Below are 70,525 nucleotides of genomic sequence, written 5' to 3' on the forward strand. Positions count from 1 at the left end.
TGGACTATGAAATGCCTTTGACTCAGACGGTGTAAAGTCTTTGCCACAAATCATGTAAAGTCTTTGCCTCAGATGGTGTAAAGTCTTTAGCTTGGACTATGGAATGCCTTTGATTCAGATGATGTAAAGTCTTTGCCACAAATTATGTAAAGTCTTTAGCTCGGACTATGGAATGCCTTTTACTCAGACGGTGTAAAGTCTTTGTCACAAATCATGTAAAGTCTTTGCCTTAGATGGTGTAAAGTCTTTAGCTCGGACTATGGAATGCCTTTGACTCAGATAGTGTAAAGTCTTTGCCACAAATCATGTAAAGTCTTTGCCTCAGACTGTGTAAAGTCTTTAGCTTGGACTATGGAATGCCTTTGACTCAGAAGGTGTAAAGTCTTTGCCACAAATCATGTAAAGTCTTTGCCTTAGACGGTGTAAAGTCTTTAGCTCGGACTATGGAATGCCTTCGACTCAGACGGTGTAAAGTCTTTGCCACAAATCATGTAAAGTCTTTGCCTCAGACGGTTTAAAGTCTTTAGCTTGGACTATGGAATGCCTTTGACTCAGACGGTGTAAAGTCTTTGCCACAAATCATGTAAAGTATTTGCCTTAGACGGTGTAAAGTCTTTAGCTTGGACTATGGAATGCCTTTGACTCAGATGGTGTAAAGTCTTTTCCACAAATCATGTAAAGTCTTTTCCTTAGACGGTGTAAAGTCTTTAGCTTGGACTATGGAATGCCTTTGACTCAGACGGTGTAAAGTCTTTGCCACAAATCATGTAAAGTCTTTGCCTCAGACGGTGTAAAGTCTTTAGCTTGGACTATGGAATGCCTTTGACTTAGACGGTGTAAAATCTTTGCCACAAATCATGTAAAGTCTTTGCCTCAGACGGTGTAAAGTCTTTAGCTTGGACTATGGAATGCCTTTGACTCAGACGGTGTAAAGTCTTTGCCACAAATCATGTAAAGTCTTTGCCTCAGATGGTGTAAAGTCTTTAGCTTGGACTATGGAATGTCTTTGACTCAAACGGTGTAAAGTCTTTGCCACAAATCATGTAAAGTCTTTGCCTCAGACGGTGTAAAGTCTTTAGCTTGGACTATGGAATGCCTTTGACTTAGACGGTGTAAAATCTTTGCCACAAATCATGTAAAGTCTTTGCCTCAGACGGTGTAAAGTCTTTAGCTTGGACTATGGAATGCCTTTGACTCAGACGGTGTAAAGTCTTTGCCACAAATCATGTAAAGTCTTTAGATTGGACTATGGAATGTCTTTGACTCAAACGGTGTAAAGTCTTTGCCACAAATCATGTAAAGTCTTTGCCTCAGACGGTGTAAAGTTTTTTGCCACAAATCATGTAAAGTATTTGTCTCAGGCAGTGTAAAGACTTTGGCTCAAACAATGCGTCATCTTCGAATCAAACGGTGTAAATTCTTTGCCAAGAATGATGTGAAATTATTTCCAACAATGCAACACCTTTGTTTCAAATGATTAAAAACAAAGAAATAATAATAATAATAATAATGCATGGCTACAAAGTCAACAAAATGAGCTTCTTCAACAGTATGCCTGAAGTCTTTAAATCCTCCAAATATGCAAGTAGATAACACTAAAAAATATATATTATTACATGTCAAGTCGAGGAAGCCACACTAGACTAACCAGGCTAGACTTGAGACAAGATTTTCTTGGTCATAATAATGCCCTTGAAGTCTAGTTTCTAGCAAATCCAACCCTTTTCGGTAACGATGTTCCTACATCAAGATATAAAATATTTTGTGAGGAAACAAAAATCTGAAACTTTTAGCATGACAAAATTTGAAGTTAAACTTCAAAAAAAAACATGAAAAAAAAAGTGAAAAAAATAAACAAATTATCTAGAACGATATTGAAGGAGTTTAAATCTAAATTTTGGATGTGTTGTATAACTTTGTGTCTAAATTCAGAATAATCAAGCGGCTTATGATTTTGAAGTTCCTACATGAAGATACAAAAGTTTTAATAAAATCACGCAAATCTGAAACCTCCAGCATGGCAAAATCTAGAGATAACTTTAAAAAATTATCTAGAACGGTCATGAAGGTATTAAATTCTCAATTTTGGATATGTTGTAAATCGAGAAGTCTAGTTTCTAGAAAATTAAACCATCCGTGATTCCTACGTATCTACAATAAGATATGAATTTTCTACGATAGACATGTCAAGATGTGGAAAAGGTTGTTGAAAATCAAAGAAAAGAGAAGAAGAAAGTACCACGGCGCTGATCGTCAAGCCACATTGCTGCAAAATAATGAAGGTCAGACATCTATTTATAGAGGTTTATTAGCATCTATTATAACTAGATTCAAACTTGAATTAGTCTTCTACAAAATTGACTCCTAAGCGGATTCCAATTAGTGGTGGAATCTTGCATGACAAGTAAACACCCTAAAAAACGTGAAAAAAAATACAAAAAAACGTGAAAAAAATCATTTTTTTCTTCTCTTTCCTAATCCTCATTGGATACAACTAATTTGCTACATTCCTACTCCAACAATGATGAAAGGGTGCATCAATATAGTATGAATTCATGGTGCATCTCAAAATACATGGTATGTCATTATCCTACAAGTAATACGTCAAGCCTAGTCTTCAAAAGATAAAATATCTCGACAAGACTTGAAGCAGGGGGCATTTGTAATCATTTACAATTTATTAAATATAAATTTGTAAAATGGTTCAATTTATATTAAATTCAAGATATATTAGTCCAAATAAATATTTTAGATTAATAAAATTGGGTCAATTATTTAAGCCCAATAAATATGAATTTAATTAAAAATCTAAATCCATTAATTTGGGCTATAAAGATGACCCCACTTTGTTAAGCCCAATGTCATCTCATCCTAGAGGGCCATTTTCATTCCACATGTTAAAGTTATGTGGCAATCCAAGTCAAATTAAATAAGCCACTAGAATTATGCCATGTGCCAAAGTTAGGTGGCAATTCAAGTCAAATTAAATAAGCCACTAAAATTATGTCACATATCAAAGTTAGGTAGCAATCTAAAGTCAAATTAAATGAGCCACTAGAACAATGTCATGTGTCTATGTGACATGTTCTGACCAATCAAATTAAAACTCTTCAACAAAGAAATATGATTGGTCAGTTCAACCCAACCAATCAAATCACACCCTCATACCACTCCCTACAACTATAAATAGGGGTCCTCATTATTCTGAAAGGATGAGGGTTTTTCAAGAACAAGAAGCAGGAAGAGAGCTCGTGGATCAAAAACCGTGAATTCTCTACAAAGCTACAAAGTTCAAGTAATCAAATTCAAGTAAAAGTTCAATATAAAGAACGAAGAATAATATCAAGAAGATCAAGATCAAGTTACTTGTTCATATTTACTGTTCGTCATAACCATACAAGTGTTCGTGACGAATAATTCAAATCCAAATTTAAAGACGAAGATTCAAGATCAAGCTATTCAAGCCCTTGACTCTAAATCAAATTCAAGTTCGACGTGTTTCATATTATTTGAAGAATCAGAGGATTATCATAGAGATTGTAACTCGCACTACATTTTGAAATCAAATATTACACTTTGTTACTCTAATTTTTTGGTCTTGATTATTTATTTTTTTGGCTCAAAAATTTGTTGTTTACAGTATTCTAATTTGATACATCTCCTTCCTCTTTCTTTCTCTCTCCTCTCTCCTGCCCTCTCCTCTCTCGCGCACTCTCTCTTTGTCCCCTCTCTCCCTTGCCTCTCCTCCCTCTCTCCTACCCTCTCCTCTCTCCCTCTCTTTCTCTATCTCCGGTCAATAAGAAGAAATACATTCAAATTTATTATGTATCAATTGTATTCAATAAATATAGGTGAAAGTTTTGTATTTTATTTCAATTATATTCGAAAAACTATATTTTTGTATTTTCTTGTATCAATTGTATTTGTATTCATATGAATACAATATGCATTCATCATCTTTGTCACATGTATTTGTATCTAATCAAAGAGAGGATGAATACAATTATATTTATTGTATTTCGAATACAATTGATACAAAATAAATACAAAATACAATGCAAAATGGATGTATCAATTGTATTCAATAAATATAGTTGAGTTTTATATTTTATTTCAATTGTATTCGAAAAACTATTTTTTAAATATTTTTTATATTTTCTTGTATCAATTGTATTTGTATTCATACGAATACAATATGCATTCATCATCTCTGTCAAATGTATTTGTATCTAATTAAAGAGAGGATGAATACAGTTGGATTCATTGTATTTCGAATACAATTGATATAAAATAAATACATAATATAATGCAAAATAAATATAAAATATAATTTGAATACAATTGATACAAATAAATACAGACCACAATGCAAAACAAATATAAAATATAATCCTCTCTCCTCCCTCTCTCAATCTCACTCGCCTCTCTCCTCCCTCTCTCTATCTCGCTCTCCTCTCTCCTCCCTCCCTCGCCTCTCTCCTTTTAATATGTATTCATTTTGATACAAATCAGTTTGTTTTTATATTTTTTTCTCCAAAATCAGCGAAACAATACACTCTCTCCTTCTATCCCAGATCTCTCTCGCCTCTCTCCTCCCTCTTTCCCTAACATTTTTGCTATTATCCATAATTAAGCAAAGGAAAAAAGTGAAACCCCATACTTTTTTCTTCTTGCATAATATACGTAGTGTGGCGTAGTTATATAAGGTGTATATGACTTGGTATAGTACATTGGAAGAATGATACTACAAATGTGTTGTAATATCAAGAAACTAAATTTTTAGGTCAAAGGAATCCTTTGAACAATGATTCAGGGTTAAAGAAATGGTTCGGGTAGCACCCCACTCGTTCGGAAGGTTTAAAATAACTTGTACCTTTGGGGTAAGATAAAGAGTGTCTAACATGCTAAGAATAATGTGTTATGAGGTATTATAATAGCACAATGGTCATATGTTAAGTTTTGGAGTCAAGCTAGTTGCAAAATAAAGGTCGGCAAAGTTATCGTAAGTTTCTCTTATAATTATTTTTTAAACTTTGGGTCAAATGTATCAGATCATTTCTCTCAATATATAAAATATTTGGGACCCACGACCTACCATATCGAAGTTCTACGAGTCTAGTTTGCAACCAAAAAATGGCACGTCAATATGATATTGGAGTAAAACGTTATGACTGTTTTACCGCAAAATAGTTGGGCTGAAACCAAGTCGCGAACCTAGTCAAGTCAACAAATTGGTTAAGTCAGCATTTGAACATTTTAAAGCATCAAAATATTTTATTTTTGTCCCAAAACAGTAAGTAAGCTGAAGACAAGGGTTCCATGGTGTCCTTGGGTGATCAAGGTGAGTTTTAATGATTTCTAATGTTAAAATTTGTCCCCGTGCCTAGAAATGCAATCTTTATGCTTTGTAATTGTTTTCCCCTTCTATTAGTTGCGTTTGGAGCTATTTTTGGAGTTAGAACTTTTTTATTCTTATTAGTTCTTCAAGATTTACACATGTTTTTCTAAGGTAATCATCTCGTGACTCTTTTATAATCATTTTTACAAAGTTCTACGAATATTTTTCCAAATTATAATCCTATGGATAATCTGGCGATTAAACTCAATTATAAACTGTTTATAAGTTCGAGTGAGGCGTCAGTCATATAGTAAGAAAGAACACGCCTGTTTTTTGTTATATAAGCTGCATATATATAGTGTTTACGAAGCTTAGGACGTAAGGAACAACTTTCGTGAGGAACTATGGGCATTTGGACTTTTGTTGGGAAGGTATGTTAAGGCTAAGCTTCGTCCTTTCTTTTAGCACGAATTTTGGAAAATTCCTAAAACGCGAAATTTGATATTTTACTATTCTATTGTTAGAAAGACCTTCTGTGAAAGGCATTGGAATTGCAGGTAAAGTATTTTCATGATTCTATTAGGTTGATACCCCACTCGTTCAATTAAATAGGGTATTTGATATCTATATATGTCATTTTGTCGGTTTTCTCCACTATATGTCCATATGTGTGATTTCTTATTCGTCTTTAGGTAATGTAACTTAAAAATATTAGGAAAGACATTTAATATTCGCAATCAGTCCTTTTTCATCGTTAAAGTGTATGTTAAAAACTTTAAAGTAACACGTCGATTTCCAAAAATCTCAAATATAATTTCTATGTTTAAACTACTAAAACACTTGTTTTATTTAAAATAATTGTTTTTACTAATTATCAAGGAATCAGGTATAAGAACTAATTGAAGTACCTTAAGCTCCTTATGGACATCTTCAAGGTTAAGTTATCTTTCTAAAAAGTCGAGTGTAGTGTTCAAGCTTATTTGAAAAATATATGAGGTTCCACAAGGTGTTTACATGCTATACAAAAGTAATTATGGAATTATGAGAATAAGAGTGCTAATGAGCCAAGATTGGCTAAGTTCTTGTTATGGTCTAATATGTGCATTTAAATTTCATATCATACATGACATGTTATACATGGACTTCGAGCTATAATCGGAGGTAAGGGGCCTATTTTTCCAGAAGACTATATATATTGTACAGATGGCCATAGGTTGGCAATACGATGCTGGTTAGCTACTAGAAGAGACCGACATTGCTAGTATTTGGTTGGGTATGTCATGCATTTGTATTTATATATATCTATATGTATGTATTCATGACATATGATTATACGGTCATGCCATGCATATTTATTTAGTGTGAGGTCATAAGTCGGCCATGGAGGCTATCAGAGTTTCAGTTTCAGGTGGTATCTCTATTACCCTTCTTTTTATGGCAACTATTTATAATTCTACTTTCTGCCTTACATACCAGTGCATTTTTATTCATATTGATGTCCCATTGCCTAGGAATACTGCATTTTTATTTCATGTGTACAGGTCCAGGTAGGGATTATGATCGACCCCTCTACTAGGATTCGGGGTTCAGTTGTGAGTTGGTAAGCTCCATCTTTTCCTGGAGCTTTCATAGGATGTTTAATTTTCTTGTATAGTTTGGGTATAGTCGAGGCCTTATCTTGACAGTGCTTATGACACTCTTAGAGGCTATTGTCGACATAATATTCAGGGTTTCCTTTTTGTAGCTTTCAGTCTCCAGCCCATAGGGTTGGCATGGATATATGTGTATGTGTATGTATGTCTTCAGTTGCAACCTCATCATCTAGCTAGTACTTTATCATCTTGGCTTATCTACCTTTGATTATATGAGTTGTGGTTATTCAAGCCATGACCTTAACAGTCCAAGCTTAGTATTTCAGATGTTGTGCTACCTAATTTTTGGGCCCTCAGTTTAGTTAGCTAGTATGTTCTGTGGCTAACTCGATCAATTAAGGTATCGAGTGCCAGTCGCACCTCTCTATTTTGGGGTGTGATAAACTTGATATCAGAGCAGGTCATATCCCAAGGAGTCCGCAAGCTGTGTCTAGTAGACTCTTGCTTATGGATGTGTTGTGCACTACACTTATAATCAGGAGGCTGTGAGGCATTTAGGAATGGTTATGTTTCTTTTAATTAATATATTTTTCTATAGAGTGAAGCTATAAGAACATTTGAAATATAAATCGTTCTTTATGTCTCTTATGTAACAAGATACCTATGCTCAGGAGATGGTACATCTAGAGAGAGGTATGGATCTAGGGGAAGGTGCCAGTTGTTCTCCACTGGGTCAGAGGGATAGATTTCCCTTAGAGGCACACCATGAGTCTCCAGTACCTCTAGTACCATCTTCCCCCATACCTTTTGACGCTCGAGAGCCTCACTTGTTCCATGGGTACCTGAGGCAGCTAGGGACACAGGATCTGCAACACCTGTTCCCACCCACCCACCACCACCACCACCAGATATTGGAGAGCAGAGGATGAGGGAGGAAGTTCAGTTACTGACTAGGATGGTTTTTATGCATGAACGACAATTAGAATTAGGAGCAGATGCTCAGAGAGATTGGGCAAAAAGCTTAAAGGTATGAGAGTTTCTTTACCTGGACCCACCATTATTTATGGGATCCAATTCTACTGAGGATCCCCAGGACTTTATAAACCATATGTATAGAGTATTAAGGGTGATGCACGCATCTGTCACCAAGGTTGTGGAGTTGGCTTATTTTCGACTACATGATTTAGCCGTCTTATGGTATGAGTCATGGGAGAGATCCAGAGGACCTGATTCTCTACTAGCAGAGTGGAAGGATTTCTCTGAAGCCTTTCTAGTCTATTATCTACCGTGAGAGGTTTGAGAGGACCGTCTTGACCAGTTTATCAACTTGAGGCAAGGGAATATGACTGTGAGAAATTATAGCCATAGATTTAATTCTTTGGCGAGGTATGCACCTGATATCGTACATACCATGAGGGCTAGATTTCATCATTATATGGATGGTTTGGGGGATCATCTGATCAGAGACTATAAGGTAGCATCCCTATCGGATGATGTAGATATTTCCCCCACACAGGCTTTCGCTCAGACTACAGAGGATCTTTCTTGCCGGATATGTGATATTGTAGGGACAAGGAGCAGAGTAAGAGGGCCCATACTATTAGGTCATATAGGAAGCCACAAGGTGATTTTAGACCCCCACTACCTCGATATCCACCTCGGTGAGCAGGTAGTGTCTAGTTACAGATGCAGGGTCAACGGTTTGATCGTTATATTCAGTTAGGATTGGGGCAGAGCTCCGGTCAGTATGAGGGTTGTCGGTAGAAGCATTCTACAAAGATGAGACATCCAACTCCTCCATGTACACAGTGCAATAAGATGCACACAGGGTAGTATAGAAAGGGTTCAGGTGCATGTTATCATTGTGGACAGACAAGACATTTTATTAGCTAGTGCTCGGGGTTAGGTAGAGGTACACTAGCTCAGCCTTCAGGATCCATAACAACCTCTTCACCCTCAGTCAGTTCTCCCCAACCAGGTCTATAATTTACTCAAGGCCATAGTAGCGGGAGAGATGAAGGCTACACCTCAGGTTCTAGCAATAGCCAGAATCTCTTTTATGCACTCGTAGGCCGACAAGATTTAGAGGCATCCCGAGATGTTGTCACAGGTATATTGATGATGCATTCTCATATTGTTTATGCATTGATATATCCTTTCTCTACATTTTTATATATTACTACATTTATTACTGGTAAGCTTGATATGAGGTCTGAGTTTTGCCACAGTCAATTGAGGTGTCTACATCGGTTGGTGACTTAATTGTAGCTAGTCATGTCTATTGAGGTTGTACAATTTTAATTAATGATCATCCAACCTCCGCTGATTTAGTTGAATTGATTATGCTATACTTTGATGTCATTATAGGTATGGATTGGTTATCAGCTTGTTATGCTAATATTGATTATCATGCAAAGCTGGTCCAATTTCATTTTCCATGTGAATCTGTCCTTCAATGGAAAGGTAATGCAGCCACACCCAAGGGTAAGTTTATTTCAAACCTTAGGGCTCGAAAGTTTATAGCTAAGGGTTGTATATACCATCTGATGCATGTCAAAGATGTAGATAAGGAGCCAGCGACTCTTCAGTCAATTCCTATTGTGAATGAATTCCTGATTGTATTCCCTGTCAAACTTCCAGGAATTCCCCCTGAAAGAAAATTTGATTTTGCTATAGATTTGCTTCCTGATATGCAACCTATATCCATTCCTCCTTATAGAATAGCTCTTACAGAGCTAAAGAAATTAAAGGAACAACTGAGGGACTTGCTCAATAAAGGCTTTATTAGGCCAAGTACATCCCTATGGGGTGCTCCAGTGCTTTTTGTTCGAAAGAAAGATGGCTCCTTGCGGATGTGTATTGACTACAAACAACTAAATAAAGTCACTATTAAAAATAAATATCCTCCTCCATGGATTAATGACTTGTTTGACTAGTTACAAGGTGCAAAATGATTTTTGAAGATCGACTTGCGATCTGGGTACCATCAGCTATGAGTCAGGGATATCGATATCCCAAAAATAGCATTTAGGACGCAGTATGGCCATTTTAAATTCCTTTTTATGTCTTTTGGGATTAAAAATACCCCAGCAACCTTTATGGATCTTATGAATCAAGTATTCAAACTATTCTTGGATGAATTTGTGATTGTGTTTATTGAAGATATTCTGATATATTCAAGGTCAGAAGCTGAGCATGTGGACCACTTGTTAGTTATTTGCAGACTCTCAAAGACTACAGGTTATATGCTAAATTTTCTAAATGTGAATTTTGGCTTACTTCTATAACTTTTCTAGGTCATGTTATTATCGGAAATCGTATCAAAGTTGATGGACAAAAGATTGAAGTTGTGATGACTTAGCCAAGGCCCTTGAATCCGATAGAGGTTCATAGCTTTTAGGCTTGGCAGGGTATTATCGAAAAATTGTAGAGGGATTTTCGTCTTGCTCTACACCACTAACAAATTTGACATATAAAGGAGCTAAGTTTCAATGGATTGAGGCATGCGAATAAAGTTTTAAGGAGGTAAAGAAAAGGCTTACCACGACACCTATTTTAACTATTTCAGATGGAACCGAGGGTTATGCTGTATATTGTGATGCCTCGAGAATAGGCCTAGGTTGTGTTCTTATGCAACATGGTAAGGTTATCGCATACGCCTCCAGAAAATTATGGAAACATAAACAGAACTATCCTACGCATGATCTTGAGTTAGCCGTAGTTGTCTTTGCCCTAAAGATTTGGTGGCATTATCTATATGGAGTGCATATTAGTGTTTCCACTGACCACCAGAGTCTTCAGTATTTATTTAAGCAGAGGGAGTTGAATTTACAAAAAAGAAGATGGCTAGAATTACTAAAGGACTATGATGTTGATATTTTATATCATCTCGGCAAAGTTAACGTTGTTGCTGATGCGCTTAGACAGAAGTCCATGGGCAGTCTAAGCTATGTTGAAGTTGATAAGGTCAAAATGACCAAAGATCTATGCATGCTATCTAATTTGTTGGTGCGATTAGTAGATGTAGAGGATGGAGGTGTTATCATTCAAAATACAGTAGAATCCTCCTTTGTTACTAAAGTAAAAGAGCGACAGTAAAATAATCCTGAGCTTATGAAATTGAGGAAAGGTATTCCACAACAACAACAAAAACAACCTTTATTTAAGCTAACCGAAGATGGAGTCCTTATATACCAAGGTCGCTTATGTGTACGAATAGTCGGAGAGCTCCGCGCCAAGATTCTTTTGGAGGCCCATTATTCTAGATATGCATCTCACCCTGGAGCGACAAAGTTGTATCGAGACCTTCGATAGATCTATTAGTGGAATGGCATGAAAAATGATATTGTGGAGATGGTAGCCCAATGTCCCAACTGCCAATAAGTTAAAGCGGAACATCAGAGGCATAGGGGCCTAACTCAGTATATTGAGCTTCCATTATGGAAATGGGACATGATAAATATGGATTTTATCACTGGGTTTCCTCGCACACCATGGAGGTATGATTATATTTGGGTAATTGTTGATAGGCTGATGAAATTTGCTCATTTCTTGCCAATAAAGACTATATATTCGGCCGAGGATTATGCCAAGCTCTATATTCAAGAGATTGTGCGCCTTAATGGAGTTCTAGTATCTATTATTTCTAATCGAGGGGCTCAATTTATAGCATATTTTTGGAGATCTTTTCAGAAGGTTCTAGGTACTCAGGTAAATCTTAGCACCACTTTTCATCCACAAACTGATGGACAGGCAGAGCATACTATTTAGACCTTTGAGGACATGTTACGTGCCTGTGTGTTGGATTTTAATGGAATTTGGGATGATCATCTGCCTCTTATTGAGTTTTCTTATAATAATAGCTTCAAGCTAGTATTCTGATGGCCCCTTACGAAGCAGTATACGGGCAAAAGTGTAGGTCACCAATTGGTAGATTCTAGGTCGGGGAAGCACAGTTGCTAGGTCCTAATCTAATTCATCAAGCGATTGAAAAAGTAAAGCTTATTAGAGACCGGATGCATACAGCATAGAGTCGGCAAAAGTCTTATGCAGATGTTCGACGACGAGACTTAGAGTTTAATGTGGAAGATTGGGTTTTCTTGAAAGTATCGTCTATGAACGGTGTCATATAATTTGGAAAGAAAGGAAAGCTCAGTCCTAGGTATATTGGACCTTATAAAATTATTCGGAGGATTGGTAGGGTGGCGTACGAGCTTGATTTGCCTTCAAAATTGGAGGTTTTCCTTCCTATATTTCATGTATCTATGTTACTAAAGTGTATTGGAGATCCTTCGCGTATTATACGCATTAAGGATATTCACATTGCTGAGGACTTGTCTTATGCGGAGGTACCTATAGCTATTTTAGATCGACAGGTAAGAAAGCTTCGAACTAAAGAAGTAGCTTCCGTGAAGGTGTTATGGAGAAATAAAAACATCAAGGAAATGACTTGGGAAGCTGAGGAGGAAATGATGAAGAAGTACCCCTATCTATTTATGACTGAAGGTGAGTCACATTTCAATAATGTGCAATTATTTCTTTACAACTTAATTGGATTTTAAATGATTTGAATGTGCAATTTATATGTGTTTATTGTGAGATAGATATACGAAGCCTAATAGTTGGAATTGTCAGAATTTGATTTAAGCTTTGAAAGTGTAGAAAATATAGCCTCACATATAATGTATTAACGGGAAAAAAATTAGACTAAGGAATTCTATCAATCCATTCGCGGATGAATATTCTTAAGGGGGGAGAATGTGAAACCCCATATTTTTTTTCTTCTTGCATAATATACGTAGCGTGGCCTAGCTATATAAGGTGTATATGACTTGATATAGTAGATCGGGAGAATGATAATGCAAATGTGTTGTAATATCAAGATACTAAATATTTAGGTCAAAGCAATCCTTTAAACAATGGTTCAGGGTTAAAGAAATTGTTCGGGTAGAACCCCACCCATTTGAAAGGTTTAAAAGAACTTGACCTTCGGAGTAAGATCAAAAGTGTCTAATATGCTACAAATAATGTTTTATGAGGTATTATAATAGCATAATAGTCATATGTTAAGTTTTGGAGTCAAGCTAGTTACAAAATAAAGGCCGGCAAAATTATTGTAAGTTTATCTTATAATTATTTTTTAAACTTTGGGTCAAATATCTCAGATTATTTCTCCCAATATATAAAGAATTATGGGACTCACGACCTATCAAATCGAAGGTCTACAAATCTAGTTTGCAAATAAAAGAAATGGCACGTAATCCGACAATGGAGTAAAACGTTATGACATTTTTATCGCAGATTATCTTGGCTGAAATCGAGTCGCAAATTGGGTCGGGTAAACAAATTGGTCAAGTCAGCATTTGGACATTTTAAAGAATCAAAACATTTTATTTTTGTCCCAAAATAGTAAGCAAGCTGAAGATAAGGGTTCCATGATTTTCTTGGGTGATCAAGGTGAGTTTTAATGATTTCTACCATTAAACTTTGCCCCCGTGCCTAGGAATGCGATCTTTATGCTTTGTAATCATTTTCCACTTTTATTAGTTGCATTTGGAGCTATTTTTAGAAGTTAAAACTTTTTCGTTCTTGTTGGTTCTTTAAGCTTTACACATGTTTTGCTAAGGTAATCATCTCGGGACTCTTTTATGATCGTTTTTACGAAGTTCTACGAATGTTTTTCCAAGTTATAATCCTATGGATAATCTGTCAGTTAAAGCTCAATCATAAACTATTTATAGGTGTGTATAAGATGCATATATATAATGTTTGCAAATCTTAGGACGTAAGGAACAACTTTCGTGAAGGAACTATGGGCATTCGGATGTTCGTTGGAAAGGTGTATTAAGGCTAAGCTTCGTCCTTCCTTTTAGAACGAATTCTGAGAAATTCCTAAAATTCCAAATGTAATATTTTACTATTCTATTGTTAGAGGCCATTTGTGAAAGGCATTGGGATCGCAGCTGAAGTATTTTCATGATTCTATAAGGTTGATATTCCACTCGTTCGATTAAATAGGGTATTCAATATCTATATATGTCGTTTTGTCGGCTTTCTTGACTATATGTCCATATGTGTGAATTCTTATTTCTCTTTGGGTGATGTAACTTAAAAATATTAGGAAAGACTTTTAATATTCGCAGTCAGTCCTTCTTCATCGTTAAAGTATATGTTAAAAACTTTAAAGTAACACGTTGATTTCCAAAAATCTCAAATATAATTTCTATGTTTAAACTACTAAAATACTTGTTTTTTTAAAAAAATACTTTTTTTTACTAATTATCAAGGAGGTATAAAAACTAAGTGAAGTAACTTAAGCTCCTTATGGACATCTTCAAGGTTAAGTTATCTTTCTAAAAAATTGAGTTAAGTGTTCAAGGTTAAGTTATCTTTCTAAAAAATCGAGTTAAGTGTTCAAGCTTATTTGAAAAACATATGAGGTTCTACGAGGCGTTTACATGCTATATGAAAGCAATTACTGAATTATGAGAATAAGAATGCTAATGAGCCAAGATTGGCTAAGTTCTTGTTATGGCATAATATGTGCATTCAAAGTTCAAATTAACATGACATGTTATGCATGGACTCCAAGCTATAATCGGAGGTAAGGGGACTATTTTTCTAGAAGACTATATATATTGTACAGATGGCCACAGGTTGGCAATACAATGTCGGTTAGCTATCGAAAGAGACCACCATTACTAGCATTTGGTTGGGTATGTCATGCATTTGCATTTATATATATGTATTCACGACATACGATTATATGGGCATACCATGTATATTTGTTTAGTCTGAGGTCAGATGTTGGCCATGGAGGCTATCAGAATTTCAGTTTCAGGTGGTATCTCTATTACCCTTGTTTTTACAACAGCTATTTATAATTCTACTTTCTGTTTTACATACTAGTATATTTTTATTCATACTGATGTCCCTTTGCCTAAGGACACTGAATTTTTATTTAGTGTGTGCATGTCCAGGTAGAGATTCTGATCGACCCCTCCGCTAGGATTCGGGGTTCAGCTGTGAGTTGGTAAGCTCTACCTCTTCCTGGAGGTTTCATAGGATGTTTAATTTTGTTGTACAACTTGGGTATAGTTGGGGCCTATTCGCGATAGTACTTATGACACTCTTAGAGGCTATTGTGGACACAATATTCTGGCTTTCCTTTTTGTAGCTTTCAGTCTCCAGCCCATAGGCTTGCTATGTATATATATATATATATGTGTATGCATGTATGTATTCAGTTGCAGACTCATCGGCTAGCTAGTACTTTATCATCTTGGATTATCTACCTTTGATTATATGATTTACTGTTATTCAGGTCATGACCTTAACGGTCCAGGCTTAGTATTTCAGATGTTGTGCCCAATTTTTGGACCCCCTGTTTAGTTAGCTAGTATGTTCTGTGGCTCACTCAATCAATTACGGTATTGAGTGTCAGTCGCACCTCTCCTATTTTGGGGTGTGACAGAAAAGACATAAATTTCCCCTAAACTTGTACCGAAAAGTCAGTTACATGCTGAAACTATCGTGGCAACTTATTACACACCTAATCTTTTTCAAAGTGATATTAATGCCACCCAAGAATTGATGTGGAAATAAAATTAAATATAAAAAATAGGCGCATTTGAGTCGAAAATAAAATCAAAATATATTTTAAATTTACCCCCCCTGCCCCCACCTCTTGTATTTCTTCTTCTTTTTCTTCTTCTTTTTCTTCATGCTATCCTTATATTCTCCTTCACACTTCTTCTTCATTTTTTTTCTTATCACAATTCTACAATCTCTCACTCAATTTCATCACAATCTAAAAAATTATTCACTAATTTTGATGAATTTACATGTTGCTTCAATGGCTTCAATTGGGTTAACAAAAAAGATTAAATTGGATAAAGTTATTGATTGGCTTTACTAATCTATGTATCAATAATGAAGGAAGAGGGAATGATATTGTGGGTGGTTTTCTTGAAAACAAAAATGAAGTTATTAAGGTGAGGAAGATGAGAGAAAATAAAGGCAAAAATGGAGTTCTTCGTGTGAGGAAGAAGAGAGAAGATAGAGGCAAAAATGGTTGGGAAAAAATAAAATAAAAAAACATGTGTAGGCTTGCACGGATATAGCAGGCGCGTGCATACCACGCTATATTGTGTGACTGGTTTTGTATGTTTGAAGGGGGCATTAATATCACTTTGAAAAAAATTAGTGTGTAATAGGTCGTCACGATAGTTTAAGCGTATAACTGATTTTTTGGTACAAGTTCAGAAAATTTTTATGTCTTTTCCTTTAAACAAAATATAGATATAGAGTCTTATTTAATGCTAAAATGTTTTTGTTTTGATGAATTTCCCAATATTGAATTCAAAGTCTAAAGGGCACATTTATTAAGAAAATAAACCAAAAAGGCACCTATTTTTTGGGGAATACCAAAAGGAGAAATCTCTTGCTAAATTTTGAAGTTGCCCAAAGTTTTCCGCGCACAACCATAGGATTACCCCAATAATTTAAATCATTTTTTACACTTCCTTATCCATTTGCGAATAATTTTTTTTTAAGTTTTCACTACTGAGTAACGAACTTCACGAATATTTCTTTTTTTATTTTTTCTCCCTTTTCGGTAATCCCTTTGAAGAAATAGATCTTCTTAGGACTATGATAAAAGAATCTCAAATTTTCATCCCCCTTTGTTTGATCTTTTTTTAATGCGTCCTTCATTTCACTAAATCTTTTATCCTTAGGGTCTCATTTGTCCTCTCTTAGGGAGAGTTTTTTTGTAATCTTCTTTGCCACTTGTTTAAGTTGTGAATTATTTTCCTTGATGTCTTCAACCATTATAATTACTTGTTCAGTTGTGACTTTGTGAGTGCTCTTCCCTTTCTGTTGACTTGAGGTTTCTACTTCCTTATGAATTGATTGAGAATTCCCAAATTAAAAGGAGATTTTTAGGGGTGCCAAAATGAACTCAAATATAAGTAATTCGTCTAAATTTTTATGGGTTGGACTCAAGATAATTTATATTGGTTTCAATCTCAACTCATTCAAACCTAAACCAATTTTAAAAAAATCTTCAATTGAATCAAACTTAATCTCCAATTTTATTTGCATTGGTGTAATGTATGTTCTCATATTAAAGGTATGAATTACTATCTATTTTATATCTTTTAGGATCAATCTATAAATTTGTAAATTTTTATTTTTATTTTCTTGAGTTGAAATTCAAATTGTGGTTATAAAAAATAAATAATAATATGTTTAAATTATTGAAATTAAGCAAGTCAAATTGGACGGGTCATAACCCAATCCGAATTTGATAAACTTACATAAATATACAATATTAAGAAAATGTTTACCATCTATAGCAATTAAAAAAATTCACTGAACACTTATAATATATTTATAATACAGTTTTAATACATATTGCCGAGAACTATTTATAAAACATATATAATACAAGTTTTATAGATGGATAATACATTTATTACATACTTTAATAGACTTATAATACATTATGTCGGTTTCTTACTACACAAACATAATATATATTTTTAAACACTTATATTACATTTATATTGTATGCATAATTCGCTTTTAATATAAGTATAGATTTATCATAGTATTGCTATGTATTGCTATAAATGGTAATAAATAAAAAATATCGCTAAAATTAGTAATTAATTTTTAAAAGCACTCAATCAAGTAATTTTTCCTCCGAATTTCAGCCCAATTAAGCCCAACATTTGAGCCCAAAGTAAATTTTGGATGGGTCATGACCTAACCCAATTTTTATTTTAATTTATTTTAATATTCTCAATTTCAACCCAACCCACCCATTTGACATCCCTAGAGGTTTTAATCCAAGGCTTGCAAGGTATAGATTGATTATTAGGGACCCCTTTTCATGTAGGTTCCTAGGGGCGTATCCAGGAGTGGGTCACCGGGTTCACGTGAACTCATGCTTTCCTTCCGTAATCATATATAGTAGTGTTATGTTTTTTAAAAAATATTTAAATATAGATGTGTGAACCCACACTCAAAGTATCATATAATGTTGTGCGATGATGATTGGGTGTACTTCTCTAAGTGATGTTAGAAATTTGAATCTTTTATCTATCTCATTTTATTTTCCTTTCTAAAATTGGGTAAACCATAGCTATGTGGTTTGGATAGATGAAAAATAATTTTAAACCTACAATTTGAAACTTTAATGATTTTCAGTGATAAGAACCTAAATGTCAAACCAATCAAATTTATACCTTAAATCCGCCTTTTTGTAATAGTGCACCCATCATCTTAAAATCCTGGATACGCATCCGTAGGCTCCCCTTATTTAGTCTTTAATACACAAAAAGACATCTATAGTCTTGTTGATGGTGTTCTCCTTCACATATTGTTGTTGGCTCTTATATTTTGGGTTAGTGAAAATTCTCTTGTCCTTGTTGTAACATTTTCACCCATTATAATTCATGTCGTTGTGTGAGCTGTTTCTCTGATATCTTCCCACTCAAGGACGGATCTATATTGTTTCGAGGGGTGTCACGTCACTCTCGATCTCGATTGGATATTTATATATACATGTATATTCGTATATATATTTATAAGGAAAGTATAAATATGAAACGTGACACCTTTGAAAATAATGAGTCTTGTGGTGTTAGTGGTTAAAACTTAGGTTTACTACTATAGGAATGCAAGTTTGAGTCCTGCTGTGGGTGTATTTTTTAAAAACTTTTTTATCATGCAAGACAAGGAGACATAGGTAACGATTTTATTTTTAAAAAATTGTTAATAAGTAGATTGGAACTCTAAACCTAAGTAAATAAAAATCTTAACTAAACCAACAAAACAAGTCTAAATTTTATATGTAAATTTGCTAATAAAGATTAAATATTATCTTATTCTCTGCTGAATTTTTTGCCATAAATTACTGTTCAAAGCAGCACGATACCCAGAAATTCAAATTCTTGAATCCGCATGTTCCAACTCCTCTATTCTGGACCATAGGCTTCCTTTTCACTACTTTATTTATCCAGAATTGATCTTGTTTTTAGGAGTAACAATATTTCCACTGCTCAAAGTCCAAGTGTCGTCTTCTTGTTGCTGATTCTTCCCCCCTGTTTCTTATCATCCTCAAATCTGGATTTAAGTACCCGACACTGACTCAGCTTTATGCCCTTGTAGTTTGCAATATTTACGTATGAGGGTATTTTTCGTGGTGGGAAGAGGTGACCATCCATTGTTGGTCAATGATAATAGATAAACTAGAGTTTAACACTTTTGTTTGGATGGTTGGTATGTATTGTTTCGTAATGTATTTTATTGTATTGTATCATACTGTATTGTTTTAATGAATATAATGTTTTGATAAATTGTATCGTTCTCCGTCGTTACATAATGTCACATATCCATGATTCGAATGATAAAACTTACAAGAAAAGTAAGGTACGAGATAAAGTTACTATGAAAAGGTAGGATAAAAGATGAAATATAATTATTAAATAATAAAGAGATAAGTATCAAAAACACACCTGAACTATCATTTTTTTTGAGTTTCATACTTAAACTATTAGAAGTATGAGTTTCATATCTAAACTATCATTTATAAGTTTGAGAAACAGATCTCTCTCTTTTATTACACTCTTATCATGGTGTGTGTACGACACTCTCTTTTAATTTTAAATAAATTATTAGCATTAGTTAAAGTTAAATATTAAAGTATTATTATTCTAAAAAAATATTATAAAATAAAATAAAAAATATTTTTCTTACTTCACTCCACCACTTGCTCTTACCGTACCCAAGGAGTGGGAGAGGAGGTGAAGTCTGAACTTTTTAAAAATATTTTATAAAAGAAATTTAAAAAAATATAAGAGCGGGGGGAATTGTCGGAAGGTGGGGGGTGGGGGACGGGATGGATGGGGTAGGGGGAGGTGGTAGAGTTGGGTGAGAAAAATATTTTAAATTTTATTTTTTTAAATAATTATTTTAAAAAAATATATTTTTTTTGGATAGTAATACTTTGATCTTTAACTTTTAACTAATATTAAAAGTTTATTTTATTTTGTCAAGGTAGAATATGTGTGTTTTTCAAACTAATAAGTAATACTTTAGGTATGAAACTCACACTCCCAATAGTTTAGGTACGAAACTCAAAAAAAAATATGATAGTTTAGGTGTTTTTGAAACTTATCTCAAAATAAATAAAGACAAAATGAGAAGAAAATATTAAGGTAACGACGCGAACACACCAAATCGGTCGTTACATAAAATGAGTCTTTTAGTCGTTACCTAACGATGGATTTAAATGATACGATACAATGAAGTTTAAATAACAATCAAAACAAATATTGTATTTAACACTTTGTTTGGATAGTTGTTACGTATTATTTCGTAATGTATCATATTGTATTGTATCGTACTGTATTGTTTTAATGATAGATTGTATCATTCTCTGTGGTTACATAATGTCACACATTCATGATTCTAATGATAAAACTTACCAAAAAGTCGGGTATGGGGTAGAGTTAGTATGAAAAGGTAGGGTAAAAGATGAAATATAATTATTAAATAATAAATAAAAACAAAATAAAAAGAAAATATTAAGGTAACGACGCGAACACACCAAATTGGTCGTTACATAAAATGGGTCTTTTTATCGTTATCTAATGATGTATTTAAATGATACGATACAATAGAATTTAAGTAACAATTAAAACAAATATTGTATCTAAACTAACAATACAATACAATAGAATGGGTAACAACCGTCCAAACAAGTTGTAAACTAACAATACAATCCCAATTATCTTTTTGTTCCTAATTTTAAATAATATTTATATTTTTCCCACCTTTATTTGTATGTGAAATAAATAAATTGTAGTTGTAATATTTTTGCCTGTAAATATCTTTTAGTTGTAATTTTAGGTTGTTATGTCATTTGTTGAAGTTCCTTACAATACTGATTTATACTCTCATCAGTAGAATTTCTTTTTATTAATTGTTAGTTCGATAATAAGTATTTTTATAATATAGTTACCAAAAATAAAGTATTTTTATGATATAGCTAAATATTAGGTTGTTCGATTTAAAAATTTTAATGCACCCATTCTTTAAAAAAAATTATTTATTTTTGGACATCCTTAATAAAATTTCAAGCGAATGAGTGAATCCATAACAGATGTTAACATTACCAACCATGTACAAAGTTTGAACCCTAATACAGTGTATTTAAGTTTCATCTGAAGAGAGTATTCCAAATCATATCACGATATGCCAGAGTTTTACTTAAAAGCTTCAAACTTCAAGATGAAGTTTTCTCTTGGTTTCGGTAGGGTCTCTTTTGTCCAAAATCTAAATATATGTATATATTTTTGCATTAAGTAATGGCTAAATGTTGATTAAATTTTGGATGATGGCTAATCTTTTATTAGTAGTGTAAAAAGTGGCTATTTGTCCGTCCAACCCTCCCCTACCAATAAGGGTAGCCATTTCAATATCTTAAGGATACATTTGTGATGCATGTGAGAAATATTGAAAAAGAATATTATTAAACAGTGTATTTGTATTATTACATAGAGATCTTATTTATAGATATTAAAATATAATTTTTTACCATGTAGGATATTATTTATTATTTTTATTCCTATCAATATTTCTATTTCTATTCCTACTCTAAATAGGATTGTGTATACATATTCCTATTCTAACACTCCCCTTTAAGCTAGTGCATACAAGTCATATGTCCATAACTTGTTACAAATGTAATTAATTAGAGGACCGATGAGGAGCTTGATGAGATATCTGCAAGTTGATCATTCGACTTCAAAAAATTGACAGTCAATTTCAATGTAATTTGTCTTCTCATGAATACTGTATTTGATGCATAATGCCAGTCAATCTCAATATGCTTGATCTTCTTATACAATATTGGATTCGGGGCATAATGTCAATAAAACACAGAGTGATAAATTCATGAACTGCAGTGTTGAACTTTTTAAACCAAACTTGAGAAGATTGTTTCAGATCATAGAGTGATCTACACAATCGAAGTACTTGCTACCAAACTCTCCCTAAGCAACGAAATCAAGTGGTTGCTCCATATAGACTTCTTCCTCGAGATAATCATGGAGAAAAATATTCTTAATGTTCAACTGATTAAAAGGTCAATCATGACAACCATAGATAGAAAAAGGAACATATCTTAGTTTAGCCACGAGAGAGAAAACATCACTCTAATCCAGCCCAAATATTTGAGTATATCTTCTTCTTGTTTTGGCAAAAGTAATCATAAAACTAGCCGGAACATGCTCATGCGCCGAATTATTAGATTTGATGGCTAAAAATAGTCACAATCTGAGAAATAAAAGTATATGGGTAGGGTCAGAATGATGGCACAACCCTACTGAGAAAGAAAGAGAATGATATGGGTTAGGTCGAAATGATAGTGCAACCCTACTGAAAAATAAAAATCATATAGGTAGGGTCGAAATGATGGCACGACCCTACACAAATAAGAAAGCAGTCACCAAAAAAATAGCACAATGCTACGCAAATTGAATATGAAAAAATAGTCACCAAAAAGATGGCATGGTGCTATACAAATCAGATATGAAAAAGTAGTCACCGGAGTGATGCACAGTGCTACACAAATCAGTTATGAGAAAGTAATCCAGAAAAAATGCATAGTAATATGCAAATTAAATATTAAAAAGTGGTCAGCTATGCATATTAGATATGAGAAAATAATCACCAAAAAAATGCACAATGTCCCTGACATTTGCTAACATAATCATTGGTCAAATGAGATATATGGATAATAGCCGCCCGCCAGTAAGAGAATATCTTTGATTCTCTACCAAGATCGTAGAAACTCTAATACTATGTGAGAAATATTGAAAAAAATATTATTGAATTGTGTATCTATATTATTACATAGAGACCCTATTTATAAACACTACAATACAATCATTTACCAAGTAGAATACTATTTACTATTTCTATTCTTATCAACATTCCTATTCCAATTCATCAAGCAGGATTGTATTTACCTATTCCTAGGGCTGGGCATTTGGTATTCGGTTCGATATTTTCAAAGTTTGGGTTCGGTAATTCGGTAATCGGTACTTCAAAGTATATACCAAACACCGAACTTTTAAACTTCGGTTCGATAATTCAATAATCGGTAAATCAAAGTTCAATTCGATACGGTATTCAGTAATACCATATTGAAGTCGAAGTAGTACATCATATTCACAATAGCAACAATAAAAGATGTGAAGATTTTTAATAACAAACTAAACAATGGATATACAATTGAGAATACAACTGAGTCTCAAACTAATTGTAAAAGATATTGGCAGGTAGAAAAACAGTGGAAGTTGCTGTTCCATTTACTGCAACCCTTCAAAAATCATAGAAAAACAAAACAAAATAGTATGTGTATTAACAGGTAGCCTTAGAGAAGTAGTGCTCACACACTATCATCTTTCTTCATTCTGATAACATGAACCACATAATAGCAAACATAAGCACAGTAAACAAATATCATAGAAGCTGGCAATAGGCTTCCATTTACTTGGACATAGTTAAAAGGAAAAAGATGATTAGCACAAGTAAGAATATAAAAGGCGCTTCTCCTCCTTCAGATCGCCGAAAATGTCGTTCAAGAGGTTCGTGGAGATTGGAAGGGTAGCCCTAATCAACTACAGAAAGGATTATGGAAGGCTCGTTGTTATCATCGACGTCATCGACCAAAATAGGGCTCTTATTGATGCTCCAAACATGGTGAGGAGCCAGATGAACTTCAAGAGGCTTTCACTTACAGATATCAAAATTGACATCAAAAGAATCTCAAAGAAGAAGACCCTGGTTGAGGCTATGGAAGCTATTGATGTGAAGACCAAGTGGGAGAACAGTTCATGGGGAAGGAAGTTGATAGTGCAGAAGAGGAGGGCTGAACTTAATGATTTTGACAGGTTCAAGCTTATGTTGGCAAAGATTAAGAGTTAGGGTTATTATCTTATTGGGTTAGGCCTTAGGAATTTTCAAATTTGGGCAATTGGTTATTGAGCTTGACTTAAATTTTCTTTACAATGGGCCTACAACCCTTTCATTTTGGTCATTTAATTTCAGTATTCGATATTTACCGAATATCGAACGATATAATTAAAAATACCGAACCCGAAATACCAAAATGTTATATTTTAGTACCGAATACCGAACCGAATTACCGAATACCGAAATACTAAAATAGCCGATTCGGTTCGGTAATTCGATTTTCGATATTTTATTCCCAGTCCTACCTATTCCTATTCTAACAGTCGCAACCTGATGGACCAAAACATAAGCCAGCAGATGCTTAATGACTGGCTTGAAATTTGTCAAGATGGCATTCAAACTTTTAAGTTTAAACTGTAAATTCTCAAAAGAATACACGATTCGAATGACAGTTTTTTTTAATAAAAAGTCAGCAGTCAAGAACAGTACAACTTCATTCAGACAAGATGAAATTGCTCGGATGATAAGCACCACTCACTTCTAATCATAAGGTTGTGAGTTTGAGTCACCAAGGAAGCAAAAAAGATGGCAGCTCCTGGGGAGGATTAAAAAAAACAGCTTTATTCAAAATAACAACACTTCATACCATAGCAGCACCATCAATCCATTTTGGGTGGTAGAAGCTAGGAATCTATATGACTCAGAAAAAATATTGAGTCCCAAAAGATGCTAAAGTACCAGACCTGCATCCACTGTCAGTTTTTCATGGAAAATTAGCAAATATCCAAAAGAAAAAATTTCACCTATCACTGCTTCCCTCACGGATTGACATTATCTCTTTTCAGTTGACCTTCTGTAAAATCTTCTACCAGGAAAATTTAGGAAGAAATGAATCTACACAATCAGTTTTACTTCAGGAAGGGGGTGATCACTGATGATTATGCATTCATCTGGGTTTCAACTTATGCCCTTGGCAGAATTACACCTTCAACACTATATTTAGAAATAAAACTAGAAGACTCCCTTGGCTTGCGTTATCAAGATAACGTGAATAAAAATTCACTGTTGACTTGAAGCTACTGGTTGGTGGAAAATGAAGCAATTCACCCACCAAGGCGATATGATCTCCCTCTAAATGCTACACCAGAACCGTTATCAGGTTGCACAGGGTTAGTCGTTGCTACACCAGAACCCCTGTCAGGTTGTGCAGGATAAGCTGTTGCTCCACCAATCCGATAAGATCTCCCTCTGAAAGCTGCACCAGGACTATCAGGTTGTGTAGGAGTACCAGTTGGTGCACCAATCCTCCAACGCATAACCAGTTTATGTCTATGCATAACCAGTTAACGAAATTTGCAGAAAAGAAAAAAATCATTTCCTAAATGCAGAAAAAATGAGCATTTTCTTCACCTCCTTTTTTTGTTTAGGTTTTGTTAGGTGGAAATTAGAAAGAAAATCCAAATTAGCCATTGGTAATCCTGCAGCAAAAAAATAATAATAAAATTGATGGTTTAAGATGCATTCAACTGCACTTTGGTGCTGCTCTGTGAAAAGATATAATCATGGGTGATTTCAAATATCAGTTAAAAGAACATCTAGATGACCACTAGTCAAACTGCAATAAAAAGGATACACCCAAATTGGTGTCTTCAGCAAATTCTTCCCGGTAGCAAGTGGATGCAACACGGTTAAGAAGTAATAGATATGTCCAGCAATGATCCCCAAGAGATCTGGCATAATTGGTGAACCAAAAATAACATCTAAACCCAGCATGGCCCATGGCAAGTAAAATGCCTGCACGTTGGATACAAAGAAGCTTTTCACCAATGGACAATAAGATCAAGAACATGAGAACCGGAGAAGCTTGAAATGACTAAATGAAAGCACTGAATCATACCTTTAGGGTCACAAGACCATAAATGTTGATATTAGCAGTTGGGAATTCTCTACTCCAGACATACAGAAGCATGAAAACTAGTGATACACCCAAGAGTGGGGAACGGAAGAAGGGGATTGAAGATAAAGCCTACAGTGAAACAATATATAGAAAAATGGAAGATTGGTTTATATGCATCAAAGGAATCGAACATCATCTTCATTGTAAGATAAACAGTATAACTGTAAAGAGGATAGCAAGGGAAAAATGTATGAGGTCACAGCTAAAGCAGACACTAAAAAGGAGCTCATGACTTGGGTAATTTACTGTCTAATTGTTCTTCAGCATCTACATACCAATAATGTCAAAGCTCCAAATATCATCATCCACAGGAAATCTGCTGTTCGTCTTTGAAAAGGTCCACTCTCCAGTTGCACTCCATATCTCGCTCTATAACATCAAGTAGCAACAACCATAATTATTTCTTAAAAAGGTAAAAAAGGAGATCCTTTTACATTTCATATCTAATTGCATGTTTTAATAGTGCTGTAGAAAATGATTTGTATTACAGAAACAAGACTTTAAAAGACGGCTACCACTCAAAAGTTGTGGAGACTTACATCATTAAGAGGCGAATCCCAAAATTAATTGAGAAATTTCCAAGAAAGAAGAAAGTTGTAATCAATCTCCATACCTGAAGCAAATGTAGCATCCTGTAATTGTTTAAGAAAAAAAAACCTACAAAAAGAATTACATGTATCATGGGTACTCAAAACAACAACTTTTCAGGCACCAGATCTAGGCACATGCATGTGATGCAAAAATGCTCAGTTTCTGGGCTCAACATCATTTAAGTTGATACAAATTAACAAAAAACATTACTTACTATCATCTTTTGTGGAAGTACAGGAATATGGCACAATCCGAGAATTGTCAGAGTCAGCATTGATTATCAAGCAATACCAGAAATTTCAACTATTCAATGACATGGTGCTTTATTAAAAAATATGTCAAGCTTTTTCCTAAAAACTAAAATATTTAATACCTTTCTGTTATTTTTCACTTCAAAAAACTACATTCTTGTGGTTCTCTTCTTCAACATCAGTTCTTCATCAAACTGAGTGTTAAAATGATAGCTTAGCAGCCATTATCGTTACAGTTATTCTTAACAAATGAAAGACCCAAAAGAAACAGAATGGATATATATATATAGCAGGAGTTTGCGAGAAATCATTAATTTCTCAAAAGAAAATCATTTTTAAGTTAGCAATTGAAAAGACAGCAAAGAAAGAAACCTCACATCAAAAGACAGCAATGGCTCTGATTCAATGAAGATTTTGAGAAGGAGAAATCTCTTCTTGTATTTATGTATGTCTTTACATCCCGTGGGAAGAGATATTTATATAATGAATCTTATAACTAATCAAGGAAAGACAATCAATTAAAGTAAAAAATTATTATATTCATGTAATTACGCTAGGAAAATAAAGTCTCCTAAAAGCATGCTAATTAATTAACACAATCACCAGTATGATATATTTTGGTAGCTGGTTTGCGTCATAAAGATGTTGATATAATAATGCAATATCACCAACGTAAGCATATCTACCTGAAACTTAGAGAATACTAGCTCATATAATAATGCAATATCATCAGGATGATACCATCCCAACTGATATGCAATGGTAAACAACAGGCAAGCAGTTCCGTAAGCCTTGCTTATAGGTGGAAGTGATTTATAGAACCTGCAATGAGGAAACCAATTAGATTTTGTAGTGCAAACATGACATGAAAAATCATTAAGTACAAAGCAGAAAACATTTATAAGAATGACCAGAAGATGGAAAGAAAAATGGCCATATCAAATATAGTCTAACTCTCAATCAGTAGACACTAGACAGATATATTCCAAACTTTTCCTTTCTTTGGAAATGACATATTAGATTCTAAAGGATGCCTCACTTGAGCACATGCCACAGAAAGATAAATTTCAGAATTTGTACGACTTCACAACAGAAACATGAAGTTGCCATAGCTAAATGCTTAACAATAAACAACAAGAGAATCAATTGAGACCTCACATTTATGAGGAATCGTTAATATTGAATAGGAATAACCCCATTACCAGAGAGTTTAACTGACAGAGGAATTACTAGAAGAGGTAGACTCTGTCAGGTACAATAGATGGCAGGTCATAGTGAAGTCCTATTACAATCTCCACCCTAGTAAAACAGAAATGGTCAACAGTTTCCAGGCAGTTATTGAGGAGAGCCAAAATACCAATAAAATTGACCTGTCTTTAAGGAAAGAAAAGCACAAGGCTTGTCTCATGCAGTTTTTCAAATAAGTTGGCTCAATCAAGATAATCTATAAAAAGGTCGGAATAGGACACAATAGATGCTCTACACATGAAAAGATGCTGTCATCTTTACCTTCTCTATCCAGAGTTGACAGGGATCTGGGAAGTGTTTCTTTGACCATTTGGCTTAAGCAGTGCAATGCCCTAAACCGTCAAAGGTGCCTTAGCAAGCTGGATCAGATGAGGGACAAAAGAACTAACTACAAAACAAGTGGATCTCAACCCTATAACGCATTTCGTGGAAAGTGTGGAAGGAATATGCCAGACGTTTTGGCTGAAGATCAGTTTCATGTCATATTTGGAAATACAGATGACCAAGCACAACTTGTTGATGAGTATGAAGATAATTAGCTTCAATAAAGACGGACACAAGCTTATGAAGCGCTTACATTCTTTTCCTTTTTTTTGTTGATATAGTATTAATAACTTACATTTTGTCATATACAAGTTTGCCAATTACTGCTATACCCATGATGATGTCAAATGATTTTAATATTGACAAATTTACTTCAGCTGCAATGAAAATTTTTGAATCCCAGCATATCACCAACACTCTTAAAGGAAGTTGGCCCATGATTAATTTTCTTCCTGAAGTATTGAATCTTAGGTTTAAACATGGAGAGTTTCAAACAATATCTAAGGCTTGAATCAAGCACGTTGAGTAGAAGATCCAAGTTTGACAGGTTATAAACTTTGAATTTTCACAATGGATGTACGGTAACCATATGCCTGTATATTGTGAATCTTTAAATTGGGTGTGTGCTAACCATATGCCAATAAACTAAGGCATCCTATTTCATCAGTTAGCTATGGAAGAAAATGTAATGAGAAGAAGAAAGAAACCTCCCCAAGTATGAGGAACAGAAGGAGTTGTTAAATAGTTGGTGAGATTCGTGAGGTTTTTTTTGGTTGATAAGTGAGACAGTATTATAGGATGAGGTGTTAGGATACACTAGTGTAAAATCCATCTTAATGTGAAATTGTAAGGCATTACTTTGAGGTACTTTATGGATGAATTAAAGTGTAATCACTAATATCCTATTTCCTTTTGTATACTCTATTGTATTGTAATCCATCCTCCTTATCTGTTAGTGTATTCATTGCCAACTTGGTTTTTACACTGTAATATCATTCTCTTCTATATCAAATGTACTGGTCGATCCTCACGGTATACCACAATGGTATCAAAGCCCAAGGCATTATATTCATGTAAAGGCATTTTTCACAATTATTGATATACCTTAATTGTGTTGTTTCCCATTGATTCAGGATGTTGATAACAAACATAATGTCAGAATGTGAGTTATCATGTATTGATCCCTACATGGGTTGAGATTGGATGAAAAGTGATGAGGCCAATGTACACTTATGGTAAGTTCAGATATTCTCTCAATGATTACGCAACATACAATGGCCAAGCTAATTTAAGCATGAATGAGTGTGACAAAGGCAAGTTTTCGTGCAATGACTTTTTAGCGAGTAGTTCGAGCAAGTGTTTTGGACGGCGAAAGGCGACAAAAGGCAACAAGAGTCTGCCTCGCTACAAAGCGAAGCGAGCAGCGAGGCGCTTGCCTTTTTGAAGTGTGGCGTCAATTAATACCAAAAAATTAAAATATTTAATTGCATATATAAATAATCAAAATCTCAATATCAATAACATATTAGCAAATATTTCACTTCGAAAATTGAAAATAGATAGTAGATACTAAAAGTCTAGAACTTGAATGAGAAAAAATAGAACAAAGTCAAAACAATGAGAAAACAAACAAACATAACTCTGAAGTCTGAAGAAGGAAAAAGAAACACAGGAAGTAGAAATCTGAAGAAGAAAAGAAGAAATACATATTGGTAAGAATTTGGAGTCGCCGGAAAAGTCTGGTTAGTCGCTGGAGAAATCTAGTCGAGTCTACTGGTTGGAGTCGCAGTCTAAGTCTAAGAGTGCAACTGTACAAATTTGGAAGAAAACCCTAAAATTACCTTTTAACTTTTAAAACCCTAAATTGGTCACCTTTTTTTTAAGAAAATACAAAAGGTGACGCCTTTCTCACCTCTTGCCTTTCTAACCATGACGTCGCCTTTTGAAGATTGCCTCGCCACAAAACTAAAAGGCGATGAAGGGTCGTCTCGCCTCGCCTCTCGCCATTGGCGACAAGACGATCGCCTTTCACAACACTGGTTCGAGCAAAGATGAAGTCAGCCACCATACAACTAAATGCTAGTGCCTAAAAGAGTCATTGTGTTGAATAATGCAGCTGGTAATGGAAGGGAGTTCTAAGATCAAATGGAATATGCAGCACAACTCACACAAGCTCGGACAAAGTCACTAAGGCAAAATTCCAAAGAGCTCAAAAGATTCCACAACATCACAAAGTTGTTATGAAGCAAGAGAAATACAAGTAAGAGCTAGCCAAGGTGATATAACTTGATAAGATCGTGTATTATTTTTACAAGATTAGTACTGAGAACTGCTTAGTTAATTTTGTTCAAGATGAAGCAAGTCTCCTATGTTAGAAAATTCAAGCCAAGGCAAAAAATCTATTAAGAGGTCTTGAATTTTCAAGAAATCAGTAATTGTTGATTTTTCCTATGTTTTCAAATATCCAACTATTGATGGTTAAATTCAAACATGGAGGGTTTGAACCAATCTAGATAGCTTGATTCAGACATGCTGAATAGAAGATTCAAATTTGACAATCTTGAATTGTGTGAAGGTTCGAGTGTCCAAATGGCGTAGTGTACTAACAATATGCCCTATTGATGCACCCGTTCTGATTTTTAAGGCATAAAAGGAGAATAATAAGTGAGAGATAGAGAGAGTTATATCCTTACACAAAGTTGTGATGTCGACTGAACAAATTGTAAGATAATATTAAAGAATACAATATTTGGACAGTTATTGAGTAAATTAGGGTGTTTGTCTGTAATTTGTATTCTCACTGGATTTTATTATTATACCAGAATTCCTCATCACCCATGGAAGAATTCGCCGAACACATAATTCCTGGTTTCACACTTATTCTTTCTGTATGTTGTCCTGCTCACACCAAATGTACCATTGAATCCTCTCCACAATGTAACAAAATGGGCCCTCCCTTCCAAACAGTGGAGCACCCGAATGCTAATATCATTTATCGGCATCAATGGTCCATGTGTTCCTCTTATGCATTTCTATTATGTCAGGACCTCTATAGGCATACTTATTGCTTCTTCCCTCAAAATGCAACGACTCTGGTTCTTAATTTGGGTATTATTAAACATAGAGCAAGCAACTGTCCACCCAAAATGTTAATTCCATCATTTAAACGGAAAATCTCCAAATAGCTCATACATCCCACAACCAGAAATTGCATAATATATCCTAGCAAATAAGGGAAAATCCTCAATCCATCACCTAACCCACTGAAAAGGTTCAAAATGAAGAGTATTTCAACAACATACAACAAACTTATGCCCAGTATAGTTCCACAAGTGGGGTCTAGGGAAAAATTGAGATTATTTCATAAAGAAAATAATAGAATTAGCATCAGATTACACATATATATTCAAATAATAATTAAAAAAGAAGCCAAGACAGCATAGAATTGGGGGAGGGAAAACCCTAAACTCGCTAAAAAGCCAAAATGGTTCAACACATGAAGTAACAACAAATTCAGAGCATTTCATAATGAAAAAGAGTCAACTGTCAAGAGGAACTTACTCTGCAGGAGATGACATTGCGAATTCAGAAAGGAAGCTACACCCGTAAGAGATCTCAAAGCAATTGAGAAGTTGTGTTTGCTTAGGAAAAGATATTCAAATTAGGTGAGATGTTAAGGTTGAGGACAACACGGAAATTGCTATTTCTAATAAAGGTCAATAACGATTTCTACGAGAATGGATTGTTTTTCTTTTCCAAATTCCAGAATGTAATAGAGTGGCCACACAAGGGATTAGACTTTTTTTTTTTTTTTTTTTGTTCCCATTCGGGTGTAGGACCCGTCTAAATTAGGATCTCCCACTCCAGGGTCAATTTGAAGGTGGCGCTGCCAATAGAATTTTTTTCATTTTCAGAACTCGAATTCAAAAACTTTGATTAAGAGTGAAGCAGTTTCACTATACCACAACCCATGTTGGTGATTAGACTTGCAAAGGAAGAAATGGGTAAACGTTAATATATTTAAAAATTATCTAAAGTACTATAAATTATAATAATTAATAATTTAAAATATTCAAAATGTATATAAATAAAATTCAGTCAAAAAAATTAGTGATTTTTTAAATTTTAATTATATCACATAAATTAGAATAGAAGAAATAATATATATTTACTTTACTCGTTATACTGAATGACAGTTGAGCTTCTTATTTACATTAGTTAGGGGTATTTCAAGAATTTCTTTTATTATTTTGGTGGTCCGTTAAAGCTTTTGAGGTTGTACTTTTATTATGGTGATAAAACATTTAGGATTAATCAGTTATTTTAAGGATATTCTGGATATTTAATATGTTTATGTTATGAATATACTAACTTGACAATTAATAAAAAAAAAGAGTAAGAGTAATTGAGAAGGAAGGAGAAACAGATCAAGAGAAAAAAAAACGTATGTAAGTATGTCTCAATTCTTACATTGAGAAGGCTATTATATAGCCATAAAATGAATAGAATAATAAGTGGGCAACTAGCCCACTTTAAGTGGGCCCCACTGACAATTTGACATCCATTACTTAACACTCCTCTTGGATGTCCATGTATAAAAACAAATTAGAAAAAAATAAATATACATAGTTATCCTAAACATCCATAGATGTTGTGCCTCGTTAAAACCTTACTAAGAAAAACTCAGTGGAAAAAAGCCTAGTGAAGAAAAAAGAGTACACACATTTGGTAATACGCCTTGAGTGCTGCCTCATTAAAAACCTTACCAGGAAAACTCAGTGGGACAAAATCTTGGTTAAGGAAAAAAGAGTGCAGCGCGTATTTTACTCCTCCTGATGAAAACTTCATTTGATATTTTGGAGATAGCTCATTCCAACCTTATATCTTAATTTCTCAAAAGTTGATGTTGGTAATGCCTTTGTGAATAAATCTTCAAGATTATCACTTGAACGAACTTGTTGTACATCAATATCACCATTCTTCTGGAGATCATGTGTGAAGAATAATTTTGGTGAAATATGTTTCGTTCTGTCTCCTTTTATGAAGCCACATTTTTATTGAGCTATGCACGCGACATTGTCTTCGAATATAATTGTGAGTACTTTAACATCATTTTCCAGACCGCATCTTTCTTTGATGAACTGTATCATCGATCTCAACCACACACATTCTCTACTTGCTTCATGAATTGCTATTATTTCAGCATGATTTGAAGAAGTAGCAATAATGGACTGCTTTGTAGATCGCCATGATATAACAGTTCCTCCGTGTGTAAACAGATAGCCTGTCTGAGATCGAGCTTTATGTGGGTCTGATAAATAACCTGCATCTGCATAACCAATAAGGTCTGCGCAACCTTTGTTAGTATAAAACAAACCCATATCAATAGTACCCTTCAGGTATCTCAAAATATGTTTGATACCGTTTCAATGCCTTTGCGTTGGAGATGAACTATACATTGCTAGAAAATTAACAGAGAATGTTATATCAGGCCTGGTTGCGTTAGCAAGGTACATAAGTGCACCAATAGCACTGAGATATGGTACTTCAGGCCCAAGAATTTCTTCATCCTCTTCTGGAGGTCGAAATGGATCTTTTTCCATTTCAAGTGATCGAACAACCATTGGGGTACTTAATGGATGTGCTTTGTCCATGTAAAATCTTCTCAGTGTAGGCAAATTGGTGGACAAAAACTCCGTCTGTTAACTGTTCAATTTGCAGACCTAGACAAAGTTTTGTCTTTCCAAGGTCTTTCATCTCAAATTCTTTCTTCAGATACTCAATCGCCTTTTGGACCTCTTCAAGGGTTCTAATGAGATTTATGTCATAACATAAACGACGAGTATAACAAACTCTGATTCTATTTTCTTAATAAAAACACATGAACAAATAACATCATTAATATAGCCTTTATTTATTAAGTACTCAATTAGACGATTATACCACATGCGCCCTGATTGTTTCAGACCATATAATAATCTTTGCAGTTTTATTGAGTATATTTCCCGAGACTTTTTATATGCTTCAGGCAATTTTAATCCTTTTGGAATTTTCATGTAAATTTCATTATCAAGTGAACCATAAAGGTAAGCTGTAACTACATCCATTAGATGTATTTTAAGATTTTTATGTACAGCTAAACTAATGAGATATCGAAAAGTTATTCCATCCATAACAGGTGAATATGTTTCTTCATAGTTGACTCCGGGTCTTTGAGAGAATCCTTGTGCAACAAGGCGTGCCTTGTATCTTACAATTTCATTTTTCTCATTTCGTTTTCGTACAAAAACCCATTTGTAACCAACTAGTTTTACACCTTCAGGGGTTTGGACTACTGGTCCAAAAATCTCACATTTAGCAAGTGAGTCTAATTCTGATTGAATTGCCTTTTGCCATTCTGGCCAATCACATCTACGTCGACATTCTTCGACGGATTTAGGCTCAAGACTTTCACTATCTTGCATAAGGTTAATTGCAATATTATATGCAAAAATATTATCCACCGTAATTTTAGATCGATCTATATTTATCTCATCACCGAAAGAATTTATTGAAAGTTCTTCATTTACTTGAGTCTCGGGTTTACTGATTTCTTCAGGAATATCAGAATTACTCAAATCTTGACCTTCTTCAGGAGGTTCTATTGTAGTATCATCTTTATTATTTCTCACGCTTCTCTTTCTAGGATTTTTATCCTTTGAACCCAACGGTCTACCACGCTTCTGGCGTGTTTGGGATTCAGAAGCTATGATACTAGTAAATGGTCCTTTTGGGACATCAATTTTGATAAGCACATTCACTGTAGGGATATGTGACTTAGTTATCCGTTTCAAATCAATAAATGCATCTGGCATTTGATTTGCTATTTTTTGCAAGTGGATGATCTTCTGGACCTCCTGCTCACATGTGCGAGTACATGGATCAAAATGTGCTAGTGATGAAACTTTTCACGCAATTTTTTTTAGGTTCCTTTTTCTCTCCCCCTAATGGCGGGAAAAGTGTTTCATCAAACCGACAATCTGCAAATCGAGCAGTGAATAAGTCTTCAATCAACGGTTCAAGGTATCGAATTATGGAGGGTGAGTCAAACCCAACATATATGCCCAACCTTGGTTGAGGGCTTATTTTTGTATGTTGTGGTGGTGCTACAGGCACGTATACCGCACAATCAAAATTCTTAAATGAGATATATTTGATTTATGACCAAATACTAATTGTGAAGGAGAGTATTTATTATAATGTGTCGGTCTGAGACGTACAAGTGCTACTGCATGTAAGACAACATGACCCCAAACAGTAATTGACAATTTTGTTTTCATGAGTAGAGGTTTTGCTATCAATTGTAGGCACTTTATAAATGACTCTGCAAGGCCATTTTGAGTATGAACATGAGCAACAGGATGTTCAATGTTTATCCCAATTGATAAGCAGTAATCATTAAAAGCTTGGGTTGTAAATTCTCCAGCATTATCAAGGCGAATGGCCTTAATTGGATAAACTGGGAATTGCGCCCTTAATCTTATTATTTGTGCTAACAACTTCGCAAACGCCAGGTTGCAAGATGATAATAAGCACACATGAGACCATCTAGATGATGCATCTATTAGGATTATAAAATATCTAAACAATCCACTAGGTGGATAAATAGGTCCACATATATCTCCATGTATACGCTCTAAAAAGCCAGGAGATTCGATGCCAATCTTCAGGGTCGATGGTCTGGCAATTAATTTGCCTTGATAACAAGCAGCACATGAAAATTCATCATTTGTAAGAATCTTCTGGTTCTTTAACGGATGTCCAGTTGAATTTTCAAGAATTCATCTCATCATTATTGATCCAGGATGACCTATTCGATCATGCCATAACACAAATGTATTTGAATCAGTAAACTTCTGGTTTACGATCATATGTGCTTTATTGCACTATTTTTTGCATAATATAGGCCAGATGACAGAGTTGGTAATTTTTCCAAAATATATTTCTGGCCTGAGACACTCTTGGTTATACCAAAATATTCAATATTCATTTCATTTAGTGTCTCAACATGATATCCATTTCAGCGGATATCTTTAAAACTTAGCAAGTTTCTTGGGGATTTAGAAGAAAATAGTGCATCTTCTATAACAATTTTTGTCCCCTTAGGCAGAATTATAGTAGCTCTTCCGGAGCCTTCTATCATTTTTGAATTATCAAAAATTGTAGTAACATTTGATTTTCTTCTTAGCAAGTTAGAAAAATATTTCTCGTCTTTAAATATAGCATGGGTTGTTCCACTATCAATTACATAAATATCCTCGTGATTGGTCATTGATCCAAATAAAATTTGAGGTATTTTCATATTTTCTTCAATAAGAAATAAAATAAGTATTAACACATGATACATTACACAAATTTTATTTATTTACATTGACTAGAAAAATACAAATATCATATTTAATACAGATAAGAAGAAAAATATTTACATATTATTAGTCCTATCAATATTCATATTTTCATCTGGAAAATTAAAGAAATCAGCTACATCCAAATGCATGGGCTCAATATTATCTTCAGAGATAAAATTTGTCTCTGGATTATTTTCTGCCCTCTTTAATAATGCCTGATATAGCTGAATCAGACGTTTTGACGACCGACAAGTCCGCGATCAGTGCCCCACACCTCCACATTTATGACATACACTTTCTGAATTATTCTTCGATAAAGCTTATGGCTTTTTACCCTGCCTTTTATATTGCTGATCATTTCTCAGTGCCAGCCGAGTATCATGATTAAAATTTCTTCTTTGACCACGACCATGACCACGACTAGGGCCATGACCTCTTTCTCGTTGGTTATAATTTGCCTGATTCACTTCAGGAAGTGGCAAAGAACCAACGGGTCGACTATCATGATATTTCATTAATAGTTCATTGTGACGTTCAACAATCAGAGGTGAGAAAGTAATTCAGAATATTTTTTAAATTCTTTTTTGCGATATTGCTGCTGCAAGAGTATATTCGCGGGTGGAAATGTGGAGTATGTCTTTTCAAGTTTATCTTACTCAGTGATCTCTTCTCCGCATAAATTTAATTGAGCTATAATTCTAAACAGAGCAGAATTATATTCAGTTATATTTTTGAAATCCATTAATCTCAGATTTAGCCAATCATGATGAGCTTGTGGTAGCATGACCAACTTCAGGTGGTCATGTCTTTCTTTTAAATTTTTTCACAATTTAAAGGGGTCTTTTAATGTGAGATATTGTAATTTTAGCCACTCGTCAAGATGGTGACGGAAAAATATCATGGCTTTAGCACGGTCTTAATTGGATGTCGTATTGTCATCTTTAATGGTGTTTGTTAGACCCATTGATTCTAAATAAATTTCGGCATCAAGTGCCCATGATGAGTAGCCTTTTCCAAAGATATCAAGAGCAGTAAATTCAAGTTTGGAAATATTTGCCATTTTATAAAAATAAAATTAAATAAAACTTTTACCACTTTTATTATCTTGAATAAATAGCTGAGCTTCGTGCTGATAACGTGTTATGAATATACTAACTTGACTATTAATAAAGAAAAGAGAGTAAGAGTAATTGAGAAGGAAGGAGAAACAGATCAAGAGAAAGAAAATTTTCATATGTAAGTATGTCTCAATTCTTACATTGAGAAGGCTATTATATAGCCATAAAATGAATGGAATAATAAGTGGGCAACTAGCCCACTTTAAGTGGGCCCCACTAACAATTTGACATCCATTACTTAACAGTTTACTCGTTGTTGCCTTGTACATCATTTTTTTTGGCTTAAACTACCTCATTTAACTCATTTAATGGCCCTTAATATTGCTACCTACTATACATCTTAACCGCAATTTAGAATTACAGGTTCATAAAGAGTGTTTTTGTACATAAATATGGATAAAGACAGTCTCATTTAATTTATATTATTGCAGTTTTTTTGTTTTTACCAAAGAGATCAGGCTAAAACATAATTCTAGAGTCATGTTTTTGTACTTGAATAGGTAAAAACAACCTAAAATAACCTTGGTTTTCCCCCAAAAAATCTGTTTGGAAAAAAAGACCTCAGTGATAAGGTCATAATCAAGGGATAGAAAGAAAGGCAAAGGTAGCTATTTGATTGGCATCTAATAACGATAAATGGGGAAACAATTGACCATTTTGTAACTAATTTGTAATCATGTAATACCCCAAAAGTTGGAAAGCCAAAAAGAAGAAAAGTTACAGAAAAAATGAACTGGTGCCAGTTCCCACGAGTCTACCAACGGATCCTAGGAAGTCATACGGACCGTAGGAGGGTCTTGTAAAAAATGAACTGGTGCCAGTTCCCACGAGTCTACCAACGGATCCTAGGAAGTCATACGGACCGTAGGAGGGTCTTGTAAGAACGACACTGAACGATGGAAATTTGGTTAAGTATTGGATCATTCTACGAGGGATTCCTATGGACCGTAGGATGTCCTACGATCCGTGGGGACAACCCATAAAGTGACTCCTGAGGCTTGGATTTTTGGTAGATTTTACGAATCCCTTTGATGACCCATGTAACTTTTTACGACCTATAGACTTGGCTCGTAGGTCCAATATGCAAATTCTAGTAGCTATTGTTTTGGGCTCATGTTTTCTACTATGGCATTTACGAACCATAAGGGACTCTACGACCCATAGGGCTAAGGTCATAGAAGATGGGTCAGCCTGGTACATGGTTTATATGAATGGAGATTTATGGCTCGTAGGGATTTTTACGACCCATAGAAATAGGTCGTTGGGTCGATGAGGCACTTTCCAATAGCCTTAACCTTTGGAGCTAAGTTTCTACAAGTCCATTGAATGGACCACAACATTTACTAACCTTACATTAGGCCTGTAGGATCACTTCGACAGTTTTTAATAAGGGGTATTTTGTGTATTTCCCATTCTTTCTCTACCTAATCTATGTTTCTTTGGACCTATAACTACCCCCATAACCGTTTTTACCCTTCAGACTACCCCAATCCCCCTTATTCACTCACAATATTCAAAATCTCTCAACCCATCTTCTCAAATTCTCTCTTAAGTTCAAGGAAGAATAAGCTAAGGTTTTTATGGATCCTCAAGGTTTCAATCTCCAGTATATATTGCTCTTTGGTCTTTGATAGCTAAGGTATATAGGAATTCTCTAATGGATTCCTTTTATCCATTGAGTCCCAAAAGAACTCAATTCTCCCAATCCAATTTCACCCAATTCAATAGGGTTTCATGTCAATCCTTCATGGGTCTTTTATTTATTGATTCAATATCATGTTTTATGAAAGATATGAATTATGTTCCAAGTATGTTTTCAAGTATGAACGAATGAATTGTGAAAGATTTTTTCACAATATGAAGGAATCATAATTTAGATGCTTAAAATGGTAAGTGTTTATATGAATTATGTTATGATCATGATTTTCACGAAACTATTCTTATGATATATTGTATGATGTGGATTGGTATTGATTATTTCCTTTATTAATGATATGAATGATAAATGATTTACTTATTCCATTGGGATTAACTTGGCACCGAGAGGATTTTATGGCAGAGACTTGGAAAGGGAGTCACTAGTAGCAACCCTTAGTCCCAAACTACGTACCCTAGTAGGTATGCCTTAATTGGCCTAGCTAGTGGATCTACATATAGCATATGATGATGATTATGATATGGAGTCTACCTTAGCAAGTAGCCTCTCTCTTCTTTTTGATATAGGAGTTGCATCGAATTTTATATTATAGTTCACATAGTCTTAAATGTCGGTTAAGGTTAACATCCCACAAATGATTATGTTTTCTTATAATATCTTAAATTGATGTTTTATGATGCATTGACCATATTATATGTTTCTATATTTTCCTCATGCTTTTCAAGATGCTTGGTCATGTATCACATCTTCATGCCTATTATGTCCGTTCATTCATGATTATGCATATTTCTCACACACTTAGTACATTCACATACTTTTGTCTATATTATCTCATAATATAGGTCATGTCGTTCTCGCTCCTCCACGTGGCTAATTGGTGATCTATTCTTACTTAGCTATTTTGGTGAGTCCTCATATTTCGAGGGCAAACCCATCATATTACTTTTTTATGCTAAAGACTTATGTACTTCATTTTGTTTGGTGAGTTGGGGCTTATCTTATGCCCCGTCTTAAGTTTAGTAGAGGAATGTCTAGACTATAGAAGTATGTTTAAGTCATTTGGCTCTTATTTTTGAATTCTCCTATATTCAAATTCTTTATATTGAGACTATCTTCTACTTTCAACGTTTACTCTTGATTTACATTATGTTTTATCATGCTATGTATGCTACGAGGCTTGGTTGAAGTCTTTTGGGATTCTAATCCTTGTATCACGCCTAGGGCCTAGTTTGGATCCTAACAGACTTGATAACAGAGTACAAGGTCTTAAAGAATCCTAGGGTGTCTGATATGCCACGCCAGTAGAGTCTTGTTCATGGTTGTGAAGCGCACTACATCTATGAATAAGAGGCTGTGAGGTGTTTAGGAAACTTCATTTCTTTCATCATTCTTATGTCGTGCGATAGAGTTGAAATCCCTAATTTTTTCTACTTATGATTGTTCTTTGCTCTTACAGAATCATGCCTTCACGAAGAGTCTACATTCGAAGGAATGAATGTTAATGTTGATGAGAAGCAACAAGACCCAGACAAGTCCCTAATAATTCTCTAGTCGAGCAAGTATCTCATGCGAAATTTTGAGCAGATTTCCAAGTGCTTGCCTAAGCTATGGTGGTACAAGCCAATCGTAAAGTAGTTGGATCTGTGAACCAAAATGTGGGTACAAGAATGAATCCCCTAGAGTTTCATGGGTGTAAGTTGGATGGGGATCCTCAAGAGTTCATCGAAGGCATCCAAAAGATTATTGATATCATTGGAGTGTCACCAATAGAGAAGGTGGATTTGGCCGCTTACCAACTTAAGGGAGTCACTCAAATTTGGTTTGATAAATGAAAGTGAGAGAGAGCTAGGGATGTCGGTCCCTTGGATTGGGAAGAGTTCAAAGGTGCTTTCCTTGACCATTTCTTTTCGTTAGAGTTAAGGGAAGCTAAGATCAAGAGTTCATTAATCTGAAATAAGGGAACTTGAGTATGGGAGAATATGCATTAAAGTTCACTTAATTGTCAAAATTTGTTCTGTTCATGGTTGTCGACTCAAAGGCTCGTATGAGTAAGTTTGTATTAGGTGTTTTAGACTTGATGGTCAAAGAATATAGAACTGCCAAATTGATCAAGGAAATGAATATTTCAAGGCTAATGGCACACGCTAGCAAATTAAGGAGGAGAAACTAAAGGAGAAGGCTAGAGAGTCAAAAGGGCAAAGATCGATATCGGTGACTCTTCGCATCCAAAGTCTGAAAATGGTGTCTGTCAACAGTTTCGCCAAAGATTCTCTGATCAAAATTCTTCTAACACTCTGGCTCCAAAGTTCAGAAAGGATAAGGTGTCCAAACCTAAGTGTCAAGGAGGAGCTCCATATGGTCAGACTATCCTAGCATGCAAGAAGTGTGGGAAGAACCATTAAGGGGAGTGCTTGGCAGGTTCGGGTGCATGCTTTGGGTGTCGCAAGATGGGTCACCAAGTGAAGGATTGTCCTTCAGTTGCTACTAGAGGTGTAGGTGGTCATCCTCAGACTCAGACTACTACTTTCGACTGTCCGGCTCAACATGGTACTACTTCAGGTTTTGGTGTCGGTGCCAAAATAAATTTTATGCTCTATAGACTCATTGGGAGTTGGAGGGTTCTCTTGGTGTGGTGACTAGTATTTTATGAGTATTTAAGTTTGATGTTTATGCATTATTAGATTTGGGTTCTACACTATCCTTTTTTACTCCTTGTTTAGCCATGAAATTTGATATTAGTCCCAAGATCTATTTAGAGCTTTTTTCAGCCTATACTCCTATTGGTGATTCAGTTTTGGCTAAAAGAGTCTATAGAAATTGTTCTGTCTTAATTTTTTAATAAAATCACCTCAGTTGATCTTATAGAGCTTGGTATGACTGGTTTTGATGTTATTTTTGGTATGGATTGACCTCATGCATGTTATACTTTCATTGATTATAAACACATGTGTGGTTAAGTTTTTGTTTCCTAATAAGCCAGTCTTAGAATGGAAAGGTAGTAATTTTTTATTTAAGAGTCAATTCATCTCATGCCTTAAAACTTGAAAAATAATTTCTAAAGGTTGTATTTACCATCTTGTGCATGTTAGGGACACGAATTTTGAAGCTCCTACTCTTAAATCAGTTATGGTTGTAATGAGTTTTTGAAAGTATTCCTCGATGATCTTCCGGGTATCCCTCCTGAAAGGGAGATATACTTTGGTATTGATCTTCTTCTTGATATCCAACCTATCTTTATCCCTCCTTATAGAATGACCCCGATAGAACTTAAAGAGTTAAAAAATTAGTTAAAGGATTTATTGGATAAGGGATTCATTAGACCAAGTATCTCTCCATGGAGTGCTCTGATTCTCTTTGTTAGGAAGAAGGATGGTTCTCTCCGTATCTGTATTGACTATCGACAATTGAACAAGGTCACAATTAATAATAAGCATCTTATACCAAGGATTGATGACTTATTTGATCAACTTTAAGGAGCTAGTTATTTCTCAAAGATCGATCTTCGATCAAATTATTATCAACTTCGAGTGAGGGAATATGGCATTCTGAAGAAAACCTTCAGAACTCGATATGGTCACTTTGAATTTTGGTTGTCTTTTATACTAATTAACAAATGCTCCTACAACTTTTATGAACTGGGTGTTCAAGAAATATTTGGATATGTTTGTCTTTATGTTCATTGATGATATATTGATATATTCTTGAAGTGAAAAGGAACATGCCAATTATTTGAGGATTGTTTTGCAAGTTCTCAAGGCTCGTCAATTGTTTGCCAATTTAGCAAATGTGAGTTTTGGTTGAGATTGGTATCTTTTCTTGGCCATATCATTTTCGGTGAAGGTATTATGATTAATCCTAAGAAGATCGAGGCTATAAAAAATTGGCTTAGACCTTTGTCTCCTTCCAATATTCAAAGTTTCTTGGGCTTAGCCAACTATCACAGACGGTTTGTGGAAGGATTTTCCTCCATTTCATTGCCCTTAACTAATTTGACTCAAAAAGAAGGGTGAAATTCCAATGGTTCGAGGCATGTGAGAAAAGTTTCTAAGAGTTGAAAGATTAGCTTATTTCCGCTCTAGTGTTGACTTTACCAGTTGTGGTATATTGTCATGCTTCAAGAATTGAAATTAGTTGTGTTTTGATGTAAAATGGTAAGGTGATAGCCTTTACTTCTAGGCAACTTAATGTGCATGAACGATCTATTTGACTCTTGAGTTAGAGTTAGCGGCGATTGTATTTGTTGTAAAGATTTGGAGGCACTATCTCTATCATGTCCATGTTGATGTATTTACCGATCATAAGAGTTTGCAATATGTGTTCAACCAAAAGAACTTGAACCTTTGACAAAGAAGTGGCTTGAATTACTGAAGGACCATAATATGAATGTGTTGTACCATCTAGGAAAAGCAAATGTGGTTTCCGATGCTCTTAGTAGGCTATCCATTAATAGTGTTGCTAACATTTAGGATGAAAAGAAAGAGTTAGTTCATAATATTCATAGACTAGCTCAGTTGGATATTCGCTTGATTAATTTCGAAGATGGTGTTGTTGTTGTGCAAAATAGTTCTGAATCATCTCTTGTGTCAGATGTTAAGGCAAAGAAAGATAATAATCTAACTTTGTTGAGTTGAAGAAAACCATTGCTGAAATATACATTGAGGATTTATCCCAAGGGGAAGATGGTATGCTTAGATATCAAAGCCAACTATGTGTTCCAAATGTTGATGGCTTGAGGGAAATGATATTGTCTGAAGCTCATAGTTCATGCTATTCTATTCATCTAGGTTCCATAAAGATGTATCGGGATTTGAGAGAAGTGTATTGGTGGAATAGCATGAAGAAGAAGATTGCAGAGTTTATGGCTAAGGTTCCAAATTGTTAACATGTAAAGGTTGAGCATCAAAAACTGAGAGGTTTAGCTTAAGATATTGAAATTCCTACTTAGAAGTGGGAACACATGAACATGGACTTCATTACGGGTTTGCCTCGCACTCATAGGAAACATGATTCAATTTGGGTTGTTATGAATTTAGTGACTAAGTCAATGCATTTTCTTCTTGTGAAGACTTCTTATTCAACCGAGGATTATGCCAGACTTTATATTTTAGAGTTGCTTAAGCTTCATGGGGTTCTGTTTTCTATCATTTAGGACCAGGGTACTCAATTTACATCTTAGTTTTGAAGGTCATTTCAAAAGGGTCTTGGTACTCAAGTTAAGCTTAGTACTGCTTTTCACCCTTAGATTGATGGTCAAGCCGAAATACTATTCAAAATTTAGAGGATATGTTGAGGGCTTATGCGATTGACTTCAAGGGCAATTGGGATGATAATTTGTCGTTGATTGAGTTTGCTTATAACAACAGTTACCATTCGAGTATTCAAATGGCTCTATTTTAGGCCTTGTATGATAGGAGGTGTAGGTCTCCTATTGGATGGTTCGAGGTTGGTAAGGTTGCTTTGCTAGGGACCAAGTTGTTTTATAAGGCTCTGGAGAAAGTTAGACTCATTAGAGAAAGGTTGAGGATTGCCCAAAGCCAATAAAAGTCCTATTTGGATGTTCGGAGAAAAGAGCTTGAATTTGATGTTGATGATTGGATTTACTTGAAAATATCACCTATGAAGGGTGTGATGCATTTTGGTAAGAAAGAAAAGCTTAGTCCCTGTTATGTAGGCTCATATCAAATTTTGAGGCGCTTTGGCAAGGTAACTTATGAGTTGGATTTACCTTCGGAATTAGCATTGGTGCATCTGGTGTTTCATGTCTCTTTATTGAAGAAGTGTGTTGATGATCCTACCTCTATTGTTCCATTGGATAGTGTTGGTGTGAAAGAGAGTTTATCTTAGAATAGGTTACAACTGAGATTTTAGATCATCAAGACTGGAAGTTGAGTAATAAGGAAGTCATATCCATGAAGGTTCTTTGGAGGAACCAATAAGTGGAGGGTGCTACATGGGAGACTGAAGCCGCTATGATTTCATGTTAACCTCATCTCTTTCCTTCCGTTCCAACTAGAGATTTTAAGTTCCTTCATGTTCACTTCTTCGAATTCATACATTTCAGTCACTCTCATGTTTTTTTATGCATTCATGTTTATGAAATGAGTTTTAAAGTCATGTTTTAGCTTGGGGTTGATTACTCTTTGGTTTATATATTTTATATGTCATTGCATTCATGTTGGTTTGTTATGTCTCTTTCCTACTCTATTCATTGTAGCTTAAGTCCCAATCGAGGATGAATGTTCTCAAGAGGGAGATATTATAAGACCCCAGAAGTTGGAAAGCCAAACAGAAGAAACGTTGTAGAAAAATTAAACTGATGCCTTTTACCAAGAGCCTTCCTACGGATTGTAGGAAGTCCTACAGACCGTAGGAGGGTCTTGTAGGAAAGGCACTGAAGGAAGGAAATTTGGCTAAGTATGGGATCATTCTACGAGGGTTTCCTACAGACCGTAGGAAGTCCTACAATCCATAGGGATTACTCATAGAGTGACTCTTGAGGCTTGGGTTTCTGGTATATTTCATGAATCCCTTTGACGACCCATGCAACCTTTTACGACCTATAGACTTAGCTCGTAGGTACAATATGCAAATTTCAGTAGCTACTATTTTGGGTACATGTTTTCTATGAAACATAAAGGACTCTACGACCCATAGGGCTAGGTCGTAAAAAATGGGTCAGCCTGGGTACATGGTTTATACGAATGGGGATTTATGCCTCGAAGGGATTTTTGTGACTCGTAGGAACGTGTCGTATGGTCGATGAGGAACTTTTCAATAGCCTAAATTTTTGAACCTAAGTTTCTACAAGTCCATTGGACGAATCATAACATTTTATGCGAAACGTAGGATCACTTTGACAGTTTTTAATAAGGGGTATTTTGGGTATTTTTCATCCTTTCTATGCCTAAACTATGTCGTTTTGGACTTTTAACTACTTCCATAATTGTTTTTACCCTTACAACTTCCCTAATCACCCTCATTCACTCATGATACTCAAAATCTTTCAACTCGTCTTCTCTAATTCTCTCTCAAGTTCAAGGAAGAGCAAGCTAGGGTTTTCAAGGATCCTCAAGGTTTCAACCTCCAATCTCTATTGCGATTTGGTATTTGATAGATAAGATATGTGGGAATTGACCAATTGATTTATTTCATCCATTGGGTCCTAAAACAACTCCATTCTCCCAGTTCGACTTCACCCAATTCAACAGGGTTTCGTGTCAATCCTTCATGGATCTTTTCTATATTGATTCAATTGATATTGTTTCACTTGATTATGCATAAATTCATTCAAATATATGATTTTAAGTTTATTTTACATGGACCCATGCATTATATCAATGATTTTCATTATGAACTATAAACTTTATGAACGATATGAAGGTTTTATGAAAGCTCTGAATTATGTTACGAGTATGTTTTTGAGTATGAATGAATTATAAATTTTTGCTCACAATATGAAGGAGTCATAATTTAGATGCTTTGAAAAGTAAGTATCTATATGAATTATGCTATGATTATGATTTTCTGGGAGCTATTCTTATGATATATTTTATGATATGGATTGGTATTGATTATTGCCTTTCCTAATGATATGAATGATAAATGATTTACTTATTCCGTTGGGATTAACTTAGTATTGAGAGGACTTTGTGGTGGAGATTAGGTAAGGGAGTCTCTAGTAGCAACCCCTAGTCCCAAACTATGTGCCCCTTTAGGTATGACTTAATTGGCCTAGCTAGTGGATCAACATAGATCATATGATGATGATTATAATATGGAGTCTACCTTGACAAGTAGCCTCTCTCTTCTTGATGTGAGAGTTATATAGGATTCTATGTTATAACTCACATGGTCTTAAATGAAGGTTAATATTCCACAAATGATTATGTTTTTTATAAGCTATTAAATTAATATTTTATGATGCATTGACCATATTGTACATTTTCATATTTTCCTCATGCTTTTCAAGATGTTTGGTCATGTATCACATGTTCATGCCTATTATGTCCGTTCATTCATGATTATACATATTTCTCACATACCTAACACATTCTATATACTAACACATACTTTTGGCCTATATTGTCTTATAATATAGGTCACAATGTTCGCGCTCCTCCATATTGCTTGTTGGTGAACTACTCTTACTCAGCTACTTTAGTGAGTCCTCATGTTTGAAGGGCGAACACGTCATGTTATTTCTTTATGCTCAAGACTTATGTACTTTATTTTTTTTGGTGAGCTAGGGCTTGTCCTATCCCTCATCTAAAGTTTAGTAGAGACATGTCTAGACTATAGAAGTATGTTTAAGTCATTTGGCTCTTATGTTTGAATTCTCCTTAATTTGTGACTCTTTATGTTGAGACTATCTTCCGTTTTCAAATTTTACTCTTGATTTACATTATGTTTTACCATGCTATGTATGCTAAGAGACTTGGTTGGAGTCCTTTAGGATTCTAATCGTTGTGTCACGCCTAGGTCTTAATTTTGGTTGTGTCAAATCCAATCTACATGACTTCTCAAATTAGATTTGTGTGCTCGAATGGCTATTATATTGTGGAAACCTACAACCGAACAAAACATAATAAGAGTTATACAAAAATACACTCTCTTAGAAAAATTATCGTGCCTATCTTAACCCTGGTTTGCCTAATAAGTTCTCTGTCGAGTATGACTATGATGAGCGTCGAACAGGCTCCCCCTGAGGTTTTTCAGACACTAAAGATCACACAATCATTATCCATAATCTCTTCACAAATAGTTACATACGCCTTAATTCTAAAACCAGCGACCACATTATTCCAACCTTTGTCGCTCAAGCTAATATAGTCATTTCATGAGGAGCCAAGAATCATGTGGAGGGAAGGGAGGGGGGAAGTAGAACAAATGATTATCAGTGAAAATTAAAATGCACAGTCACAAGAATATTTTTGCTGATGGCCATACGTAAATGAGCTACGCAAATATCAAAACAACATGAGTTGAAAGGAAAATGCAATGTAGGTTTTATAACCAATCGATATGTCCTAATTCATGCAATAATTTCAAAAAAATATGTCAATTTTCTACATTACATATCCAAATTGATTTTACCCCATGTGGATTTTGAAGTGGGATACATTATTTGACACAGAGAAAGAGAAATCATTGTAATTGCTTGAATCTCTTTGTCCTCTTTCCATATTGGGCATCAATAGTTAGTAAATCTTTATAGATTGATATGGCTACTCATAATCAAATTAGACATAATTGCGCTAGAGTCCAGAAAAAATTAATCTATTGAAAAAATTTCTTACAAAGAATTAACATTGAAATGAGGAAGCAACACAAGAAAAATTATAAATAAGTGGATAAAAGTTAACTATTATTATGTTCCAAAATATTGCAAGAACTACAAATTATTGGAACACATAAGATAACTTCTTTGTCATCTATCTAGAGTTATATCTAAAAGAGGAGGAAGATGAGGAGAAGCAAGAAAGATAAAGACAGTGGAGAGAAATTAAAAGATACATGCGAAAATAACTCAGATGTTAAGAAAGATAAAGTAAGAGAAACAAAAGTGTCCAGGCTAAAGCTGATCAAGAAGAAAAAGGGAAGAAGAAAATAACACTAGAAATAACATAAGAATAGATATAAAAGAGAAAAATAATATAATAAAGGAGATAGAATTATTCAAAAGTGGAACCCAAAAACAAATCAACAGCTAGAGAAATGAGTACATACACTAAATAAATTCTCAGAACTTAATTTTGATGTTTCAGAAAAGGCAACATAAAACCATAAATTAGAAAAGGTTGTAGAAGTACCTAAAAGGTCTTAAGGAGGATTAACAAAATTATGAATGAAGAATTTTTTTGATAAATGACTGAATGAGATTTGAAAACATTATCAGCAACAAGGAAAAGTCACAAATATGGAGGATGAAAGTAACAAAAATAAGTCAGATAGTGATAGAAAAATTAAAGATAACACAATATAGAATGGATGGGACACACGTGAGAGAAAACATCCAAAGCCATAATTAAACAAAAGAAGACCATCAAAGAGACAATCAAAAATACTCATAAAACAAAAGCTACGGTAGTGTGAAAATTCATATGGTTTACATAACAACATTTTTAAGGCAACAAAAAGAAAGGAAAATCCAATGATGAAGAAATGGATGGAGTAGTGAGAGATCAGACCTCTGAGACAGATTAACATTCTGATGACCGACGGTCACTGATGTATATAAAAAATTAAACTCGTACTCTATCATATTATAATATAAAAAGATATTGAACTCACATAAATTGATTATCTATTTTACAGACATTTCTTGTTTTATTTACTATCTGAGAAAATAAAAAAAGTTGAGTAGTTAATTAACTAATTAATAATTCATAAATAAAGAAGTAGAAAAAATATTTTTATTTTCAGAAATATGATAAAAGGCGTTGAAATTTTGACTTCACTTGATATTTTGTCACGATTCAATTTCTCAAATCGTGATGGCGCCTACTATGACCCACTAGTAGGCAAGGCGACCCATATCCTAGAACAACGAGTAATGGGATGTTAGGGTAGGGGACCAATAATTTAATCTAAAAATACCAATGAATCAGTAGGAACATACATGAGCGGGCGGTAGCAAAGCTAAGCATATACAAATAAAAATATCCCTCCCAAAACCAAAAAGTCACATGTACAGAGCTACTACCAAAAAGATGTCCCAAAAGTGGACCACCAAAACAGGGTTGTCTCAAAAGTAAAAGATAGGCAAAATATATGTATAGAGGGAGACGGGTAAATCCAGATCGCAATATGCTCACCCTTGCCTCCAATCACGACCGCAATTGGATCAAATCAAAGCCTGGTAGCTAGTACTCAGACCTGCATCACAAATCAGATACAAAGTGTAGTATGAGTATCAAGACAACAAGTATCCAGTAGGTATCATAGGCTGACTGAACAAGAAAAGAAAAAGTAAACTAAAATGCGAGAAAATAACCAAAACCAAAGGTAGGACGACAAGTAAATGTAGGTATGTACAAGAGCATACTCAACAAATAAAGAGAAAGAATCTAGCTAAATCCGTCGGGCTCCCAAAACCCGACGGGTACGCTCGTGTACCAGCTACTCAGAATTGCATAAGTTCCTGATAAAATACATATAACTTTTTGTTTATAGTATAACTAATATAAAACTATTTTGAATAAGACCAACCTCATATAATAATAATTCTTTTAACATAACTAGACTTACTATCCCCGTTAAAATATCAATAAATTATAAAAATCATATAAAATAAGTACATATGCAAATATCTCATAATTAATAGATTTGTCATAAATAATTGAAGCATTTTAGGAAGAAACTATAAAGATATTTTCATCAAATTTCAATTAAAATACGATGTTACCAAATTGCGCGTAGTGTTACAATAATTTTTTTCAAATTTCAGCTTATAAGCCTTCGATATTAAATAACGGATAAATGTGAATACCCGGGGTGTTACACAGAATCATAGCGTCGTTACAATCGTTTAGACACTAAAATTGTTATTTCGGAGACAGACCAATTTCGAAGTCTACAATGAGAAATGTGGGACCCGCATCTAGAATTCTGGAATTGACCCCAAGAACTGGTTTAAAATAGTACCCCAAGTTCAAATAACAAATTGAAATGCATTCCGGGATTGGAAAACAACACGAAATGAACATGCATCGGAAATCCCGAGTTTAAGTTAAAAACAAAAAGGGACAACATCTAGGAACAACAATTTACCAAAAACCAAGCTTCCACGTTCTAAACCAATCACGCCATGATGTTCCTTGCGAAACCCCCCGTAATTTAGCCTAAAAAATACTGAAAACCCAGCTAAAATGATCAAGTAACAGTACCCCAAAATTCATCATATTCCCAACTCAAAAAAGCAAAAAACATCAGCTAAATTCATAAATTTACCTCACACAAAGCTTCTAATCGAGATTCCGAGCTCACCAACGAATTCCCCACGAGATTTCCTTGCATTTGAACCTTTGAATTACAAAATTTGAGCTTGAAATGAGGAATATATCATCCTTGAAAATGTGATATAAATGCTGAAACACGTGGCTTCTTATTCAAAGTGACAGGCCAAAATTGACCATCGCGAATGTTGACTAAGTGTCCCATGGATGCGAAGGTCAGGAGGATGACCTTCGCGACCGCGCCTGAGGTCGGCAAATGTGAAGACAAAGGGAATAGACCTCCGTGAATGAGGTCCAGGCCTCGCAAACGCGCAGAGTAAAAGCCCAATCATCCACAAATGCAACCTAGGGCCTACGATCACAAAGGGAAATTCCTCCTGCACTAGATATAAGCTGAGAGGCTGATATTCATTAAATTCAAATACTTTGATGGGGTTCTCGAAATTCATTTGAAATCCCATGCGCACAAATAAACTATGCTACCCTACTAAATTCAACGTTCCATACTTAATGGTGTAGTCAAAATTTCCATACGAGGCTATTATGATTGAATATGGGTCCTACTCTTGATGCTATTTTTAACAAAATTCCACCAAGGGGCTCAAAATGAGTCCAGAAGCCTCGGGAGTTGAATGAAAGGTCATTCTAGATCAAACTTGACATTTCAGAGCTAACCACACTGTTAGAATTTTCATTCGAGTGTGTTTTCCAAGAATATTGACCAAAGTCAATCATATGTCAAATTTTAAAGGAGAAAGTGCCAAATAGGCCCAAAATCATACCGATTACCTCGATACTCATTTCGACCATGCTACTTGCCTAATTTAGTTATTCCAAAGCCGAGGAAACCATCAAATTTTGCTCTAAGGTATTTTACCTAAAGTTATGACCAAAGTTAACTTTTCAAGTTATAAAAGCTCCAAAAATAGGGAAACGGGCCTAAAACCCATGCGAACGAACAAGCGACTGAGCTACCGATGCCATCAGGTCATAAATAAATGGGGTCGCTATAGGAATGTTCTAAATAATGAAATGAAAGTAGGAACATGAAAATGACCGGAGGGTCATTACAATATCCATTACTAAAAGAACTTTCATTCGTGAAAGTAAAGATAAGGATCTACCTGGAGGCTCAAATAAGTTGGGGAACTACTCCCGTATCTCTTTTTAGGTCTACTAGGTAGCCTCCTCGATCGGATGGTGTTTCCACTGCACCTTAACCTAAAGGATAGAGCTGGAACGAAGCTGGCAAACATATCTGGTTAATGTAAAAACTAGTTACTCAACAAAGGTCAGACGACCATCCAACTCAACAGAATCATACCGAAGCACCTGAGACTCATCTAGGATGTACCAGCACAACATACAAATATACAAAACTAAATGTATAGTTAAAAATGCTGGAGGGAGAGCTAACTCATAAGCAACCTCTCCAACTCTCCTCAGAATCTCAAAAGGTCCAATATACCTGGGGCTAAGCTTACCCTGCCTGCCGAATCTCATCACGCCCTTCAAGGGAGACACCCACATGAATACCCTATATCCAACCTCAAAGAGCAAAGGTCGATGCCTATGATAAACATAACTCCGGTGTCTACTATATAATGTCCTCAGTCTATCCTCAATAATCCAGACCCTAGCTAAGGCATCCTGTAGTAAATCAGTGTGACCCAGGATCTAAAAAATTGAACTAACCAATTGGAGAGAGGCAATGCCTACTATATAAGGCCTCGAATGGGGATATCTGAATATTAGAGTGGTAGCTGTTATTGTACACAAACTCTGCTAGAGCTAAGTACTGCTCCAAATAACCCCTAAACTCCAAACTCCAACACATAACCTCAAAGTATATCCTCTAAAACTAAAATAATGTGCTTTGACTGGCCTGCTAAGATCAACCCGGGTGCCCAAATCTCTCAAAAAAGCTCTCAGAAACTGGAAGTAAATTGGGACCCCTATCTAATATAATAGACACCGATATCCCATGATGATGGAATACCTCCTAAATATAGACCCATGCTAGACATTCTGCACTGAAAGTAGACTGCACCGGTAAGAAGTATGCTGACTTGGTCAATCGATCAACAATGACCCAAATACCATCATTATCTCTGGGTGTCCAAGGTAATCCCATCACAAAGTCCATGGTAATATACTCCCATTTCCACTCGAGAATGAGTAATCTCTGAAACACCCCACCAAATCTTTGATGTTTAGCTTTAAACTGTAGGAAACTCAAATAACGAGACATATACTCAGCTATATCTCTCCTCATACCACACTACTAGTAATTTTGTCTCAAATCCTGATACATCTTCGCGGTGCCCGAATGAATAGAGTATCCGAAATCATGGGCCTCGTGAAGGATCATCTGAATAAAGTCTCCAATTCTGGAAATGCAAAGGCAACCGTTAAACTATATACCCCATTTGAATCTATAGAAGCTTAGCCACCCTCGCCTTGCAATACTATCTCTCGAAGCTATACCAATGCTCTATCTTCAAACTATCGGCCACGAATCTTATCCAATTGAGATGATCGAGCTCCTACAAAAGCCAAAATTTGTCTAAAATCTAAGATATTCAACCTGACCTACCTATTAGCCAAAGACTGGATATCTAAGGCTAGGGGTCGCTCCACAGTAGGGAAGTAAGCCAAACTTTCCATACTCCCCACCTTCCGGCTCAAGAAGTCTGCTACTAAATTCTCTTTGCCGGAATAGTAGAGAATAGAGATGTCATAATCTGCTAAAAGCTCAATCCAGTGTCGCTGTTTAGAATTAAGGTCTCTCTGACTCATAATGTATTGTAGCCTGCAGTGATCTGCATATATCTCACAATGGACCCCATATAAGTAGTGCCTCTACATCTTGTGTACGAAAGCTACCTTTGCTAACTCTAAATCATGAGTGGGGTAGTTATGCTTGTGCACTCTCAACTATTTGGAAACATAAGAAACAAAATAGGCTCCGTTGCGTTAGAACACACCCAAGACCTACACAAGAAGCATCACAATATACTAAAAAGCTCTCTCCCTCAACTGGAAGAGTCAGAATAGGAGTGGTGGTAAAAAACTCCTTGAGCCTCCAAAAGCTCGATTCACACTCCTCGGACTATATAAAAGGGATATCCTGATAGGTCAAATGTGTCAATAGGGTTGAAATGGTAGAGAAACCCTCAATGAAGCGCTTGTAATAACTAGCTAATTCGATGAAGCTTCGAATCTCTATAACAGATGTGGGCCTACCCCAACTATGAATAGCCTCAATCTTCGCCGGATCTACCATGATACCCTCCTTAGACACTACGTGTCCCAAGAATGCCACAAACACTAACTAAAACTTACACTTTGAGAACTTGGCATAAAGCTTCTAATCTCTTAATGTCAGGAGCAGAATCCTTAAATATTACGCATGCTCCTCTCTACTCTGCGAATATACTAGTATATCATCTATGAATATGATTATGAAAGAGTCAAGATAAGGCCAGAATACTCCAGTCATAAGGTCCATAAAGACTGCGAGCACATTAGTGAGCCCAAAAGACATCATAAGGAACTCGTAGAGGCCATAACGAGTCCAAAACACAGTCTTAGGAATGTTGGCAACTCTAATCCTCAACTGGTGGTAGTCGGACCTCAAATCAATCTTAGAAAAGTTTGAAGTTTTCATGTCCTATGCATTTTAAGATGTCCTTATTTTCGTTTTGGGTTGTTAGTCCTCTTTCCATATCTTTTCTATGCTAGTTAAATCTCATTCGAGGACCAATGTTCCCAATGGGGAGATATTGTAAGACTGCACCCTAAAGCTGGTCGAACAGATCATCAATGCGAGGCCTACGTAAATGGTTCTTCACCTTCACCTTGTTCAGCTGCTTATAGTCAACATACATCCACATAGTACCATCCTTTTTCTTAACAAACAAGATAAGAGCACTCCATGGTGACATACTCAAATGAATAAAACCCTTACATAGAAGGTCCTCAAGATGAACACTAAGCTCTCAAAACTCTGAAGGAGCCATATGGTAAGGTGGAATAAAAATGGGCTTAGTGACCGGCTCCAAGTCTATAGCAAAGTCAATATTTCTCTCTGGAGGTAGGTCAGGTAGGTCTATAGGAAATACATCAATAAACTCCCATAACATATAAACTGACTCAATAGAAGGGGCCTCACTGGACACATGTCGGACATAAGCTAAGTAAGCCAAGGACCCAAAAGCAATTAGCTGCTGAGCTCACATAAAGTATATAATCCTTATCAGTGAGTGAGTATTAGTACCCTACCACAAGCCTAAGGGAATGCCTGTCACGACCCAACCCCGTAGGCCACGACTGGGGTCCGACCTGGACCTCCTTATGCATATCTATCAGCTATACTTAAGTTGAACCGTGTGCGATGTGATTCTATACACAAAAACCCCAATGGGTCAAAAACATTTTTCATCTACCTGTAGCCTTTTTCACCTGTATTATAACATGAAAGAGCACGTAAGCCGACAAGGCTGCCATAACACAAAAATATTTGCAGTATGCCGTATGAACACAACTGAAACAAACGTACAATCAACCCACATACACATGTTTACAGACCTCTAAGAGTATTAATAACAACATATGGCGGGAAAGGGTCCCCGTCGTACCCCTGAATATACAAATATATACATAGAAGGTCTAGTACCCAAAAGCTTGGCTCTGATTCAATGGAGCATCTCCCAAACTTGCTGAGTGGAACCCTAAGTTGGCGGATCCCCAAAACGCGCGTCTGTACCTGCGGGCATGAAACGCAGCCCCTCAAAGAAAGGGGGATCAGTACGATACATATATTGAGTATATAAAGCATAACATAGCATAAACGAGCTTTCAACTGAAATAGGGATGCAGGCAATAAATGTAACAGTTAACGAATTACTATACCTACATTATGTGAAATAAGGGCGTGTATATCTTCCTCACATACTGTACCCGACCCGCTGTGGGACTCGGTATTACAAATGTATCACTATGTTTTCATATGCATGCCTATATATTGTATCCGGCCCTTCAGTAAGGGACTCGATGAAGCTGTTATTTCATCGTGTATCATGCCCAACCCTTCATGGGATGTGATGAATAATCATTTCATCATATATCATGCCCGGCCTTTCATGGAATGCGGTGAATAAGCATTTTATCATTTATCATGCCCGGCCCTTCATAGGACGCGGTGAATAAGCATTTCATCATTTATTATGCCCGACCGTTCATGGTATGCAGTGAATAAGCATTTCATCATTTATCATGACCAACCCTTCATAGGATGCAATGAATAAGCATTTCATCATTTATCATACTCGGCCCTTCATGGGATACAGTGAATAAGCATTTCATCATTTATTATGTCCGGCCCTTTATGGGATACGGTGAATAAGCATTTCATCATTTATCATGCCCGACCCTTCATGGGACACGGTGAATAAGTATTTTATCATTTATCATGCCTGGCCCTTCATGGGACGTGGTGAATAATGTATTAGCAATATATGCGAATGGAGTAGTGAATAACCATATGCAAATGAATTCATCATTTAAGGCTCAACGAAATGGTCAAATGAACCTTTACTTGGAAGCTAGGGTAGGAATCATCTCCAGTACCCTCTAGATGCCATTAGGGACTATGTCAACTGGAGCCTCAACTTCATAATCATACGTTACTATAGTATGAACCAGCTTATAGAAGTTCGAGTATTGGCTATCTCAGAGCCTTTTAAATAGAGGAGTGTTTTCGTACCAATCACTATTTAATCGTATAAAAGACTTGAGAAATAGGAGCTTAACTCTTTTAAGAGTCTTAACAGCTATAAGTGAACCATAAACATGTATCAAGGAAGTTCCCAACAGCTTATGGAACCGAGGACATTTGTTATTGTAGGGTTCTTAGGAATAAGAGATTATATCTCCACTTACTATTCAACAAATAAAAGACTCGAGAGTAGTGGATCGACCGCCTTTAGAGTTTTAGCATTCAGACGTGGATAAAAGTCATGAGTCGCGCTCGAAGCTTATGAATAAAGTTAACCCAAACTTCATATACACATCGTTCGTAACCTATATCTAGGACATGACAAAAAGAAAATGGATGGACTTTACATACATTTGAAACATGCCAAACCAAGGGAGTGATAAGCCTTATATACTTACTACTTCCCTTCATACAGAAGACTTGAGAGGCAATATCTCACTTATTGTAGGAGTTCTAACATCAAGAAATAGGTCAGAGGCATGAATCATTCTCGAAGCTCTATGAATGGAATTATCCTCAGAGAATATATTACATTCCACTTATAGATAAGACATTCCAAAAGAAAGAAAGCGATAAGCTTTACATACTTATGCCAAAAACATGCCAAGAGAAAGAAGGTAGCTTCATATACCTCTTATCGATTGCTTTTAACCCGGCTTATCGCGTTATCCTCTGAACCTATTTAACAAGAAGGTAACACTAATATTAATAACCTTTAACTTTCCAGCTTCTAAATTTACAACCAAGAACTCACAGGAATCAATTCCTTATCCGCCTTGCTCGGCTGGTCTCGACTAGTGTTTTAGTTAGTTAAGGAGTTAGTGGAAATTGGGCAGCATCTCCTCTATAACATCCCTTATCCAAACTTTCAATTTAATCCCCAAACCTTAAAATAAAAACAACAACAACAATCAGCAGCTCATATGCAATTAAAATATGGCAACATTATGCTATACAAGCTTTCAACAACTCGCTTAAAATTACGAGACCAAAATAGGGTTTTTAGTCGCTATTTCATAAAATCTTTAACCGTACAAAATGTAGGGTCGTGTGGCTGAAATCAGAAGCTCCCACACACATTTTGGAACGTGTTCCATCCCTGAAACATACAATAAAAGCACCTGCAAGCCCAACAGAACAGCCACAACACCCTACTCGACATTCGATTTAACTATGGCGGCCTTAGTTTAGTTTGTTTCCAACGTCAAGTATCCTTGTGCAATTTTTATAGTTCCAGACACGTATAAGATGTGTAATACACTCCATAAATACACCATAAACTCCAAATTGAAAGGAAAACCCTTACCTTACCCGAAATTGGCCAAAGCTTGCCAAAATTCGCCTCGGAAGTTCTTCCAGCGCGGCTGAAATGTCGTGGCTGCTTGTTACCCTTTTGATGCTTCTGCAAACAGAAAATTTAAATTATTAACTCCTTAATATAATGTACAAAACCTTACCAAAATGTGGGATAAGAGAACCAAGCCATACCTTGCTAAAACGTATCTCAGACGTTCTCTTAACACGCTAAAAATTAATGGACTGTTTGTATCTCTTCCTTGCTGCCCCAAAATAAGATTTTACGCTATTAAACACTATCATGTAGCCGTGGGATACCTTGAATAATTAGTTCACGAAACGAAATCGGAGGGCTTACCTTGCTTGACCAAATCCGTAGCTCTCTCTCCATGTTCTCTAAGTTTTTCTCCAATTTTTCTAAGTGTAAAGATGCTGAAAATAAGACCCTTAGTCATAAGATGACTAATCTATAACCTTCCTTAGAGGGTGACACGTGGCATACCCTAAGGGTGACACATGTCAAGCCCTTAGGCATCCACATTATCTCATGCAACCATCTTAAGCCACCACATGGCAGGTGTGGGGGGGTCCACCCCAAGCAGGCGAGTCACCTTCTTAGTCCAAGTAGGTGCGTCACCTACTTGTCACCTGCTTGCTTCATTTTTGTGGGTTCGTAATATCGTCTTACTTTAAGAGACTATATATTCCTTACTACTTAAGTTTGACGTGTACTGAAGTAGCTTAATTATGTAAGACGTCCAAGTCGGTGGCGTACGTGAGTAATTCGAGTCCTACGACCTATTACTTGGCCTCCAACTCTTTCCAGATTCTTATAACCCTATTTCCAATCTTCCCTATTATTGGGGTATCTCATTTTCCCCTCCTTAGAGTTGTTTGATAGCATTATATATTATTCGACTCACATGACGACTTCTAAGAAACTTAAGAGCCTCCCTAGAAACTTAAGAAGCTTAAGAAGCGTTCCAAGGTACCAAAGTACGGGGTGTAACAATGCTAGGCATGGCCAAGGTAACGGTCTTGGCATAATAATCAAAAACTACATGATGAGGGGAAAACCAATCCATGCCCAATATAACATCAAAGTCCAACATATCTAACATAATAAGGTCATTCTAAGTCTCATGCCCTTGAATAGTGACCACATAAGATCTATATACCCGATCCACCACTAAAGAATCTCCTACGGGGTGGAAACATGTAATGGATCCTCAAATGGCTCATAAACAATACCCAGATGAGGGGAAAAATATATAGACACATAAGAATACATGGAACTTGGATCAAATAAAGTTGAAGCAATCTGCTGACATATAAGGATAGTACTCGTGATGACATCACTTGATGCCTCATCCTCCGCCCTAGTTGGAGAAGCATAAAAATGGCCCTGTTGGCCTTCCCTACATCCTTTTGACCTACCACCCGACCTTTTTCCCTGGGGACTTCCCCGAATACCCTATTGGCCATCGCCATGGCCCTGTGGTTGATCTCCATCTCATCAGACCTAACTTCAATATCCGCCTCCAAATGGAGGTGGTACTGCTACCAGTGGTCTAGCTCAGCTAGGGAACTCTCTGTCTTAGTGCTTTAATGAACCATAATCATAACAACCTAAAGCCGAGTGCCCTATGGTAACCCATCCGCTATAGGAAGGAAGCAAACCTGATCCCCTTGAGCCATGACCTAGGGTGGAATCCCCGATCGGGGTTGACTAACCTTGGTTGCTGGCAGGTCTACCTGAACAGGCCAGTTGGACTGGCCCTAAGGGTACCTATTATGTTGGAACTGCTGACGGGGCCTGTCATAACTTTCCTAGCATATAGACTGACACTCATTGAATTTGCCCTAATGCGTGACCCTCTTATCCCTGCCCTTTTGGACCTGGTGATGAATAATCTCTATAGTGCAGGTATGGTCCACCACATCCAGGAAAGTGCAACTCACAGAAACCAAGTGCTTCATCCCCAATATCAAGTGGGGCTTTAACCCATGCATAAAAACCCGTACTTGTTTTTCTTCGGTGGGTAAAATTATAGCGGTATGTTGAGATAGGTGATGAAATCTGGTCTCAAACTTGATTACTGTCATCTGACCCTTCTCCAACCATGTAAACTAATCTTAAAGTTGGTCTTTGACACTCTTGGGGTTGTATCTAGCTAAGAAGACCTCTAACTAGCTATGTCAACAATGGTGACCCACCTGGCCTAGTTTGTAAGTAGGAGTGCCACCACTAACTAGCTAACCCATGGAACTGGTGAGCGGTAAAGTCAATGCCTTTGGACTCCACAAGACCCAAGGAGTGAAGCAGCTACGAGAAGTAGTTAGAAACTCTATGTCATCCTCGCCAATGGCACTAGAAAACATCGAGGGTGATTGCCTTTGAAATACCCCAAACATCTTCTACTTCTGTAAGGACATAACCCCCTCTAGAATTGCTGGAGGGGGTGCAATATTTGGCGGGGGTGGATGAACCTCAGGTGTTGGCGGTGCAGGATGGTCCTGTGGTGCTGGCACATCAGCGGCTGAGGCTAGGGCCCGTGGTATAACCCCGATAGCTGTGAGGAGCTGAGAAATTACTGCTTGTAATACTGGGGTCATAAATAGTACCGCGCATACAAGATATCCCTTCGAAAGAGTGGAACAAAAATAAGATTTCATGAAAACAATAAGACACATAAATGAACGAAATGATACAATATAGAGAACATTCCTAATGACATCCTATTTCTCCCGACGATAAGTTTTGTATGTCTCCGCACCTATTTGTCGGACTCTACTAGACAGTAGCTTTGTACAAGTGAGACCAAGAAAGAGGGGGCTCTAATACTAACTTATCATGATTAAATTTCTTAGGTCATGATGACACTTACTATAACCTCCATGTAGGTAAACCAAACCCGTAACCCAGAACTGCAGGTAATGAGTATAAGGGAGAAATACTAAACAGGACTAAGAGAAACTGAATAAATATTGAAATAAGTAGAAACTAGATGAAAATATATATACAAAATACAAAACACTGAATCCTTCCCAGAACCTACAAGTCTATAGTACAGAGATGCTACAAAAATAAAATGAGTATAAGTCCCAAAAGTGGACCAAAATACATACAACATTAACTAGTCTCAAAAGTACCAAAGAGGGGCCATCCAAGCTGAAGGAGACAAAAATGATCTCAAAATAACATGTTCTCACCCTGGTCTCCGTATCTACTTGCAACAACTCGATCTATCCATGGCGGTAACTGGTGCTCGGACCTACTTCATGAAACTAGATGCAAAGTGTAGTATGAGTACAAGATATATGTTACTTAGTAGGAATTATAGACCAACTGAGCAAGAAAGGTAAAAGAATATGAAAAAGAGAATAAGCCTAAACAAGAGTCATAATAAGAATCTAAGGTAAGGAAGGTAAATATCCATACGAACAGCAAGATACAATTTAGGAAGATTACAATTAACTGTACCCAATCGGACCCTCATAAGCCCAATCGGGATACTCGTGTGCAAGTTTAAATAAAATATGGATGAGCCCACATAAGTTAGCTGGGTACATAGAATGGCTACGACTACAAAGGCTAGAAACTATGAATCTGCGATACCAAGAACTGAAGGACAATATCATCCCCGAATTAAGAATCTCCAAGAATTAATTAACCAAGAATGCTCTAGGGATCGAGGTCGGGACTAGAACCCAGATGCTCACCTGAATTCTTATAGTGGTCAAGGCCAAGACTGGGATCCGTATGCTCACCATAATCCATCATTACGGTCAAGGCCAGGACTGGGACTCGAATGCTCGCCATACTAACAAGTCGATAGAGGTCAGGACTGGGACCAGATGCTCCCCGATGGGATTTAAAAATGGAGGCCGTGATTAGGACCTGGATGCTCATAGATGATTTAATTGATGGTGCCAAATATTCTCCTTTCCAATTGGATGCTAAACATTTCTGAGGATCTCCTCTGTAATAAATTAATTGGTATATCACCAGGGCTTCAACATGAACCAAAACAAGCCAAACACAAAGTCTAGTATCACTTATGTATATCAAAAGTTGCACTCATAGGAATTTATGGATAAGGTGTTTCATGAGATCAAAGTTACCGCTTAGCTAAGGCGCAACTACTAGACGCTAGACTGGTCTGTAATTCTATAAGGATCTAAGCCCGTCAGAGCAATGTCGGGACATCTAAAGCAATTTCCAGAACCTATACTAAGGCTAACATTCTCCACAATACAAAATATATATGAAGTCAATGAAACTTACAGTACTAACATTTAACGAAAGAGATCACATGCTTTTGGTTGCCCGAAATATCTGATGAAAGACAAAAATATGAATTCTAACACCTAAGATATACAAATAAGCTACCCAACCCAAATTACATCTATCTCAACATGCTTTTACACATTCTAGCTTAATCTAAAGAAAGGAAAGTCATAGCTTACCTCTAGGTCGAACACGCGCGCTCCAAATCACTTTGCCAGAGCTTTTCCTTTTAGACACTAAAATCATAATTTTGGGAGACAGATCAATTTCGAGGTCTAAAATGAGAAATGTGGGACCCACATCTAAAATTTCAGAATTGACCCTAAGGAAAGGTCCAAAACTGCACCCCAAATTCAAATAACAAATTGAAACACATTTCGGGCTTGGAAAACTACACGAAATGAACATGCATCAAAAATCGCGAGTTTAAGCTAAAAACAAAGAAGGGCATCATCTAGGAACAAGAATTTACCAAAACCGAAGCTCCCATGATCGAAACCAATCTCACCACAATGTTCCTTGTGGAAAACCCTATAATTTAGCCTCAGAAATCACTAAAAATGGAGATAAAATGATCAATAAATAGTACCCCAAAATTCATCACAAACCCAACTCAAAAATACCAAAAGAGAGAAGCTAAATTCGTGAATTTAGCTCACACAAAGTTTTTAATCGAGATTTCAAGCTCACCAACGAGTTCCCAACGAAATTTCCTTGAAGTTTAACTTTTGAATCACCAAATTTGATCTTTAAATAAGGAATATATCATCCTTAAAAATATGATACAAATGCTGAAGTACATGACCTCTTATTCAAAGTGACAGGCCAAAATTGGCTTTTGCGAACACGGCCTAAGTGGTCACGAATGCAAAGGTCAGGAGGATTGACCTTTACGAATACGGTCTGAGGTCCAAAAATGCGAAGGCAAAGTGAACAGGCCTCCACAAATGCGGCCCATGCCCCACGAACGTGGAGAGTAAAGGCCCATGCCTCCATGAATGCGACCTAGGGCCCGTAATCACGGAGGTCGATATGAATAAATATGTTCCTACTCCCGATGCCATTTTTAACCAAATTCCATCGAGGGTCTTGAAATGACTCCAGAAGCCTTAGAAGTCGAATAAAAGGTCTCTAGAACAAACTCGACATTTAAGAGCTAACCACTCTATAGGAATTTTCATTTGAGTGCATTTTCCAAAAATATTGACCAAAGTCAATAATAGGCCAAATTTTAAAGAAGAAAGAACCAAATAGCCCCAAACTCATACCGATGCCTCGATACTCTTGATAGCCTTGCTACTTGCCTAATTTGGCCATTCTGGAGCTGAGGGAACTGTCATAAATCTATTTTGAGGTTGTTTACCTAAAGTTTTGACCAAAGTCAACCTTTCAAGTTATAAAAGCTCTAAAATAGGAAAAGGACCTAAAACCCAAATGAACGACCAGACGACCAAGCTACCTACGCCAATAGGTCATAAATGACTTGAGGTCACTATAGAAATACTCTAAATGATGAAACGGGAGTAGGAGCATGAATATGACCTGGAGGGTCATAACAATTGACCTCACTAAATCCTCTATTTGCCATTGCACATCTGTTGCTTCTTTATCAACCTCCTCTTCTAAGATCTCCATGCTTCTCATTGAGGGATCTACTGGCCCAGTTGTGCTCTTTTGTGTTCTTATTGCTTGATCCAGCATGGCCATATTGCTTGGACCCATTGGAGCTTTCCCTCTGATGTTATTTATGTTGGCCCCGAAGAGTGTTGATAAAACTTTCTACCACAATAACATATTTGCATATGTTGTTCATATTATCCACCAAACCTTTTATTGTATTTTCCATAATAGTTACAAGCATCTCATGCTAGCCTTTTGAGTTGGTGGTCATTAAAGTAGGTTACTTCAACCAATATGTGGTAGGCGCAATGGTTAGAGAGGGGCTGCGATGGAGATTCACTCAGAGTATTGCCCTCTCTCATTAAGATATTTCCTGACTTTGAGAGAATTGAAGCATCTAGAGTAGCACGAGTAGGTGAATTCTCCTCTAATACTTACATCTTGAACTTTTTGGTCTTTGGGGCTTCAACATCTCTCTTTTGGTCTAAATCAATCATCCTAATAATTGGGAAAGCAAAATCAAAAGGTAAATACCGCACGTGTGCACCAATATACAATTTGCTAATTAAGATTAGGAAAGCATCAAAAGATCCTTTTGAGAGCCTTTCACCAGAACTGCACAACCAACATGTTACTATAGTTGATATGAATACCTATCATCAAACAAGCAATGAGAATAACAACTTCATTATGGACCCTTTGGTCATTGTTGAAGGGCATGATACGAATACATTTCATCAAATAAGCAATGCGAATAGCAGCTATATTATGGATCCTTTGATCATTCTTGAAGGGCATGATACGAGCACACACAAACTCAAGCCACAATTTGGCTTCAAACTCCCATAGTTGCCTATGTTGTCTGGTTCACTGTAATAGTGTCAGTAATATATTGGAGGTGATTGCCTTTGGCCAAAACCTTCTTCTCAAACATAGACCATTCCTTGATTAGCTAAGTACAGAAGAGGGACTTAATAGCTTCCATGAAGGCCCATCATGTCTTGCCTCACCTGATATGAGGCATAAAATTCCATGACCAACTCTAGAAAAAAATCTTCCGGTGCATCAGTAAGAAGTAACCATTTTATGGCAGTGAACTGCTGGAAAATATTCAAGAATTCCTTCCCTCGATCAGCTAGATTGAACCTCTTCTTTGGTTTGAAGGTTGGGCTGATCTTGGAGAGAGTGTACCTCTCTTTTATTCCCTCGACACCAAAACAGATGTGCTTCTCCTCATTGATAGTGTTCTGGGAGACTTGTTCTTGGCCTTGCTTTTGGAGGAGGAGGAAGAAGACTTGCGATTATGCTTACTAGATTTGTCACGCCCCAAACTTGGGGAGGCATGACAGGCACAAAGTGCCTCACCTGAGCAAGCATACCAGATATAAATCATATAATTAAACTCTGAGATGACTTGGGCCAATAAGACTAACATATAAAAATATATGCCCAACTAATAAGGAAAGTTGAACGGGCTAACAAGATCTATATATAGGGAAATCTGCCCGAAAACCAACTCAACAAGAATATAAATGTAAGGCCGGCATAGCCACTCAAAATCATATAAACACATACCACTGTTCTACAAGCCTGTAAGAGTGTCTTATGTATCAAATAGCCGATATATGGCCCTAATCTACCCATAATTGTACATATGAACTAAAACTTCACTCCAAAAAATTAGGATCTATAGGAGAGTGGAGCTTACCAACAAATTGCGGAATGCAACAGTCACCTACCAAAAGGGTCTACCTGAACCTGCAGTATAAAATACAACGCCTCTAATAATGGGGCATCAGCACAAATAATATGTACAGATTGTAAGGCATAAATGAACATATAAAAGAAGATACTAGTCATATTGGAATCTGAGGATCTTGTTAGGAATATAACCTATACTCAAGGATCTTTCTAACATCATATACATAACTAGTTAAAATTAACAACATAAATGTCTTTCTATCCTAGGAGCATCATCATGGTCTCAAAGGATTCAATGTAATAAATGAGGCACCATCAAGGTCCTAATATAATATGAAAAATGAGCATCATCAAGGGCCCGTAATTATAATACAATTAGAGGGCATCATTAAGGGTCAGTGTATACTACCTCAAATCGATATCGTCAAGGTCCCTTCAATCATAACATTATATTCTTATTTATAAAATAAATTATCTACATACATTATAAAGAAATGATCTGGGACCCTTTTTATTTGCACATAATATTTTTTGGATTCAACTACTACAAGTAGACGAAGGATGGTCATGAATAGAGGCTCAACAACTATTAATTTACTCCCTTGGTCTAACTTTTTTTATTAGCTTCTCGACACTAACTTTAGGGAGATTAAATCTTAATTTAACTATAAGTATATGTACATAAAATTTATATATAAACAAGATTTTACAATCAAGCATTGACTAACTTGTTGTTTTTAAGAATAGATTACATACAACATCGCTTCTCTTACGCTCTCTGTCGATGCATTTCTTTAAGACAAAACAAATTCATTCTGAATGAAAACTAAGATGGACTTGAAATACTTTATATTAGTTAACTTGGATACATAAAAAACCTAACCCATTATAACACATTAATCTACAATAAAACGCTAAAGGATAGCTAGTACCCAATTTATCGAGCGACAAGCTTGATTCTTAACTAATAATTGTATGCTACACTATACTTATGCTTATCTTCCAGTTAAATATCAATAAAAGCCAACATTATACAGATCATTTCCCAATATTCCATCCACTACAACATCAAGAAAATACCTTAAAACATCCCAACTTGATATAAAAATCCAAACCATTTTTCGACCTTCTATTCATATGTCCTAGCTTACATAGCTTAGCTATTACTTTTACTAACTCAAATAAATATGATAAGTGAGATTATTATTCAAAATGGTAGAAAGGCATCAAAAAACTAGATTCCTTCTACTTGACGAATCCTTCAAAGCACAAGCAAAGAGGAGGAAATACATAACACAACCTCTATGAAATTTCTAGTAGTGAAATCACATTGAAATCTTGTAGTTTTTTGTATTTGGTTGAAGGGGAAACCTAAGAGAGAGTTTAGAAGTGTTTCTATTCTGATGTGTGTGAAAGCAATGAGTTAAAATGAAGCTTATATGTGATATATATCCTACAAAGGTTTCTACCGCCTTAGGGGCCCACCCTATAGACTGCCTGCGTAGTCTCGCAAAAAAGCGAATATCTCTCTACTCCGATATCGTATCGACAAACAACTTAATGCTTTGGAAAATAGGCTCATAGAGCTTCAATTTGATATTTTGAGGTCCTATAACTCTTTACAGATTGAGGATATGCTTGTTTAAAGATACATAATATATGAGACTGTTTGGAGCACTTCACCACAATGAACCTCTAGCTTGAACTTTTGTGTTAAGGCTTAGCCTAAAACTTGGTGTTTACACTCCCATATATTTATTTCTTAATAAAATTATTAATTTATATAATCATTCCCATTTGTTGATGTCAACATAGTAGCACATGTACTAGTAGTTATGGGGTGCTACATTTGTAACATCCCCTAAATACATTGTATACGATGTTTCAATTTTTGCCTAAACATGATACAACCTCTGTATTATGGTCATAACTTTTCATAGGAATATCCAAATTGAGTGATTCAAATTTAGGAGTAACCACAAGATCATTAACTACAACTTTTATGAAGACCATATTTTAAGATTCAGAGTTTAAGTAGGTCAAATAAATTAATTTTTGTAAGGTAGGATGCTGTGACAGAAATGAGTGTTTATAGAAGAAAAATCATATCTCACTGTAGGTTTATCCAAATTGGTTGATTCTTGAACTATATGAAACTAGACTTCCATATCTACAATTCTTATGAAGACACCAAATCCTAATAAGGAATTTATATAATTCAAACGCAGCTCCCAAAAAGAGTATTCTGTCAAAGATAACTCATTTCACCTACCATAGAAAGATCTAGATACATTTGACATCACTCATGACATAAATTGTCCTCCATTTAACATCATCTATGACATCAATATATTCCACTAAATTTTTGGATTTTTTATTTATAATTATTTTATTTATTGTTAGGTCCCTCTTTCCCACTTATAAATACCCACCTTATTTCCTCATTTTATTCATCAAGCTTTCTCAAGCAAATCTTCTCTCTATATACTTCTTTACACATTCTCAAATATAGTTTTAGTTCTTAGTAGTGAAGAAATACTATTCCGGTGATTCATATACTCCGGGTAGTACACAAAACGTTCCGGCGAGGAGAGAAGCTAGGACTCAAGAGTGTTCATTAAGTCTTTTGGTACCAACTAAAGCTTCGGTTTCCAGGTATGTAAGGCTTCAATGAGAGTATTCCTTCCACTTTCATGTCTAAATTATTTTGATTATATGATAAATTATATTTATTTTTTTAAGCTCTACTCTAAGTTATGTGGGTGTTTATCCATGGGTTCTTTCACCCATGTAGTCCAAAAACTCTTTCAATTAAGTCTTTTGATTTCAAGTAATATTTTCTTATAGTAATTCTTATTTTTACTTAATAGTATGAATCATGGTTAAACTAATGATTATTGGTCTATTTTGATGCAACATAATTTTATATGTATGAATTGATGGTTTACAAGTAATTCCTCTATTTATCTATTTAAAGGTTCTTGAAATTCATGGTGGGTTGTTTAAAGCATGATTTTTAATTAATGGATTTCAAAGTATTTATATATATTTATTTACATACATATTTGCAAGTTGAAGTGATTTGAACCCACCTAGTTTTACTATGTTTTTAATAAAGTTTGACTTGAAAGCTTTGACTCCAAATAAATGTTTATGAAAGCAATATCTATGATAAAAAAGGGAGTCTTATAAAATGAAAGAATGATGAAATGATATGAATGATGAATTCTTTATGCAATAAGGACAATTCTTGCATATTTGAATTATCAAATATTTTAATGAGCTATTCTACCGAATATGATGTTTGAATTCTCAAGTTATATGCTATGAATATTTTGAAGTATTAAACTATTCCGTGGGATTGACTTAGCACTGAATGAGTCATTGAGGTGGGATTCGGCAAGGAAATCCTAGTAGCAACCCCTTGTCTCATTAACTATGTGCCAACATAGGAGCCCTTGTAGGCTTAGGCTAATGGATCCATGAAAGCCCTTAAAGTTAAAGTTAAAGAAATGAATGAAGTTGACGGAGTTCTACCTGGAAAGTAGTCTCCCCGGCCAACGTAGGGGGTTATGTTGGATTCCATGTAATAGCTCGCATGGTCTTAAATGTCGGTTATGGTTAATTTCCCACAAAATGAATGTTTTAAAGGATATATATATGATTTATTATGCATACATTAAATTATGTTTCATATTACATAAATGTTTTAATGTTTCCTCAATGATCATGCATCCTTACATACTTAGTACATTCAAAGTACTAACGCATACTCTTTTGCCTACATGATATCACCATGTAGGGATCAGTTCTCCTCCTCGTTCTCCTCCACGTGGCTAGTTGAGACTTCGTTTGAAGACTACTTTTGGTGAGTTCCCATGTTCCGGGAACAATATTTCTTTATATTTCTAACTTATGATATGTTAAGACGTTTTACTATGAAATTTCTTCTATTATGATTGAGGTGAGCTAGGGACTTGTCTTAGCCCCATTAAATCAAATAGTTAGACGTATTGTTGGACATATGTAAGTTGAAGATTTATTATGATTTCCGCTTGTTTATTTATCATCATTACCTATGAAAGGCTAAAAGAATGCTAAGAATCTTGTTTGAGGTACTTTCGGGTTCCTCATTCGCCATGTCACGACTAGGCCCTAGGCTTGGGTCGTGACAACATTGTTCCCCCTTTAGGGACATTCGTCCACGAATGGAATTAATACTATCAGGGCTAAGTCTTAGGATGATTTCTTAGAATTTTGGCAAAGTCTCTTTTGTAAAATGGACTATCTCATAACTTGGAATGTAGAAGAATCTAGCCTATGGGCCTCATTGGGCGATACCATTACACAATACATGCATAACTCAACAAATATATACGATTTACTCATCATACATCTCATCATATAGTGAAAACTCATAATTTTTAAA

General features: G+C 35.6%; 2 protein-coding genes across 2 annotated transcripts; one reads left to right on the forward strand and one right to left on the reverse strand.

Annotated features, from left to right (window-relative positions):
* Nucleotides 1-23,580: 23,580 nt before the first annotated feature.
* Nucleotides 23,581-23,962, forward strand: LOC129876029 (60S ribosomal protein L14-1-like). Its single transcript, XM_055951318.1, has one exon. The coding sequence runs from the start codon at nt 23,581-23,583 to the stop codon at nt 23,932-23,934; it is 354 nt and encodes a 117-aa protein (XP_055807293.1). The 3' UTR covers nt 23,935-23,962.
* Nucleotides 23,963-24,357: 395 nt separating this feature from the next.
* Nucleotides 24,358-32,093, reverse strand: LOC129880507 (derlin-1). Its single transcript, XM_055954580.1, has 7 exons — nt 31,855-32,093; nt 27,408-27,543; nt 26,419-26,492; nt 26,155-26,248; nt 25,820-25,948; nt 25,556-25,716; nt 24,358-25,251 (listed from the first exon to the last, which is right to left on the reverse strand). Exons 1-7 carry the CDS (start codon nt 31,869-31,871, stop codon nt 25,026-25,028), a joined length of 837 nt encoding a protein of 278 aa, XP_055810555.1. The 5' UTR covers nt 31,872-32,093; the 3' UTR covers nt 24,358-25,025.
* Between the last annotated feature and the right edge of the window lie 38,432 nt (nt 32,094-70,525).

The sequence above is a fragment of the Solanum dulcamara genome, chromosome 2, assembly GCF_947179165.1.
Source record: "Solanum dulcamara chromosome 2, daSolDulc1.2, whole genome shotgun sequence".
NCBI lineage: Eukaryota > Viridiplantae > Streptophyta > Magnoliopsida > Solanales > Solanaceae > Solanum > Solanum dulcamara.

Bases quoted from the DNA above. Each gene is read 5' to 3' on its own strand.
- LOC129876029 (XM_055951318.1), top strand. From the start codon at position 23,581: ATGTCGTTCAAGAGGTTCGTGGAGATTGGAAGGGTAGCCCTAATCAAC.
- LOC129880507 (XM_055954580.1), bottom strand. The intron at 26,493-27,407 runs GTAGATATGCTT...CATTTGCTTCAG, and splicing joins TAGTATTCTCTAAGTTTCAG to GTATGGAGATTGATTACAAC. The intron at 25,949-26,154 runs GTATGTAGATGC...GTTTCACTGTAG, and splicing joins TTGGAGCTTTGACATTATTG to GCTTTATCTTCAATCCCCTT.